Below are 72089 nucleotides of genomic sequence, written 5' to 3' on the forward strand. Positions count from 1 at the left end.
AAATGTGGAGGAAATGGACAAATTTCTAGAAACACACAGCCTCCCTAGGCTCAACCAGGAAGAAATAGATTCCCTGAATAGACCAATCTCAGCAGCTGAAATAGAAACAGCAATTAAAAATCTCCCTAAAATGAAAAGTCTCGGTCCAGATGGCTTCAAACCTGAATTTTACCATACTTACAAAGAAGAACTAGTACCTATCTTGCAGAAACTATTCCACAACATCGAGAAGAACGGAAACCTCCCCGACACCTTTTATGAAGCGAATATTACTCTGATACCAAAACCAGGAAAGGATGCCACAAAAAAAGAAAACTACAGACCAATATCCCTAATGAATATAGATGCAAAAATTTTCAACAAAATCTTAGCTAACCGAATCCAGACACTTATCAAAAAAATAATCCACCACGACCAAGTGGGCTTCATCCCAGGGATGCAGGGATGGTTCAACATACGTAAATCTATAAATGCAATTCACCACATAAACAGAAGCAAAAACAAAGACCACATGATTCTTTCAATAGATGCAGAAAAAGCTTTTGACAAAATTCAACACCCTTTCATGATACGAACACTTCAGAAAATAGGCATAGAAGGGACATACCCAAAAATGATACAAGCCATATATGACAGACCCGCAGCCAACATCATACTGAATGGGGAGAAATTGAAATCATTCCCACTTAGAACTGGAACCAGACAAGGTTGCCCACTCTCTCCACTTCTGTTCAACATAGTGCTGGAAGTCTTGGCTACAGCAATCAGACAGGAAAATGGAATCAAAGGTATCCAAATAGGGGCAGAAGAGATCAAACTTTCACTCTTTGCTGATGATATGATATTGTATCTAGAAAACCCCAAGAATTCAACCAAGAAACTCCTGGAACTGATCAATGAATTTAGTAAAGTCTCAGGATACAAAATCAATACACAGAAATCAGAGGCATTCATATACGCCAACAACAATCTAATTGAGAACCAAATCAAAGACTCAATTCCCTTCACAATAGCAAAAAAGAAATTAAAGTACCAAGGAATTTACTTAACCAAGTACGTAAAAGACCTCTACAGGGAGAACTATGAAACACTGAGGAAGGAGATAGCAGAGGATGTAAACAGATGGAAATCCATACCATGCTGGTGGATTGGCAGACTCAATATCATCAAAATGTCTATACTACCCAAACTGATCTACCGATTCAATGCAATACCTATGAAAATCCCATCAGCATACTTCACAGATATAGAAAAAATAATTTTACGCTTCGTATGGAACCAAAGAAGACCCCGAATATCAAGAGCAATTCTAGGCAACAAAAACAAAATGGGATGCATTAATATGCCAGATATCAAACTATACTACAAAGCTGTAGTAATTAAAACAATATGGTATTGGCACAAAAACAGGAATATTGACCAGTGGAACAGATGTGAGAATCCTGATATAAAACCATCCTCATATAGTCATCTATTCTTTGACAAAGCAGACAAAAACATACGCTGGGGAAAAGAATGCCTTTTCAATAAATGGTGCTGGGAAAACTGGATAGCCACCTGTAGAAGGCTAAAACAGGACCCACACCTTTCACCTCTCACAAAAACCAACTCACGCTGGATAACAGACTTAAACCTAAGGTATGAAACTATTAGAACTCTAGAGGAAAAAGTTGGAAACACTCTCCTAGACATCGGCCTGGGCAAAGAGTTTATGAAGAAGTCCCCAAAGGCAATCACAGCAGCAACAAAAATAAATAAATGGGACATGATCAAACTACAAAGCTTCTGCACAGCCAAAGAAATAGTCATGAAAGTAAAGAGACAGCCTACAGAATGGGAGAAAATTTGTGCATCCTATGCATCCGATAAGGGACTGATAACTAGAATATACTTAGAACTCACGAAAATTAGGAAGAAAAAATCAAATAACCCCATTAAAAAGTGGGCAAAGGACTTGAACAGAAATTTTTGTAAAGTGGACAGAAGAATGGCCAACAAACATATGAAGAAATGCTCAACATCTCTAATCATCAGGGAAATGCAAATCAAAACCACAATGAGATATCACTTAACCCCAGTGAGAATGGCCTTTATCAAAAAATCTCCAAACAATAAATGCTGGCGTGGTTGCGGAGAGAGAGGAACACTCCTACACTGCTGGTGGGACTGCAAACTAGTTCAACCTCTGTGGAAAGCAATATGGAGATACCTTAAAGCGATACAAGTGAATCTACCATTTGATCCAGCAATCCCATTGCTGGGCATCTACCCAAATGATCCAGTGACACTCTACAAAAAAGACACCTGCACTCGAATGTTTATAGCAGCACAATTCATAATTGCAAGGCTGTGGAAACAGCCCAAGTGCCCATCAATCCAAGAATGGATTAATAAAATGTGGTATATGTATACCATGGAGTACTATTCAGCTCTAAGAAACAATGGTGATATAGCACATCTTATTATTTTCCTGGTTAGAGCTTGGACCCATACTACTAAGTGAAGTATCCCAAGAATGGAAAAACAAGCACCAGATATATTCTCCAGCAAACTGGTATTAACTGAGTAGCACCTAAGTGGACACATAGGTACTACAGTAATAGGGTATTGGGCAGGTGGGAGGGGGGAGGGGTGCGGGTATATACATACATAATGAGTGAGGTGTGCACCATCTGGGGGATGGTCATGATGGAGACTCAGACTTTTTGGGGGAGGGGGGGAAATGGGCATTTATTGAAACCTTAAAATCTGTACCCCCATAATATGCCGAAATAAAAAAAAAAATAAAGACAGTTGTGCATAGCAGGCATAAGGAAGTTGATACTTCACAGCCTGGAGTTTAATTTGGTAAACGAGTGACCACAGTTAGTGATATGTTCAGATTCCTCACAATTACATCAAAAAACACTTTGGGACTCTAAGGACTGGCATGCAGAAAAAATAGAGCCTATTCTGATAAGATGTTTGAAGACCTTTATTAATATTTACTTACCCAGCTCATCTTCCTGTCCTCCCTCCCCTACCAAAAAAGTGGGAAGGACATTGGGAGGTTAAAATCTTTTTAAATATAGAATTTTTTCAGATGTATCTAGACAGAAAATCTAGGAATCTAGGTTTGAGGAACTCCACAGCACCATGTTTAAAAAGTGGGTTTCAAATCATGATTTAAAAATTATTTTGATGTTTAATTGATTAAATGTTTATTAAACATCTGACAGTTTTCTCCAGGAGAACAGTGACATTGTGAAGCCTAGAATGTTCTTCTTATAAGTTCTAGAATGTTTTTCTTATAAGTTTCAGTTATTCTTTGCCTTGTGGCTGCTGCCACAAAGCTAATGTTTGTCTGATTTTTAATACGGAGCAGGAGTACATCAAAGGCTTCTTAACTTCTTAGTGGATTCTTAACTAGAGATTCCACTGAAGACACAACAAGAAAATGCTACTGAACCTCTTTAGTTTTTGTAAACATTAAATATAAATACCAACCTCACTGTGTCCCTCAGCCTCTCTGGAAAAGGAAAGTTATGGCACTTGTGCAGTCAGAATTTTCTACATATAAATCTGAATAAAAGAAGACTGGGATTTTAATGGGTGATAATAGTAGCATTATGGCCAGTTAGTGGCCTCTTGAGTGTGTAGCAGAGTAAACAGTTTACTTGATATGTTCCCACCTGAACCAAACACTGTTATCTTCTTATTTCTTACACCCATTCCCACTCACCTGGAACCGAACACTTCCCTTTGTTGTATCTTATCTAGGAACAAGGAAATGCCACTAGCTACAGGTAAATATGACCTTTGTGAACTGGCAGAAGCTTTCTTCCTCAGTGGGATGGTTTGGAGTTCTGGTTTCCAACATGAGATTCATTTGAAAGTGGCCCACTCAGAGTTTATACTTAACCATGGATTTGTTGGTAGTTTCTTGTGGTTTACTGATGCAATTATGCATCATGGTAGTAAAAGCCATATTACCTGAAATTACAAAAACCTTGTTCAAATGTATTAAAACAAGGAGCCAAATCCTATAACATTAAAAATGTGATTACTTGATGATTGTGATAGAAAATAGTGGTACTTACTACTAAATTGATATCCTTCATAAAATGTCATCAAATTCACATATTTGGAATGCTGCAAGTAAAAATGAATAATTGTATAAAAATATGGTTGCCAGAAAAAATACAGGATGCTCAGTTAAATTTCATTTTCACATAAACAATAAATGATTTTTTTTAGTGTAACTTTGCTGCATGCAATATTTGGGACCCACTTACACTAAAAAAAAGTGTTGTTCATCTGTAACTCAGGTTTAACAGGGCATCCTATATTTTTATTTGCTATATCTGGCAACCCTAGTAAATAACTCCTATTTCTCCATGACATGAAGCCATCACATCAAATAGCAATCATTGTTAGCACACAACTCAATTGAAATAAGCCTGTTAATAATGGGCAACCAACTGGAAAGGAGTATGTTTCAGAAGAATCTCTATTAGTCTATTTTATAAATAATGTCAGAATTCTGCATAAAAAGTATATTCCTTTATTTGTTCTCTGAGTTTGATGATTCCACATTGTGATTAACCACACACTAGCAGAGGGAATCTTGGAACAGTGTGTCCTCCAGCTGTGGCAGAGCCAGGTGGCAATTAGAAAGAACTGCAAGAGTTCACCAGGCATATGTTTGAATTTCTTTTGCTGCTATTAGAAAAAGCTACAGATATGAAAAGATGATTAGTCCAAAATACTCCACTGCCTCAGCCAGGATCAAAACCATTTATAGTGCTCCTTGAAATGCTTTTAATGTAAAGAAGATTTCAGGATTATTTTCTGAAATGAGAGCAACAACAGCAGCAATTGCTATTTGTTGAAGGTCTAATACGGACCAGGCACTATGGTCAGCTCCTGACTTCCTGTTGGACTCTGGCAAATTCTAGGCTCTAACTTGGGTCTAACTCAGGTCTAAGTGTTACTCACCCTGCTGAATTCCTGTCATAAATGACTAACTTTATAAAGGAATATCTCAACTTAAAATATGAGCCATGCTTTCACAGGTTATGTATATATCTGTGATATGGATTATTGGGGGAAAGATAGGCTTTGAGTTTCTAGAACTCACTCACAGGGTAACATCAGTTTAGGGACATTGCATTTTAAGAATCGAGAAACTATTGGAAAGAAATCAATTTCATCAATTTCATTATTTTATTCTCTAACTCATTCCAGAAAAGATTTAATGTAATTTGTTATTTTTTTGTGCCAATTTATATTCTATTAAGATTGGGTTTTTAAAATTTTGCTGGGACCTGTGCTACTCAGTAATTTATTTAGCAAATCCTTTTAGGGCATCTCTGTGCTTGACTCTTGCCCTCAAAGAACATCACTTGGTCAGGGAGACAGGTAAAACAGAATTATCACAGAATCATCCTTTCAGAGACTTGGAAATAATCCAGAGATTAAATCTGTTCCAACACAACCTGAAATGAGAAGAAAAATAGTATAAAGGATTCCATTTCCACCCATCCCTGCTCCAATTCAGAAATGACCAGAATTTCTGTCTGTTGCAAAATGGGGACAGTGATCTTTCTTGTTTTCTACTTTACCTCTGAGTTCAGAGTGTTAGCACCCTCCCTCTGGGCTTCCCTCCCTTCAAGGAAGAGCTGGCTGCACTTTCCCAGCTGCCCCTTTTGTCACCTGATCTAGGATAAAAAGGAATTGTGAACTTTTGATGACTGCTCCGGCAACAGCAAAGCTGATGGCCTGCCCTCAGGTGGGAAGATGAGCCCCTTGATGGATAATCTTGCTTAACCAGATGGCCCTCCATTAGATTACCTCCAAGGTGTGCTGGCTCCTGCCTTTCCTCCTGACCTCAATTTGAGATCCCACCAATTTTCTTGATGAGAAGATTGAGGCTCAGAGAAGGGAAGGGATTTGCTATAGAAAATATAGCTAGTTAGTTACAAAGGCAAAACTGGACCCTAAGCCTTTTGATTCCCAGGCTAAAAGTCTTGGTTTCATACTGTGCAGCATTTTACTGTCTCAAGACTTAGTTTGGGTCCTGACGGTCTCCTCTTATGGCTAGAAACAAATTTTATAGGGTCTCTTACAGAGTATAGCCATCATTTATTTACCAAGAACAGAAGCATGCCCACTGAAGGTCTTGAAATCAATTACATAATCTTTCTGGTTAGAGAGCTTTCACACCTAAAGGCACAAATTTGAAACATAAATTAGAGTAACAATCCTTCCTGACCAAAACAAAGCAGTTTGTGATTTATTATTATTCCTGGGGAAGCATCCCAAAAAAATGGTTTTCGAAGGAATCTCTAGAAAGCTGAGGATGGGAGGTATAGTACCAGGTGCAAAAAATGGCATTGCAGAAAGGTGAATTATAGCTAGCAAACTATGATATCCCACCCAGTCACTTCTGTTGCTTGAGAAAGAGGAAGCTGCCTTTCTCTTTAAATGCAATTGCTTTCTTTATGTATGTGTTCTGAGTGATAACAATTTATCTCCAATTTTATCCGAGCTCTTCTTGAATAAACCTGAAACTACAACTAAACTGCTTGAAAACAGCAAGTCAGAGAAAAAAGACAACCAGCGCAATTATTTGGTAATGTAATTTGTAGAGCAAACTGAATTCGTGTGGCATTTTGTAGACCTTTCTTCGGTCAGGCAAGCAAGGATCAATAATTAACATTTCCCAAATGCTTTAAAATTATGCATCGATCACAATAGCACATCTGTAAAGACATTTCCATATGAGAAGCATAAGGCTCTGATCTGTTTAGGTCAGACCACCTGGTCCCCAATAGGCAGCCCCCAATTTACAAATGAATCATGTCATGTTCCAGACGTTAGTATGTAAGTCAGTTGGAAACCTGGGGCATGTTTTCCCATAGAAGCGATATTATTTATGATGGTTAGTTTCGCAGGCTAACTGGCAAACACTATTGCCTTTCAATTACACCATGAATTAGCTTACAAGTTTATTTAAATCATGGTGTAATTGAAGAACAATAGTATTGGCCACTTAACCTAAAAAACTAAATAGAGGAGTGAGACCCATATTTCTCAGAAGACACTGGTAAGGAACTGATGTGAGTGCTACAATTTAGATTGCAGAACTTAAATCCACCTGGTAGCAAATCCCTCAAATTAATTTGCCCCTATCATTCCTCATTTTAAAGGGCTAAGTTAGAATAACCTGGTGTGGTGCTGTCAATGAGGTAGCGGCTCTAGGGAGACCTGACCTAAGCAGCCAGCTTTGAGAATTCCATGGCCAGGGTACTGCCACTCATTTGTTCTGTAGTATTGGACAAGTGACCTCCTTACCTGAGTGGCATTCAGGAAAGTGAAGACCTGTGGCGGTTGTTCTCCTGGTCTGCTTGTGTCCTGCCACCACTTCTACTTGGAGAAGGGGGATAAAGAAATGGAAGAGGACTCATGAAATAATAAGGGTTCTGAATTCCTGTTTTTTAAAAAATATATACATGCATACATGTATACACATGTACATGAATCAGAAGTAATATGTGCCTGTGGTAAACAAATTGTGACATAGAAAAAATAAAAAGGGGAAAGTAAAATTTGCATGTAATTCTGCCACTCCCAGATAGCTACTGTAAATATATTGATATATATAGCTTAAGTAATTTTTTCTATGTTTGTGAGTATATAAATCTTTTAAAAAATTACAATGAGATCATACTAATATTGACTGGTGACTTTAAGAAAATCTTAATAATAGTATGTTGAAGATATTCCCCATGTCCATAAATATAGACCTACTTATTTTAAAAAAAGGAAATTTATAAATAAATAAATATAGATCCACATAAGCATTTTAAATAAGTGCTTAGTAGCCTATTGTGTGGATAAACTGTCATTTGTTGAACCTCTCCCCTATAGACGGAACCCACTCCTTTCTGATTCGCTGTACGGACAGCGTGTTTGCTAGAGCCTGCTTGGCTTGTGCTGGCTCCAGAAAGCTATTGTTAGTATCTTTTCCCAACTTCACATTTAGTGAGGTCACATTGGTAGCTTAAAGTTGGCCATGGTGGGCGTATTGACACCATAGAAATTGGCAAATACTTCAAATAGGGTGTTTTCTTTCTTTTTTTCTCGCAGATATCTGGCATACTAGCACATCATACAGAGCCCCTCAGCTCTTGCCTGGCTTCACGTAGCCTAGCTCAGCTGGTTTGATGAGTGTGGATGGATGGGAGAAAAGGAACTGACAACAAATAATCACAGCAGCAACCAGTCCTCAAACTTTGATAACATAGATGCATTTGTGGCTAATGCTCCTATGGCAAAGTGCAGGTATTGTGTCTTAACAATCATATGTAAATAAATAGTAATAAGGTTTTTGAAGCCAAGTGTGTTGGCAAATAAATTAAAGCTGTGTTATCTGTTAACATGGTAACAAGTTTCAGATTAAACAGATTACAGATGGGTAGCACAGTTAGCAATAAGAAGAGTCTAAAGGAACACAACTGGTGTTTTGGCTTTCCAGGGATTTTCATTGTTTCTGTCACAGAAACAATGCTCAGCAAGAGAACGGCTCCTGTGATACCCGAATATTTACTCTATTTACTATGGGAATGTAAACTTGTGGGTGCAGCATCACCGATTAGGAGCAACACTTTTGGGTTCCTCTTCTTCTTTTCTTGTCAGGGTTTCTTCTTTTCTGATCAGGTTCTAGTTTTTGGAAAGAGAAAGAGGGCCAAAAAATATGATACTTACCCTTAGGGATGCCATAGACATGTCACTTCAGTACAATGTATTTTGCTTTTTGCCTTGACAAAGTAGCAAGGAAATAGGGTTAAAGGACACCTTGTTAATTTAAGAGTTGCTACCAGCATCAGACTCCCTCTCCCTAACATGACAGTACTTTGAACACCTCAGAAACTGTGTTACACAACATTCCTTATTTTTTTCCACTTTAAAAAAAAACAAAAACAAAAAAAACTTTGAGCAGCATAATGTGGTGGTGAAGAGTGTAGGCACCAAAGTCTGAAACATCTAGGTTCAAATCCCAGCTGTGTCATTTACAAACTATGTGACCCTGGGCATGTTATTTAACATCCACTCTGAGCCTCAGTTTCTTCAGCTATAAAATGAGGATGATAATGGTGTCTGTCTTATAGTTTCATTGTGAAAATCAATCTAGATGATGTATGTAAAAGGCTTGCTACAGTGCCCGGTATTTAGTATAAACTCAATACTATCATGATTTTCCTGTAATGGTCTAATCGTCTCTGTACATTTTACAGAAATGCTGTCAAAGGTACCCCTTCCTCCCCTCACATGCCTCTCTCTAAATGATCTTTAAACTGATCAAGCCCCTGCTCTAATCAAAATCATCTTCCTTTGAGCATGATATACACTTTCTAGTCCATCTCAGCTTCAGTTTTTTCTCATGAAACAAACAGCTCTTGATTTTTTTCTCCATCCTCTCCCTTCTTCTGAGCCTGTCCCCTCTGGGGAGCCTCCCCTGAGCACTCTAGCCTCCGATGCTCGCATGTGCTTTCTTAACTGATGTCCTCCACCAATTCAACTCCCGCCTTTTCCTCTCAGGATTCACCTGCTTAGTCTTGAACCATGCCACACTTAACCCCTGTGTCATTTGATAACTGCTCCAGATTACTGAGATGTAGCAGCAAGACCTACATCAGTCCAGCTGTGTGCTGAGAATAGGTTTGCCAGACTTAGCAAATAAAAATATAGGCTGTCCAGTTAAGTTTAAATTGGAGATAAACAAATATTTTTAAAAGGCTTTTTATTTTTAACTTTTATTTGTCAATTGACAAATAATAATTGTGTTTATTTATAGGGTACAAAGTGATATTTTGATGTATGTATACATTGTAGAATGATGACATCAAGCTAACTAACATATCCACCACCTCACATACTTACCGTTTTTTTTGTGTGTGATGAAAACATGTAAAATCCACTCTTTCAGCAATTTTGAAATATACAATAAGTTTTTTCGTATGAGTATATCCCAAATATTGTGTGGGGCATACTTACACTAAAAATTATTTGTTGTATATCTGAAATTTCAATTAAAAAGGGTGTCATGCATTTTATCTGGACACCCTAATTGGGAAGTGAGCAGAAAGGCCCCCAAAAGGCAAAAGAGCTATCAGATACTCTGAGACAATTTACCCGTTTAAAAAATACTCCCTAACTTATTTTGTCATCTGGTTTCTCTGTTCTCGAGGGCAAATATGTACAGCTGTGCATAGGGTGCCCACAACATCATTTTTTATTGGGAGCACCATTCATAATGTTGACATCAAGATTTACTTATTTATTTTAAATCATTTTCTGGCATATCTCAGTAGTGTCTTATTCTAACCAAGTCAGCACGTTATGACAATTTTTTGACAGATGGAATTAAGCAACTTGAGGAAGGGGGGTCTTTTTCTAGTTCATAACAATGTGTCATGGATAGTGGTAACCCTTTACCCATTGCAGATTAGCCATAAAATGTGCTGGAAGGTTTTTCAAATCATGGGTTGTGACCCACCGATGGGCTGGGAAATCATTTTCGTGGGTCACCACTAACATTAGTAATGATGATGATAATGACGATGATGATGGAATAGAATAGAGTATCTGTGTTACATGTGATAAACACATTGTTTGGAAGTTTTAACTCAGCTTTATATGTGTGTGTATACTGTATGGTGATAAAAATATATTTCAGATTGTGTCTCACTGACAAAAAGGTTTGAAAGACACTTATGTGGCAGTAAAGAACCTGAAATCTTGAGACCAGCAGATCAAGGTCCAAATCCTAGTTCTGCTACATGTTTGCTGTGTAATTTTAGGCAAATTACTTGACCCTTCTGGGCCTTGGTTACCCCATCTGCAATTTGGGGATAATAATTGTACCTGTTTCAAGGGTTGTTCTGAGAATTTAATTAATCCATGCAAAGCACTTAGCACAGGGCCTGGCATGTAGCAGGGGATCAATGCAGTTTTTGCTGTTATTATCAGTGATTAGCCGAGAGCTGAGGGGGTAGGAAGAGACAGGCTCATTAACTGTGGGTGAACAGTGACAGCTGACAGCCAGATGTGGAAAGAAAGAGAATTCACAATAATGCAAAAGCAGATGAGGCACAATAAAGGATATTCATATTGATGACCCCAAGTCATCAGGAAAAGGTTAAATTATGCCCAGAATATTCCATTGAATAAGACAAATTTATAATACATTTAGAAGGCTTTCCAATGAAAATAATCCAAATAAACAGAATTTGAACACTTTATAGAAAATGTAAGCCAATTAGACAATTAATTTATACATAAGTTTTGTTTCCACTGCAAGTCCAGTTAAAATGAGGTATTCCAGTCCTAAATTTTTGGTGCAAAGAAGTCTTGACTCCCAGGTAGGTTGCAGGCTGTCTGAGGGCACAGACTGAATGTTTTATTCCTTGTGGATCCTTTCTAGAGTGAGTTTGGGGCTAAGTACAGAGTTATTAGGCCTAGGGTCCCCATTCCGCAGGCTAAAATGCAAGGGCAACTCCCCCCGACCCCTGGTAGAGTAGGATACTTTTGCGAATTGGATCAGGTACTAGCCCAGCACTGTGGATGGAAGGGTGGTGGTCTTCTCTTTGTCTTGCTTCTAGCTGCCTTTGGGAGATGAGAGATGGGAGCAGGGGCAGAGAGTTTGCAATCCTCTTTTTCATAGCATTTTGCTGCTTACTAATATTACTAATTGACAGGTGCTCGCATGTGTGTGTGTGTGTGTGTGTGTGTGTGTGCATGCCTTGTGCTCTCTCTTTCATATGAAAGAGAGAGAGAACACGCAAGAGCGAGCACATTATGGCTCCAGTGCCTTATTAAACTGGTGGCTCAAAATTCTTTTAAGTATGAAGACTTCTTTTAAAATAACAATCATTTTTTTTTACTGAGCAAATCAAAAAGCTAATTTTGGGAGACCTTTGATAAAGAAATTTTTGAAAATGTATCAACAATCATTTTCAAATCCATTTTGGCTTTGTGGCACAGCAATCCGACATTCACTTAGAAAGCCCAAGGTATGGACACGTGTGGAGACCCCTTTTTAATGTTTGCAGCTTTTACGAGGTACCTTTTCCCATCTCACCCTCCCAACTGCTGCATTGGTAATAGTTATGCTATTAGAATATCATGACTGAGAATAAAATAATGGGCAAAAAATAGCTATGAATTCAACAGCACTTTAAGTGAATCCATCATAGCTACATCTATCTACATTCAAAATAGAGCACACATATCAGTAAGACATATTATTTTAATGTACTGCTGTGATAGCTCCCTACACTCTTTCTTCTTTGCAGTTGCAAAACTTGGAATTATTTTATTTATTCATTTGTTAACTAATTTAATACCTGTCTCTCCCACCATCCTGTGAGTGCCATGAGACCAGGGACTGTCTCAATTTCTCCTAGCTCTCATTACTCCAAGGCTCAGTACAATACCTGGACCCTGAGAGATGCTTATTAAATATCTACAAAATGGGAGCATGAATGATGCAGCTGCTTATGCAGCTTCTTGGGTTTTCTGTGGTTCTGGTGGAACCAATCAGAGGTGAGCTTTCCTAAGTCTTGTCAAAGGCAGGTGGCAATGCCCTCCTAGGTAAGACTGCACACATACGATTGAGAGTGGGAGAAAGCATGTGGGTATTGAACATTGTCACTAGAATAACTTTATTCAACAAATACATGTACAATGTACAACTGGCAGATATAACAGGGGACTTATGTTAGTTGCAAGGGTGAGAAGATGATGTTTGAGCCAAGGTCAAACTGGCATATAAGATCTGATTACGTGAAGAAACTTATCTGGACAGAGGGACTGCAGGACACACAGGCCTGGCAATGGGAAAGACAGGGGTGTGCTAGAGGGACAAGGGAAGGCCATTGACACCCACTGAGGAAACTGATGGTAACCATTGGACTCTGAGTGAGTTTGTGGTTTTGGGGATACAACACTTAAGTTTTATTACTTATTTTGAGTTGGTAACATGTGCGTATGGTATGAAATTCAAAAGCAACAAAAGGCAAAAAGTGATGGGTGTATTTCCCTCCTACCCAGTCAGTCCTGCAGCTGTCAACCTAGTTTCCTTCCCATGAAGAACTGCTGTTGACAGTTCTTAAGGTAAAATTTATGCCGAGAAAAGTTCACCGGTTTTGTTTCTGTGAAATGAATGAATGAATAAATAAATAAGTAAATCAATATTTTTTTACTTTTCACCCTCCTTGAGCTATACACCAGTGACATCTTGTTGACCATCCTTTCTCACTTCTTCTTATGCATGTGTGCATGTACACGTGTGGACATATGTACACACACACATAAGTTTACCTAATGGGACTATAGAATATAATTTTTCACTGTGGACACCTTTTTTAAAAATATGTAGCCTTTTTTCCTTACATCTTATACTGTCCCCACAAAGGTAACCAACAAGGAATAACCTGGTAAGTATCTTCCCATGCCTCCCTCTATGCTTGCATAATTATATAGAACATTTAATTACATATAAATACAGGGTGTTTGAATCATTTGATTTTACAACAGTGCATATAAGTACAGTATATATACTACCATATCTTGCTTTTCTCACTTAACAATACACCATGGAAACCACCTCATTCCTTTAAATGGTGGCATAAAAGGCCACGGTTCGGATGTGCAATTCACTCAGCCATATCCCCTCTTCACAAAAATACCTTGCATTTCCACTGCTTTTATTTCTGTGGAATAGATTTCCAAAAGTGATATTGCTAGGTTGAAATGTATCTATATATTTAATTTTAGTAGATAATGCCAGACTCTGCTCCAGACAGGCTGTAATGATTCACTTTTCTACAATCAATATACAAGAGTATACTTGCTTCAACATTTCAGCATTTATTTTTGGAAAAAACAATTTAAGATAAGCCTTCAATTTGTTATCTCTTTGTTGACTCAAATTGTGAAAGTTTTTGTTTGTTTGTTTTTTGATTTGTTTGTCTCAGTTTGTCACCTCGCTAGAGTGCAGTGGTATTCTCACAGCTCACTGTAACCTCAAACTCCTGGGCTCAAGCGATCCTCCTGCCTCAGCCTACTGAGTCTACCAAGTAGCTGGGACTAAAGACATACGCCACCATGCTTGGCTAATTTTTTAAATTTTTAGTGGAGACAGGGTCTCACTCTTGCTCAGGCTGGTCTTGAACTCCTGAGCTCAAGTGATCCTCCTGCCTTGGCCTCCCAGAGTACTAGGATTATAGGCATGAGCACTGTGCCTGGTCTGAATTGTAAAATATTTTTTTATTTTTATTTTTTATTTTTTTTTATTTCGGCATATTATGGGGGTACAGATTTTAAGGTTTCAATAAATGCCCATTTCCCCCCCTCCCCCAAAAAGTCTGAGTCTCCATCATGACCATCCCCCAGATGGTGCACATCTCACTCATTATGTATGTATATACCCGCCCCCTCCCCCTCCCACCTGCCCAATACCCTATTGCTGTAGTACCTATGTGTCCACTTAGGTGCTACTCAGTTAATACCAGTTTGCTGGAGAATATATCTGGTGCTTGTTTTTCCATTCTTGGGATACTTCACTTAATAGTATGGGTTCCAGCTCTAACCAGGAAAATATAAGATGTGCTATATCACCGTTGTTTCTTAGAGCTGAATAGTACTCCATGGTATACATATACCACATTTTATTAATCCATTCTTGGATTGATGCCATGCCCTTGTTTTGTCTCTGCCATTGGCTGGCTGGCTTCTTCTTTCACAATTCCAACACCTGTTGACTTGCTTGTGTCATACAGGGCTTCCTCCTGAGGTAGTTCTTTTTTCTTCATTTCTTTGCTGCCTTTGGCACTGCTAACCTCAGTCTTCCTGGGACATTCTTATTGGCCTCAGCTTCAGGTTGTCAGCCTCCTCTGGTGTCCCTGGTTCCTGAACATTCTTTCTGTGGATTCTTCCCTCTCTTCCCACCATCCCTTTAAACCTAGGATCTATTAGCAGACACCATTACTCTTTCCATTTTACAAATAAAGAAATTTAAGAACAGTGAAATTGAGAGAGACTTAACAAAGGACACACAGCCAGAAAGTGGCAGAATGGGTCCGTTTAAGTTCAAGCCATATATGACAGACCCATAGCCAACATCATACTGAATAAGGAAAGATTGAAATCATTCCCACTTAGAACTGGAACCAGACAAGGCTGCTCACTATCTCCACTTCTGTTCAACATAGTGCTGGAAGTCTTGCCTGCAGCAATCAGACAGGAAAATTGAATCAAAGGTATCCAAATAGGGGCAGAAGAGATCAAACTTTCACTGTTTGCTGATGATACGATATTGTATCTAGAAAACCCCAAGGATTCAACCAAGAAACTCCTGGAACTGATCAATGAATTTAGTAAAGTCTCAGGATACAAAATCAATACACAGAAATCAGAGGCATTCATATACGCCAACAACAATCTAATTGAGAACCAAATCAAAGACTCAATTCCCTTCACAATAGCAACAAAGAAATTAAAGTACCTAGGAATATATTTAACCAAAGAGGTAAAAGACCTCTACAGGGAGAACTATAAAACACTGAGGAAGAAAATAGCAGAGGATGTAAACAGATGGAAATCCATACCATGCTCGTGGATCGGCAGACTCAATATCATCAAAATGTCTATACTACCCAAACTGATCTACAGATTCAATGCAATACCTATGAAAATCCCATCAGCATTCTTCACAGATATAGAAAAAATAATTTTACGCTTCGTATGGAACCAAAGAAGACCCCGAATATCAAGAGCAATTCTAGGCAACAAAAACAAAATGGGAGGCATTAATATGCCAGATATCAAACTATACTACAAAGCTGTAGTAATTAAATCAATATGGTATTGGCACAAAAACAGGAATATTGACGAGTGGAACAGATGTGAGAATCCTGATATAAAACCATCCTCATAAAGCCATCTAATCTTTGACAAAGCAGACAAAAACATATGCTGGGGAAAAGAATCCCTCTTCAATAAATGGTGCTGGGAAAACTGGATAGCCACCTGTAGAAGGCTAAAACAGGACCCACACCTTTCACCTCTCACAAAAACCAACTCACGCTGGATAACAGACTTAAACCTAAGATATGAAACTATTAGAACTCTAGAGGAAAAAGTTGGAAACACTCTCCTAGACATCGGCCTGGGCAAAGAGTTTATGAAGAAGTCCCCAAAGGCAATCACAGCAGCAACAAAAATAAATAAATGGGACATGATCAAACTACAAAGCTTCTGCACAGCCAAAGAAATAGTCATGAAAGCAAACAGACAACCTACAGAATGGGAGAAAATTTGTGCATCCTATGCATCCGATAAGGGACTGATAACTAGAATATACTTAGAACCCATGAAAATGAGGAAGAAAAAATCAAATAACCCCATTAAAAAGTGGGCAAAGGACTTGAACAGAAATTTTTCTAAAGTGGACAGAAGAATGGCCAACAAACATATGAAGAAATGCTCAACATCTCTAATCATCAGGGAAATGCAAATCAAAACCACAATGAGATATCACTTAACCCCAGTGAGAATGGCCTTTATCAAAAAATCTCCAAACAATAAATGCTGGCGTGGTTGCGGAGACAGAGGAACACTCCTACACTGCTGGTGGGACTGCAAACTAGTTCAACCTCTGTGGAATTCAATATGGAGATACCTTAAAGTGATACAAGTGAATCTACCATTTGATCCAGCAATCCCATTGCTGGGCATCTACCCAAGTGATCCAGTGACACTCTACAAAAAAGACACCTGCACTTGAATGTTTATAGCAGCACAATTCATAATTGCAAGGCTGTGGAAACAGCCCAAGTGCCCATCAATCCAAGAATGGATTAATAAAATGTGGTATATGTATATCATGGAGTACTATTCAGCTCTAAGAAACAATGGTGATATAGCACATCTTATATTTTCCTGGTTAGAGCTGGAACCCATACTACTAAGTGAAGTATCCCAAGAATGGAAAAACAAGCACCAGATATATTCTCCAGCAAACTGGTATTAACTGAGTAGCACCTAAGTGGACACATAGGTGCTACAGTAATAGGGTATTGGGCAGGTCGAGGGGGGAGGGGGGCCGGTATATACATACATAATGAGTGAGATGTGCACCATCTGGGGGATGGTCATGATGGAGACTCAGACTTTTGGGGGGAGGGGGGGAAATAGGCATTTATTGAAACCTTAAAATCTCTACCCCCATAATATGCCAAAATAAAAAAAAATGCTAGAGAAATATAATTTACCTATGAAAGAATCAATTATTTATCATTGGTGAAAAGAATTTTATCTTCAAAATGCTAGAGAAAAATAATTTCAAGAATGAGGATTAGATTAAAGTATTTTTAGACATGTGTAGACTAATCGAATTTAGAGGTCAGAGATGCACACTCAAGGAACTCTTAAGAGGTATACTTAGAAAGAAGAAAGGGCAGGTTTAGGATACAAAAACAGTGGTACAAACAGAAATAGATACTATATTGATATATGTAATTAATTGGATATAAAATTTCTTTTTGATGTTTAAGAAAACAAACATCTAATAGATAACAGATAAAATACATAATATTAGGGCGTTGAGCTTGTAGTTATAACATGCAAGGTCTCTGTCAAATTCAGTAAGTAAATAAAAATTCTAAATAATTTTAGATGTGTTAGAAAGAGGAATAATTTTACATATCCTTAAAATATTAGGGATAACCAGTAAACAACTAAAAGTATTTATCTATCACTTTAAAATCTGCAGAGAAAAAATATAGAGAACATTATAAATCTAAATGAAAGCAGAAAAGGAAAAAAATGAAGCAAAGAAAATGATGCTAAACAAAAAGCATGAAATAAGATGAGAGAAAAATTTCTAAAAATCTCAGCAATCACCATAAATATGAACAGACTAAATTCAGCATATAGAAGAAGAGAATATAAAATTATTTATGAAACAAAGTCCAGCTATATGTTGATACATACCTAAAAACAAACCAACAGAACAATGAAGTTAAAGAAATATAATAAATAAATCCCATGTAAAGTCTGGCCAAAAAAGTCTAGTGGGACAATAATAATATCAAACAAAGTAGAATTTGAGAGAAAAAGCATTAATAAAGATAAAGAGGAACATTACATTAAATACATTAACTAGATATAATAATCATGGACTTGAATGCTCCTAACTTGTACACTTCTAACTTTGAAATATATAAACAAAACCTGGCAGATACACAGGGGGAATTTAACAAATCCACAATTATAGTGGGAGATTTTTAGCACACTTCTCTTCAAAATGGAAAGATCACTTGGAGTAAATGTCTGGGAGAGAATTCAAAATTACTCAGCATATGAAGAACCAGAAAAATTCCCCACTCTTATGGAAAAGATAATCAATGAATGCCAAATGTGAAGATGATGCACTTGTTGAAATTATCTGACAAAGACTTTTTTTTTTTTTTGAGACAGAGTCTCACCTTGTTGCCCAGTCTATCATGAGTGCCGTGGCTTCAGTCTAGCTCACAGCAACCTCAAACTCCTGGGCTCAAGCAATCCTTCTGCCTCAGCCTCCCGAGTAGCTGGGACTACAGGCATACGCCACCATGCCCAGCTAATTTTTTTCTATATATATTAGTTGGCCAATTAATTTCTTTCTATTTATAGTAGAGACGGGGTCTCACTCTTGCTCAGGCTGGTTTCGAACTCCTGACATCAAGCAATCTGCCCGCCTTGGCCTCCCAGAGTGCTAGGATTACAGGCGTGAGACACCGCGCTCGGCCTATATGTTTTTAATAAGAAAAATTATAAAAGGACACAAAATGTGTTCTTATTAAAAAAATATATATCTTTGTCTAATTCATGGGTTATTTAAAGATTGAATCAAAATAAGTTCAGAAAGAAAATGAAAATAAAATTCCACTTGTAAGAAAAAAAATGTAAAAAGGCAATGAATATAGAAATATATTTTTGGTAAGAAAGGTTAAACAGAAAAAATAATGTAAAGAAAGGATCTTACGTGGAATTTTTTGTGCTAAAATGACTGGATATTTAGGAAAAGGGAATGTTAGGACAAAATGAAAAGTTTTAAGGTATGTTTTGTAGATAGCATATGGTACGTGCAGGTTCGGATAAAGTTTATGAAAGGGAATTTATTAAGGAATTTTGTATGCGGTCCAGTTGGCTACAAATAAAAATATTTTTTTTGCTAAAACAAAGATTTCTGTAGATATTAATTTACTCTTAATGAAATGACATGATGTACTCATTTTGATAGGATTACAGGAATGAGCCACCATGCCTGGCCTGACAAAGACTTTAAAGTAGCTATCAAATGCTCTAACAAGTATGGGCAAATGATTTTGAAGTAAATAGAAAGATAAAAATTCTCACCAAAGAAATAGAAGATATAAAGAAGAAACAAGTGGACATTTTAGATCTGAAAAAATACAATAATTCAAGAAAAACTCACTGCATGAACTCAAAAGTAGAATGGACATGACAGAGAAGAGAGTCAATAACCTTGAAGAAAAAATCAACAGGAATAATCTAATATGAACAAAAGAGAGAAAAAATATTTTAAAAAATGAATGGGGCTTCAGGAACCTATAGAACAATACTGAAAAGTCTAAGATTCATGTAATTATAATTCCAGAAGGAGAGGAGAAAGAGTGCAGGGAAGAAAACACATTGAAGAAATAGTGAATAAAATTTTTCCAAATATGGTGAACAATATAAACCTAGAGATTGTAAAAGTTCAGAGAACCTCTAGTACTGTCCATAAAAGAAAAAAATGATAAATTAGACTTCATCAAAGTTAAAAATGTTGTCTCTGAGAAAGACGCTGTTATATCCTAGGAGAAAATATGTCTCAGTCAAATATCTAATAAAGAACTTATAGCCAGAATATATAAAGAACCCTCAAAATTAATAAGGAAATAAATGAGCTAATTTAATAAAAAGGGCAAAAGATTTGGAGAGAAACTTTACAAAAGAAGATGTAAATATGGCAAAATAAGGACATGAAGAGATGCTCATCATTAGTCATTGCATGCTAAAACCGCAGAGGGACACCATGACATGTACATGACAATACATAGCTAAGATTTAAAAAATATTGATGATACAAAGCATTAGTGGGAATGTAGAGGAACTGGGAATCTCATATGCTCTTGGTGGAGAAATAATCACCTTGGAGAAAAGTTTGACAGTTTCTTAAAAAGTTAACCATATACCTCATGTGTTCCAGCTATTCCACTCCTCGCTATTTCCCTATGAGAAAAGAAAGCATAGATCCATACAAAGACTTGTGCATGAATGTTTATGGCAACTTTCTTTGTAATAGCTAAAAACTGAAAGCAACTCAAATGTCTATCAACAGGTGAATGAATAAACAAATAGTAGTGTATGGATAAAAAAATTGTGGAATATTAGTCAGCAATAAAAAGAACATAGATGAGATTATCAATGGATATGTTTCCTATTTTAAATGAAGTGATGGTTTACCAGACATATATGTATGTTGAAAGTTATCAAATTGCATACTTTAAATGTGTGGTTTATTGTAAGTCAATTATGCTTCAATAAAGCTGTTTAAAACAAAAATGAAAACATAACAGAAATCCCAGAGGCTAGGGCCAAATTATGAGGAATTTTAGACAATAAAATGTCTCCCTTCCATGTCACAATTACTATAGTTGTTACTTGAATTCACACACTCATATATATATATATATATATATATATATATATATATATATATAGCCATTTTTATCAAAATATAATCCACATACCATACAATTTGACCATTTAATGTACAATTAACCTTTTAATGTGCATAATTCAATGACTTTTAGTGTATACACTGAGTCGTGAAGTATATTTTTAACACCCCCTCCTCAATAGAATAAATTTTTATTAATACACACGAATTAAAGCAAATAATTATAATCAGAAAGAAAACAGTGTAAATTTTTTATTATAGAACATTTTATATATAATTATAGTAAAAATCATAAGAAAATTTTTAAAAATTTAAAACACATAAAAAGTACAAAGTAGGCAACTACTAAAGTATACAACTGGTATAAAATTTATTTTGTTTTTTATGTAGTATTAAATAATGAACAATTAAAGAATATATTGCATGCTAAAGATATTGCTCAAATTCAGTAAAATGTTTTATTTACTAATGTACTAAAAATTCCACTATCCCTCTCAAATTTTACTCCCCAAATTTAACACTTTTTTCACTGATTTAGACATCAATAAAAGCAAGTGATTACATAGAATTACAGAGCTAACTCCAGTTGTTCTTTTTCTTTATAATCAATGTGATACAATTTTTTAAAATTTCAAAATATTAAAGGGGTATAAATGTTTTAGGTTACATGGATCATTTTTGTAATGCTTGAGTCCTGGCTATAAGTGTGCCCGTCACCAAAATAGTATTCATAGTACCCATTAGGTTGGTTTATTCCCCTCTCCTCATCCTCCCTTCCCCCTGGTGACTTTCCACTGAGTTTTTCTTCCCCTCTGTGTACTTCTGTGCTCATCGGTCAGTTCCAATTTAATAGTGAGTACATGTGGTGTTAGTTTTTCCATTCTTGTGATACTTCACTTAGAAGAATGGTCTCCAGTTGCATTCAGATTGTTGCAAAAGGTATTAATTCACCTTTTTATGGCTGAATAGTACTCCATGGTATACATACACCACATTTTATTAATTCACTCATGAATTGATAGGCACTTGGGTTGATTCCACATCTTTGCAATTGTGAATTGTGCTATAATAAACATTTACCGGTGTCTGTCTGATAAAATAACTTTTCTTCCATTGGGTCAATAAATACCCAGTAGTGGAGCTGCTGGATTGAATCGTAAGTCTACTTTTGGTTCTTTGAGGAATTTTCATACTGTTTTCCACAGAAGTTGTACTAAATTGCAGTCTCACCAACAGCGTATACGCATTCCTTTCTCTCTGCATCCATGTCAGCATCTATTGTTTTTGGACTTTTTAATAAAAGCCATTCTAACTGGGGTAAGGTGATATCTCATTATGGTTTTAATTTGCATTTTACTGATGATTACTGATGCTGAGCATTTTTTTCATATGTTTATGGGCCATTTGTCTTTCTTCCTTTTTTTTTTCCTTTGGAGACAGAGTCTTACTCTTACTCAATGCGACCTCAAAGTCCTGGGCTCAAGTGATCCTCATGCCTCAGCCTCTCGAGTAGCTGGCACTATAGGCATGTGCCACCATGCCTGGTTAATTTTTTTCTATTTTTAGAAGAGACAGGATCTCGCCCTTGCATGGGCTGGGCTCAAACTCCTGAGCTTGAGTGAGCCTCCTGCCTTGGTCTCCCAGAGTGCCAGGATAGCAGGCATGAGCCACCACATCAGCCTGTCTTTATGCTTTTTAGAAGCATCTGTTGATGTCTTTTGCCCACTTTTTTTTACTTCAGCATATTACGGGGGTACAAATGTTAAGGTTACATATATTGCCCATGCCTCCCCTCGAGTCAGAGCTTCAAGCGTGACCATCCCCCAAACATTGCACGTCTCACCCATTATGTTTGTATATAGAGTTGTTGTTTTCTTTTCTTGCTCATTTGCTTGAATTCTTTGTAAATTCTGGTTATTATTTCATTATTGGATGTGTAGCTTGTGAATGTTTTCTCCCATTCTGTAGGTTGTCTATTTGCTCTGTTGATTGTTTCCTTAGCTGTGCAGAAGCCTTTTTAGTTTAATCGAATCCCCCATTTATTAATTTTTGTTGCCATGATTTCCTCTGGGGTCTTTTTCATAAATTCTTTGCCTATGCTGGTATCCAAAAGAGTTTTTCTTACATTTTCCACTTTGAATTAATTTTTGTGAGTGGTGAGAGCTAGGTGGCCTGTTTCATTCTACTGCGTGTGGCTATCTAATTTTCTCAGCACCATTTATTGAATAGAGCTTTTTTTCCTCAGTGTACATTGTTGTCTGCTTTGTCAAAGATCAGTTGGCTATAGGTAGGTGGATTTATGTCTGGGCTCTCTCTGTTCCATTGGTCTATGTCTCTATTTTTGTATGAATACCATGACGTTTTGGTTACTATAGGTTGTAGTATAGTTTGAAGTTTGGGAATGTGAAGTCTCCAGATATGTTCTTTTGGCTTAAAATTGCTTTGGCTATTCAGGCTTTTTTCTGGTTCCAAAGAAAGTGTAGAATTATGTTTTCTAGATCCGTGAAATATGACTTTGGTAACTAGGTGGGGATTGTATTGAATTTTTAATCACTTTGGGTAATATGGACATTTTAACAATGTTGATTCTACCTATCCATGAGCATGATATGTTTTTCCATGTTTTTGTCCTCTGCTGTTTCTTTCCTCAGAGTTTCATAGTTCTCCTTGTAGGATCTTTCAACTCCTTGGTTAAGTATATTCCTACGCCGGGCGCAGTGGCTCACGCCTGTAATTCTAGCACTCTGGGAGGCTGAGGCGGGTGGATCGTTTGAGCTCAGGAGTTCGAAACCAACCTGAGCAAGAGCGAGACCCCGTCTCTACTATAAATAGAAAGAAATTAATTGGCCAACTAATATATATATAGAAAAAATTAGCCGGGCATGGTGGCGCATGCCTGTAGTCCCAGCTACTTGGGAGGCTGAGGCAGGAGGATTGCTTGAGCCCATGAGTTTGAGGTTGCTGTGAGCTAGGCTGACGCCATGGCACTCACTCTAGCCTGGGCAACAAAGCGAGACTCTGTCTCAAAAAAAAAAAAAAAAAGTATATTCCTACGTATTTTATTTTCTTTGTAGCTATTGTGAATGGTATTGAGTCTTTGATTCTCGGCTTGACTATTATTACTAATAGTACATAGAAATGCTACTGATTTGTGTACATTGATTTTGTATCCTGAGATTTTGCTGAATTTATTTATCAATTCCAGGAGACTCTTGGGGGAATCTTGGGTTTTTCTAGCTACAAGATCATATTGTCAGCAAAGAGTGATATTTGACCTCCTCTTTCCCAATTTGGATACCCTTAATTTCTTTCTCTTTCCTGATTGCTCTGGCTAGGACTTCCAGTACTATGTTGAATAGAAGTGGTGACAGTGGGCACACTTGCTTTGTTCTAGATCTTAGAGGGAATGCTTTCAACTTTTCCCTATTTAGTATGATGTTGGCTGTGGGTTTGTCATATGTGGCTTTTATAATTCTGAGATATATTCTTTCTATGCCTAATTTGTTGAGGGTTTTTATCATGAAAAGGTGTTGGATTTTGTTGAATGCTTTTTCTACATCTAGTGAGATGATCATATGGTCTTTGTTTTTGCTTTTGTTTATGTGGTGAATCATGTATATTGATTTACATATGTTGAAACATACTTGCATCCCTGAGATGAAGCCCATTTGTCCCTGGTGAAATATTTTTTTAATGTGCTGCTGAATTTGGTTTGCTAGACCTTTATTTTTATTTTATTTTGTTTTTTTTATTTTTAGTGTTTTTTTCTCTTTTTTTTTTATTTCAGCATATTATGGGGGTACAAATTTTAAGGTTTCAAAAAATGTCCTTTCCTCCCTCCCCTCACAAGTCTGAGATTCCAGTGTGACCATCCCCAAAATGGTGCACATCTCACTCATTATGTAAGTGTGTACCCACTACACTCCCCCCTCCCACCTGCCCAATACCCAATTACTGTAGTACCTATGTGTCCATTTAGGTGCTGCTCAGTTAATACCAGTTTGCTGGTGAGAATATGTGGTGTTTGTTTTTCCATTCTTGGGATACTTCACTTAGTAGTATGGGTTCCAGCTCTAACCAGGAAAATATAAGATGTGCTATATTACTATTGTTCCTTAGAGCTGAATAGTACTCCATGGTATATATATACCACATTTTATTAATCCATTCTTGGATTGATGGGCACTTGGGCTGTTTCCACAGCATTGCGATTATGAATTGTGCTGATATAAACATTTGGGTGCAGGTGTCTTTTTTATAGAGTGTCATTGGATCTTTTGGGTAGATGCCCAGCAATGGGATTGCTGGATCAAATGGTAGATCCACTTGTATGGCTTTAAGGTATCTCCATATTGCTTTCCACAGAGGTTGAACTAGTTTGCAGTCCCACCAGCAGTGTAGGAGTGTTCCTCTCTCTCCGCATCCACGCCAGCATTTATTGTTTGGAGATTTTTTGATAAAGGCCATTCTCACTGGGGTTAAGTGATATCTCATTGTGGTTTTGATTTGCATTTCCCTGATGATTAGAGATGTTGAGCATTTTTTCATGTTTGTTGGCCATTCTTCTGTCTTCTTTAGAAAAGTTTCTGTTCAAGACCTTTGCCCATTTTTAATAGGGTTATTTGATTTTTTCTTGCTGATTTTCGTGAGTTCTAAGTATATTATCAGCCCCTTATCGGATGCATAGGATGCAAAAATTTTCTCCCATTCTGTAGGTTGTCTGTTTACTTTCATGACTATTTCTTTGGCTGTGCAGAAGCTTTGTAGTTTGATCATGTCCCATTTATTTATTTTTGTTGCTGCTGTGATTGCCTTTGGGGACTTCTTCATAAACTCTTTGCCTAGGCCAATGTCTAGGAGAGTGTTTCGAACATTTACCTCTAGAATTCTAATAGTTTCATACCTTAGGTTTAAGTCTGTTATCCAATGTGAGTTGATTTTTGTGAGCGGTGAGAGGTGTGGGTCCTTCTTTAGCCTTCTACAAGTGGCTATCCAGTTTTCCCAGCACCATTTATTGAAAAGGGATTCTTTTCCCCGGCGTATGTTTTTGTCAGCTTTGTCAAAGATTAGATGGCTATGAGGATGGTTTTATATCAGGATTCTCAGATCTGTTCCACTGGTCAATATTCCTATTTTGTGCCAATATCAGATTGATTTAATTACTACAGCTTTGTAGTATAGTTTGATATCTGGCATATTAATACTTCCCATTTTGTTTTTGTTGCCTGGAATTGCTTTTGATATTCGGGATCCTCTTTGATTACATACCAAGCGTAAAATTATGTTTTCTATATCTGCGAAGAATGTTGATGGAAATTTAATAGGTACTGCATTAAATCTGCAGATAAGTTTGGGTAGTATAGACATTTTAATGATGTTGAGTCTGCCGACCCATGAGCATGCTATGGATTTCCATCTGTTTACATCCTCTGCTATTTCCTTCCTCAGTGTTTCATAGTTCTCCCTGTAGAAGTCTTTTACCTCCTTGGTTAAGTATATTCCTAGGTACTGTCTTTTCTTTGTTGCTATTGTGAATGGAATTGAGTCTTTGCTTTGGTTCTCAATTTGATTGTTTTTGGCATATATGAATGCCTCTGATTTCTGCATATTGATTTTGTATCCTGAGACTTTACTAAATTCATTGATCAGTTCCAGGAGTTTCTTGGTTGAATCTTTGGGGTTTTCTAGATACAATATCATATCATCAGCAAACAGTGAAAGTTTGATCTCTTCTGCTCCTATTTGGATACCTTTAATTCCACTTTCCTGTCTGATTGGTGTAGCCAGAATTTCCAGCACTATGTTGAATAGAAGTGAGATAGTGGGTAGCCTTGTCTGGTTCCAGTTCTAAGTGGGAATACTTTCAATTTTTCCCCATTCAGTATGATGTTGGCTATGGGTCTGTTATATATGGCTTGTATCATTTTTAGATATGTTCATTCTATGCCTATTTTATTAAGTGTTCATATCATGAAGGGGTGTTGAATTTTGTCAAAAGCTTTTTCTGCATCTATTGAAAGAATCATGTGGTCTTTGTTTTTGCTTCTGTTTATGTGGTGAATTGCATTTATAGATTTACATATGTTGAACCATCCCTGCATCCCTGGGATGAAGCCCACTTGGTCGTGGTGGATTATTTTTTTGATAAGTGTCTGAATTCGGTTAGCTAAGATTTTGTTGAAAATTTTTGCATCTATATTCATTAGGGATATTGGTCTATAGTTTTCTTTTTTTGTTGCATCCTTTCCTGGTTTTGGTATCAGAGTAATATTCACTTCATAAAAGGTGTCGGGGAGGTTTTTCGTTCTTTTCAATATTGTGGAATAGTTTCTGCAAGATAGGTACTAATTCTTCTTTGTAAGTGTGGTAAAATTCGGGTGTGAAAGCATCTGTACCAGGACTTTTCTTTTTAGGGAGATTTCTAATTGTCATTTCTATTTCAGCTCTTGAGATTGGTCTGTTCAGGAAATCTATTTATTGCTGGTTGAGTCTAGGGAGGCTGTGTGTTTTTAGAAATTTGTCCATTTCCTCCACATTTTCCAGTTTGTGTGCATAAAGATTTTTGTAGTATTCATAAATTATATCTTGTATTTTCTTGGGATCAGTTGTGATATCTCCTTTTTTGTTCCTGATGGAGCTTATTAGAGATTTCTCTTTTCTGCTTTTCATTAGCCTAGCCAATGGCGTATCGATTTTGTTTATTTTTTCAAAGAACCAACTTTTTGTTTTATTAATCTCCTGAATAGCTTCCCTGTTTTCAATTTCATTTAGTTCTGATTTGATCTTATTTATTTCACTTCTTCTGCTGGGTTTGGGGTTGGTCTGTTCTTATTTTTCCGTTTCTTTGAGTCATTTCATTAGATTGTCTATTTGTGATCTTTTTGACTTTTGGTTATGGGCATTTATGGAGATGAACTTTCCTCTCAGAACTGCTTTAACTGTGTCCCAGAGGAGTTGAGAACTTGTCTCTCCATTGTCGTTTGCTTTATAGAATTTTTTTATTTCCATCTTGATTTCTTCATTTATGAAGTAATCATTTAGTAGGAGGTTGTTTAATTTCCACGTTTTTGTGTAGAAATGTGAGTTTTTGTTGCAGTTGATTTCTATTTTTATTCCACTGTGATCTGAGAAGGTACATGGTATGATTTCTATTTTTTTAAATTTCTTGAGGTTTACTTTGTGTCCTAGGATATGGTCAATCTTAGAGAATGTCCCGTGAGCTGATGAGAAGAGCATATATTCAGTGGATTTTCGGTGGAATGTCCTGTAAATGTCAGTCAGACACAATTGTTCTAGAGTTTTGTTTAAGTTCATTATTTCTTTATTAATTTTCTGTTTGGAGGATCTCTCTTGTGCCGTCGGTGGGGTGTTGAAATCTCCAGTGATTTGCTTAGCTCCAGTAAGGTTTGCTTTATGAATCTGGGTGCACCTAAGTTGGGTGCATATATATTCAAATTGTTATCTCTTCTTGTTGAACTGTGCCCTTCACCATTATATAATGACCATCTTTGTGTTTCACTACTTTTGTTCATTTAAAAACTAAATGGTCTGAAATTAGAACTTCCATGCCAGCCTTCTTTTGGCTTCCACTTGCTTGGAATACTGATCTCCACCCTTTTATTTTTAGTCTATATGCATCCTTGTGGGTTAGATGTGTTTCCTGAAGACAGCATATACTTGGCCTGTATTTTCTTATCCATTTAGCCAGCCTATGTCTCTTGAGTGGAGTTTAAGCCATTCACATTTATTGAGAGAACTGATAGGTAAGGTAGATTACTGATCATTCTGTTGGGTTGGATGTTGTTGCTTTGATTTCTCTCTTGAACCCTTGTAATATCTGGCCTTTAATCTTTGGGTTTTGGTTGTTTTTATATTCGTGAGTTTTTATTATGGTGTTCCATGTGTAACACTGTTTTGAGTAGTTCTTGTAGGGCTGGTCTTGTCTTGGTGAATTTTCTGAGACTTTGCTTGTCTGAGAATGTCTTAATTTCTCCTTCATATATGAAGCTTAGTTTTGCAGGGAATAAGATTCTAGGCTGGGCGTTGTTTTGTTTTAAGAGAGTGACAATGGGTCCCCATTCCCTCCTTGCATGTATTGTTTCAGTTGAGAAATCTGGAGTTATTCAGATGGGTTTTCCTTTATATGTAACTTCTTTCCCGCACCAAACAGCTTGTAGGAGGGTCTCTTTTGTTGACATTTTGGTCAGTCTGATGACTACATTGCGTGGTGTTTTCCTGTTTGTATTGTATCTCCCAGGAGTCCTTTGGCCTCTTGTATTTCTAATTCTAGGTTACTGGTTAGACCTGGGAAGTTTTCCCCAATTATTCCTTCAAAAACTTGTCTAATCCTTGGGTTTTTTCTCCCTCCTTCTCCGGAATCCAGTGGACCCGCAGGTTATTTTTCTTCGTATAATCCCACAATTCTTATAAGCTTTAATCGTGTCTCTTATTTTTCTGCTCTAACTCTGTGATTAACTTATTTGATTTGAATGAGTTGTCTTCCAGTTCTGAGATTCTTTCTTCTGTTCGGTCCACCCTATTTTTGAGGCTTTCCATTCTGTTTTGAATTTCCCTGAATAAATTCTTCATGTCGAGGATGTCTGATTGATTCTTCTTTAAGATGTTGATCTCCTTAATGAATCTTTCTTCCAATTCTTGTATCTTCTTTGTGGTTTCTTTGTGTTGGTTATCCATTTTTTTCTTGCATTTCATTGAGCTTTTTTACAGTACAATTTTGGAATTCTTCTTTTGTCATTTTAGTGTTTTGGGTTTGTTCAGACTCCATTTCTTGAGAGCTGGTGTATCTCCTTGTTTATCCTTTTATGAGAGTTCCCCGTTGCTCCTCTGCAGATTCTCAATGCTGTCCTTGTAGTGGGGAGATTCACTTGCATGTAGGAGACCAAGATCTGTGTCTCCTTCTCTGGGAGCAGGAGTCCGGAGAGTTACCTCTACTCCACCATTTTTTTTCTCCTCTCGCTAGTACTTTATTGATGATTTTTGCATCCACATTCATAAGGGATATTTGTCTGTAGTTTTCTTTTCTTGTTGTGTCCTTTCCTGGCTTTGGTATCAAGGCGATACTGGCCTTATAGAATGAATTGATGAGGGTTCCCTCCTTCTCAATATTATGAAATAATTTCTGTATTGTTGGTACCATTTCTTCTTTGTAGATCTGATAGAATTCAGCTTTGAATCCATCTGCTGCAGGGCTTTGTTTTCTTGGGAGGTTTTTTATTACGGATTCGATCTCACTGATCATTATTGGACTGTTCAGGAGATCTATTTCTTATTGGTTCAGTCTCAGGAGGTTGTATGTTTCCAGAAACTTGTCAATTTCCTCTTTTTTTTCTAGTTTATGCATGTAGAGATTTACATAGTGTTCATGGATGATGATTCCTATTTCTGTGGTATCAGTTTAATATCACCTTTTTCATTTCTGGTTGAGCTTATTTCGGTCCTTTCTCTTCTGTTCTTGCTTAATCTAGCAAGAAGTCTTTCAATTTTGTTTATCTTTTCAAAGAACCAACTTTTTGTTTTGTTAATCCTTTGTATTGCTTTTTTTTCTGCAATTCATTTAGTCTGCTCTCACCTTCATTATTTCTTTTCTTTTGCTGACTTTGGGTTTGATTTGCTCTTCCTTTTCTAGTTCTTTGAAGTGTGACATTAGGTTATCAATTTGTGATCTTTCTGTCTTTTTAATGTAGGCATTTAAACCTTTGAATTTTCCCATGAGAAATGCTTTTGCTGTGTCCCAAAGCTTTTGATAGCTCATGGTCCCTTTGTCTTTCAGTGCAAAGATTAAATTTTCATCTTAATTTCATTCTTGACCCAATTAATCATTCAGCAGAAGGTTGTTTAATTTCCATGATTTTGTGTAGCTTTGAGTGTTTCTCTTGTGATTGATTTCTAGTTTTTTTCTGCTGTGGCCTGAGAAGATCCATGGTATGATTTTAATTTTTTGAATTTGTTGAGACCGTTTTGTCTAAGATATGATAATCTTGGAGAATGCCCCATATGCTGCTGAGCAGAATGTGTATTCTGTAGTTTTGGGGTAGAATGTTCTGTAAATGTCTGTTAGATCCATTTGATTTGGAGTTTGGTTTAAGACCTTCCCCTTCCCCTTCCCCTTCCCCTTCCCCTCCCTCCCTCCCTCCCTCCCTCCCTCCCTCCCTCCCTCCCTTCCTTCCTTCCTTCCTTCCTTCCTTCCTTCCTTCCTTCCTTCCTTCCTTCCTTTCTCTTTCTTCTTTTCTCCTTCCTTCCTTCCTTCCTTCCTTCCTTCCTTCCTTCCTTCCTTCCTTCCTTCCTTCCTTCCTCTTTCTTCTTTTCTCCTTCCTTTCTTCCTTCCTTCTTTCAAAGAGTCTCCCTCTGTTGCCCAGGCTAGAGTGTCATGGTGTCAGCCTAGCTCACAGCAACCTCAAACTCCTGGGCTCAAGGGATGTTCTTCCCTCAGCTTCCCAAGTAGCTGGGACTACGGGTGCACACCATCACACCTGGCTTATTTTTTCTGTTTTTAGTAGAGACAGGGTCTCACTCTTGCTCAGGTTGATATTGAACTCCTGAGCTCAAGCAATCCTCCCACTTTAGCCTCCCAGAGTGCTAGGATTACAGGCGTGAGCCACCATGCCTAGTTATTTATTTTCTGATTAGATGATTTATCAAGCTCTGACAGTGGGGCATTGTGGTCTCTGGCAGTTACGATGGTACAACTTATTTCTTTGCTTAGCTCTAGTAAGATTTGCTTTATATACCTGGGAGCTCCTTTAGTTCACACATGTATATTTAGGATTGTTATGGCTTCTTTTTGGATAGCTCCCTTTACCATTATACAGTGACCCTCTATCTTTCTTTACCTTTCTTGGCTTAAAGTCAATTTTATCTAATATGAGAATGACTAAGCCACGTGCTCTCTTGTGATTTCCATTAACATGGAATATATTTTTCCATCTTTTTACAATGAGTCTGTATGTGTCCTTGTGGCTTAGATATGTTGCCTGGAGAAATCAGATACTTGGGTTGTGTTTTTTCATGTGTTTGGCCAGACTATGTCTTTTGAGAAGGGCATTTAGTCTGTTCACATTGATTGACAGCATGGACATGTGGGACATTGGTCTGCTCATCCTATTGAATTGTCCCTTATTGGTTTGTTTTGCCTCTTGTTGTATTGTTTTATAGGAGTTGTATGTTTTGGGTTTTTATTTTTAGGTGAATTTATACTGGTGGTTATTTGTTGTGTTGGTTTGTGTATAGTGCTATTCTGAGTATTTTGTGCACAGCAGGTTTTGTCATGACAAATTCCCTGTGTTTGCTTCTCTGGAAAGAGCTTAATTTCTCTGTGTATTCTGAAACTTAGTTTTTCTGGTAGTTGTTCAATTTAAGTCGATTGAAGATGAGGCCCCAGTCCCTTCTAGCTTGTAAGGTTTCTGCTGAGAAGTCTGCAGTTAGCCTGATGGGTTTTCCTTTGTAAATTATATGATGCTTTTGTACTGCTGCTTGCAGAAGTTTCTCCTTCATTTTGATTTTGGACAGGTTTATTACTATGTGTCTTGGAGATGTCCTGTTTGCTATGAATCTTCCCAGTGTTCAATGTCCATTTTGTATCTGTATGTCTGAATATCTAGTGATGTCTGGGAAGTTTTCTTCAATAATTTCCTCAATAGGCTTTCTATGCTTTTGGCTCTTTCTTCTTCACCCTCAAGGATACCTATGATTTAAATGTTAGTATGATATGTGTAGTCCCATATCACTCTCAATGATTGCTCAGACTTTTTTATACTCTTCTTTGCTTATTTGAATCACTGGGTTATCTTGAGAGCCTTGTCTTCAAGCTCTGAGATTCTTTCTTCTCCTTGGTTTATCCTGTTGTTAAAGCTTTCAACTGCATTTTGAAGTTCCTTGAATGACTCTTTCATTTCTTTAAGTTCTATTAATATTATATTATTCCTTGTGTTGTCTAGCTCTCTAGTATATTTTTATTTTTTTATTCATTGATTTCCTGAAATATTTTTTGGCTTCCTTTTGTTGGTTTTCAACTTTATCTTCAATTTTGGTCATCTTATTTGCCATCCATATTCTGAATTCCATTTCTGTCATTTCAGCAATTTCCTTATGGGTGGAGTCCACTACTGTAGCTCCGTTGTGTTCTCTTGGGGGTGTCAAACTATTTTGTTTTTTTCATGTTGTCAGGGTTCTTTTGCTGGCTTCTTCACATGTGGCTTCTCTTCTCTAGGCTCAGGGTTTATGGGTATGCAGGGCACCTGTTCTTTGCTGGGGACTCTCTCCAACCAAGTCTAGGAGTGACGGCTGCTCAGGGCTGGGGTTCCTGAGTGAAAGGTGGGCACTTAGGTATGTTTTACCTACCTAGTAGTAGTGGTAGGGACTAATTTGTGGGATTTTGGGGTCCAGGCATAATTCTGGAATCTCAGGGGTGGAGTTGTGCGCCTAGCAGGGATCCAGGAGCTACAGGGGCAGAGCCACAGCCTCAGGCACAATGAGAGCTTCAGAGCTGGCTCTGACAACTTTTGGGGTGGACTATCCTTATGGGGGGCCTGTTCCACCAGTGTGGGGATTGCTGCTGCTCAGTCATGCAGGCAGGAGTGGCCCAGGTTCTGTTTAGATGGGCTGGAGCTTCTGGTCCACCAAGGTTCTCCCCCAACACCTAGGGCACATTGAAGCAGTCATATGAGTCTTCCCAAGTTGTGCTGGAGGCTCCCACTCTCTTTGGCTTCCACACAGAAGAGAAGGCTTGCTCAGCACAGGGGAGTATCTGTTCCCTCCCCAGCCTGGTGGGGGTGATGCTAGGGTTACTGCTGCATGGCTGGGTCCTGAGCTGACCTGGCTCTGTGCACCAGAGAGATTAGGATATTGTCAGTTTCAGAATCCTGGTATTGGCAGGCACCAGATCTCTGCTGCACCTGCTGTCTGGTGGAATGTCTCTGCATGGACTCTGAATAGCTTTCTTATCAGCCCAGAGGTCTGCAGTAGAAGAGGGAGAGCTCTCACAGATCAAGCTGCCTGTAAATTTTGTTTCTCTCATAATAAACAGTGTCCCCTCAGGTTGCCTCTATCCTACTGTCTTTACCTTTTCCCAGCAGTGTGAATTATGTTGGGTCCCCCAGCTTAATCTTCAAGATGGTTGGTGGTACTTGTGAATAAGAATCAGACATGTCCTGTTTAACTGAGTTGGTAGGTGCTGTGATGAGCTATAGAGTTATTCTCCCTGCCAGTGGTTGATGCTTACGTGAAATAGCCAACTGCTGAGAAGTTCTTTTGTGCCTGTGGTAAGCTCCAATCCTTTAGGTGGAGCACTGGAGCTCCCCAGGTTTTGGGAGGGGCCCCATAGCTTCCAGGGGACTGCTTGATCTCCACAAAAGCAGAGGTGGATGGAGGAGTGAAGCAGAGCATCGTTAGGTTGTGAGAGCCTGGAAGGCTTTGCAAAGCCTTTGCAGGGCTCAAAGGTTGCTTTCCTGGCTGCTAGGGGGAGCCACTGGGAGGAAAGTCAGGGCAGGCTCTCCAGACCAGGAGGGCTGTTTGTGGAGGGTCTAAATGCTAAGTTGCTGTGGTGCTGGGCTGGTATCTTCCCTGCTGGAGGACTCACCCTAATAGAATAGTGCAGCTTTCCTGTGGGAAGGGGTGGATACTCTCTCAGCTCGCCAAGTTTCAGAACTCCATGGCATTCTCCCATCAGTTCTGTCCACATGGGCTCCTTCACCACCCAAGTTCATCTCTCAAACCTCCACCTGTTGTTTGTGTCTGACCTGCTAGTGTGCATCTCTGTGAAATGCCGGCAGGCAAGGAGATCCCAGATTGGGCTCCCTGGGTCCACTGCAGGTCCTCAAGGGAAGAGGCATGGACCCTACTCTCTATGGAGACCTCAGCCTGAAGAATGTGCCTGCTGAAGAGAGGTGGCCACTTGACAAATTGGCTCAAAGTGCTCTCCCAGTTACAATGGGTGGGGGAGGGGCCAGAGCTCCTGGTCAGCCTGAGCACCTGAATGTATCACGCTTGGTTCCTACGGCTCCCAGGGCTAGGCTTTTTCTTGCCAGATGACCTACCCTAATCCAACAGGGTGGTTTTTCTGTCGGGAGTATGGGCTCTCTCCCACATTGCCATGTCTTGGAACCCCACAGTATTCTCCTGTCAGTTCTGTCACCGTGGGTTACCTTGTCACCCAAGTCCAGCTCTCAGACCTCTCCCCTGTGTCTCCCAGCAACCCATTTGAGTATTTGGGGGATGGGGTCCAGCCTGCTTATCTGACCCAGTGGCTTACAATTTCACAAAATGCTAGCTCCCAGATCGGGCACCCGGGGTCCACTGCAGGTACCCAAGGGGAAAGGTGTGGGTTCTACTCTCCATGGAAACCTCATCCTGTAGCATGCACCTTCTGGGGAGAAGTGGCCACTGGCCAAATTCTCAGCTAAAACTGCTTTTCTGGTTGCAGTGAATTGGGTAGGGTGGGGAAGGACAAGTATCTGACTGGAAGGAAGTCAGCTCTCCAGCCTCTTGGGTCACTCTCCTTGGAGGGGAACCTCACATGGAATGTCCAAGCTTTGGGATCATGTAAGTTCTCCATGTTTGCCACCATGTCTGGGATTGTGGAGGTGGAAAATCCTGTGTCTGGGATCAGCTATTTAACAAGGATTTATCCAAATTAACTTCCTTGTAGGATAAAATGGTTATTAAAACGTATGTGTTAAAAATCACCTAATTTGAACTCTACATCTATTTTATTAAAACTTAATGTTAACCATAGGAAGTTTTTAGAACTTAGACCAAAAGAGGATATTTTGGGGATAAAACTTTAGAACTGCTTGGGTCTGGTGGTAATAAAAATAAGACTGACTTTTCTGGATTTTACTATTTTATATTAAAATCCTCTGTAGACAAAATTTTTCTTTTCTTTCTTTCTTTTTTTTTTTTTTTTTTGAGGCAGTCTCACTTTGTACTTTGTTGCCCAGGCTAGAGTGAGTACCGTGGCGTCAGCCTGGCTCACAGCAACCTCAATCTCCTGGGCTCAGCTATCCTACTGCCTCAGCCTCCCGAGTAGCTGGGACTACAGGCATGCGTCACCATGCCCGGCTAATTTTTTCTATATATATATTTTTAGTTGGTCAATTAATTTCTTTCTATTTTTGGTAGAGACAGGGTCTCGCTCAGGCTGGTTTCGAACTCCTGACCTTGAGCAATCTGCCCACCTCGGCCTCCCAAAGTGCTAGGATTACAGGCATGAGCCACAAAATTTTTCTTTATTGCCTACAGGTGATCAGACCATGCCCACTACCCCATGCTTGGTAGGCCACGGGTCTGCCCCAAGCTTCTTAATAAGAAAGTGGCCTGATCAATGTTGGGTCTGTGGCCTCCAACTCCATTATTTGTCTTTAAGGGTGCTAGCAGTGAGTCTTAACAGGCTGAAATTTTTGGTCCTCCTGAAGGCCTTTCATTGCTTACAGCATAGGATGTTTACATATACCACTATGACATAGGTGACCTGAAGGTGATTTTGTCGTCTACCTTTGGGAGGGGAATATCATTGTCACATGTCACCCATCAAACTCTCTTTCCATCTGGATTATGGAAATTTAGACGTTGACATTGCTCCCACCCCCTTCACCCCAAATATATGTAGAAAAAAACAAAACCCCTTTTCTTCTTGCCTGTGAGACAAAATGTTGAAGAAATTTGTCTTCATTTCTCAGTCCTCACCAGGTCCTTATCCTCCAGTGGCTGACCATATACCTGCTGGTCTGGCCCCTAGCCCTGCAGGTCCCCACTTCCCTCCCTTGTTGCTTCTTTTCTTCCTTAACCCCCTCCTTACCACAGACACATATACACATTTTTTTTTCACATGTTGCCTGATTTTATTAATATCTGTACCCTGGGGGTCTCAGATTTACCCTGTCAGTCTCAGATTTGTCCTCTATGTGATTGATGATTTCTCCACAGCTGCCTCTGGGGATGCTGTAGCTAGTTCTAAGTTTCTGGTCCAGGCTCTGCATTTACTGGCTGCACAGGCTGTTACATGGAATGGTTGGATTCTCCAGTGTCTTTTGTTCTTGCTCTTGTTATTTTTATTCTTATTCAGCTTGTGGAAACAGATAAATATTGTTGGCCTTATTGCTCTACTAGGTTTCCTTGAACAGGAAGGGGACAATCGAAGAGATTTTTTTCTCGAATTTCTTTGAAGGTTTTTTTTACCCTTCATGGCCTGCTTCTGTACCTGGAAGAAGAACAGAGTAAGCCAGAAGGGCATTGGCTTGGGAGAAGAGAAAGGGCTTGTATAGGAAGGGGAGCTTCCTGAGAGTAGGGGTGCTGGCTGGGAGAGGGGTTTGTGTTAGGCAAGGACAAGCTGAGAGTCTTGGGGGGGCATCTAAGGGGAAAAGAGGAGGAACATGGGTAGGGTTATCTGACCTGGCCACTGCCTTTGGTCTTGCGTTGACAGCGGGTCTTCCTTTCTTTCTTCCCTTTGGTTTTTGGGTTTGGCTGTTTCGTGCTGCTTGTAACTGGTTGTTCCATACTTGTGTTAGGTTCCTCTGGTGTACAGGTCTCTTTAACCATATTTAAGCCTCCCAATGGTTTACTGCAGGCTCCCACTGTCCTTATATATGCCTTTGCCTGGGTAATGAGGAGCTCCACCCTTCAACTTTGTTTGGTCGTCAAGGAGCTCCTCCCAGCCAATGGTAGCCCTGGAGTGGCTTGGACATCACAAAGCACCTCTCCTGACACATCCATGGTGGTGGTGGGGATGCTGGGGTGGTCAAGATCCTATGATTGGAGAAAGGCATGTTTCCTCAATACTACCTAAAGATCCATTTCAAAATGATCTACTGCCCCCTTCATGTCCCCATGTTCAATTCTGGTGGGTCACATGGCAGGGAGAAGGTATTTCCTCCAAGACATTCCTCACAGCCACCTCTATTCAGTGGTTCATTCTATTCTTTGCCACTCTTACCATGACCTTCTATTTTGAATGTCTTATCTAAAATTCCTCCAAGGTAAAGTGACCTTATTTAACTATCAATGGAAATATAAATCATTCCACTTCTCTCCAACAAATTTCCATTTTGTGTCTGTTTTGGTATGGTCCATGGACTAAGAAAGTTTTCTTTTTTACATTTTTAAATGCGTGAGAAAAAAAAAACACAAAGCCGAACGTTTTGTGATGTGAAAATTATGTGAAATTGAAATTTCAGTGTCCATAAAGCTTTATTAGAACACAGATACACTCATTTAATAGAGTGCAGTCTATGGCTGAGTTTGCACTACAACAGACTTGAATAGTTATGACAGAGAATGTACAGCCTGCAAAACATAAAATATTTACTATCTGACCCCTTAGGGAAAATTTTTGTCAACTCCTGCTCTATTTTGTTTCATTGATCTATTTGCCTATCCTTATGCCAAAACCACACTGTAATTGATTATGATTACTATAATTCTATAATAAAACATAAAATCAAGTAGTACAGCTCATCCAACTTTCCACTTGTTTTACAAGACCATTTCAGCTATTCTAGCCCCTTCACACATTCATATAAATTTTATAATCAGCTTTCCTATTAAAATTAAAGCCTGCTATGATTTCATTGTGATGGTGTAGAATTTATAAATCAATATAGGGAGAAGCAAACTCTTAACAAATATTGAGACTTTCAAACTGTGACATGTTATGTCTTTTCATTTATTTAGGTCTTTATCTATGTAATGTTTTATAATTTTCAGTTTGCTTAAGATTGATGTTATTTTTTCCTTCAGTATTTGGTAGTATTCACTAGTGAAGCTATCCACTCCTGGAACTTTCTTTGTAAGAAAGTTTTATGTTTTGAATTAATATTGGTGTTTGCACTATTCAAAATTCCAGTCTTGTGTTAGTTCTGATAAATTGTTTTTCAAAGACTTTTTCCATTTCTTTTAAATGGTCAAATTTCTTAGCATGAAATTATACATAATATTCCATCAAATATTTTTTAAATATCTGTAGCGTGTATTGTCATGCCACTCCTATAATTTCTGGAATTGGTAACTTATGTTTTGTGTCATTTATTTCCTTGATTAATTTTAACTGGGCTTTTATCAATTTCATTAATCTTTAAAAAACTACTTTGAGCTTTCTTGATTTTCTCTATCATTTTATCTTTTTTACTTCAGTGATTTCTACTTATCTTTATTATTTTTTTTTCTGTTTAATATGAATTTAATTTTCTCTTCCTTTTCTAGCTCCTTAGGTGGAATCACATATCATTCACTAAAAATAATTATTCTTTTCTAATTTAAAAATAAATTTATTTTATTTTATTATTAATAATAAATTAAATAATAAAATAATAAATTAATAATAATTTATTTTATTAATTTTATTAAATTTTCCACATAGGAATACTTTAGCTGAATCTCACATAATTTGATATCTTGTGTTTTCTTATGCAGTTTGATTTACCTGCTAACATCACTTGTAATTTCTTTTTAAACCATGAGTTATGTAGAAATATATTCCTAATTTACAAGTATTGGGGGATTTTCTGGGTATGTTTTTGTTATTGATTTCTAATTTAATCCCTTCGTGGTCAGATAATATATTTTGGTTTTTTAATTTTTTTTTATTTTGGCATATTATGGGGGTACAGATTTTAAGGTTTCAATAAATGCCTATTTCCCCCCCTCCCCCCAAAAGTCTGAGTCTCCATCATAACCATCCCCCAGATGGTGCACATCTCACTCATTATGTATGTATATACCCACCCCCCTCCCCCCTCCCCCCTCCCACCTCCCCAATACCCTATTACTGTAGTACCTATGTGTCCACTTAGGTGCTACTCAGTTAATACCAGTTTTCTGGAGAATATATCTGGTGCTTGTTTTTCCATTCTTGGGATACTTCACTTAGTAGTATGGGTTGCAGCTCTAACCAGGAAAATATAAGATGTGCTATATCACCGTTGTTACTTAGAGCTGAATAGTACTCCATGGTATACATATACCACATTGTATTAATCCATTCTTGGATTGATGGGCACTTGGGCTGTTTCCACAGCCTTGCAATTATGAATTGTGCTGCTATAAACATTCGAGTGCAGGTGTCTTTTTTGTAGAGTGTCACTGGATCATTTGGGTAGATGCCCAGCAATGGGATTGCTGGATCAAATGGTAGATTCACTTGTATGGCTTTAAGGTATCTCCATATTGCTTTCCACAGAGGTTGAACTAGTTTGCAGTCCCACCAGCAGTGTAGGAGTGTTCCTCTCTCTCCGCAACCACGCCAGCATTTATTGTTTGGAGATTTTTTGATAAAGGCCATTCTCACTGGGGTTAAGTGATATCTCATTGTGGTTTTTTTTTTTTTTTTAATTTTTTTTTTATTTTGGGATACTATGGGGGTACAGATTTTAAGGTTACAATAAATGCCCATTTCCCCCCCTCCCCCCAAAAATCTGAGTCTCCATCATGACCATCCCCCAGATGGTGCACATCTCACTCACTATGTATGTATATACCCGCCCCCCTCCCCCCTCCCACCTGCCCAATACCCTATTACTGTAGCACCTATGTGTCCACTTAGGTGCTACTCAGTTAATACCAGTTTGCTGGAGAATATATCTGGTGCTTGTTTTTCCATTCTTGGGATACTTCACTTAGTAGTATGGGTTCCAGCTCTAACCAGGAAAATATAAGATGTGCTATATCACCATTGTTTCTAAGAGCTGAATAGTACTCCATGGTGTACATATACCACATTTTATTAATCCATTCTTGGATTGATGGGCACTTGGGCTGTTTCCACAGCCTTGCAATTATGAATTGTGCTGCTATAAAAATTCGAGTGCAGGTGTCTTTTTTGTAGAGTGTCACTGGATCATTTGGGTAGATGCCCAGCAATGGGATTGCTGGATCAAATGGTAGATTCACTTGTATGGCTTTAAGGTATCTCCATATTGCTTTCCACAGAGGTTGAACTAGTTTGCAGTCCCACCAGCAGTGTAGGAGTGTTCCTCTGTCTCCGCAACCACGCCAGCATTTATTGTTTGGAGATTTTTTGATAAAGGCCATTCTCACTGGGGTTAAGTGATATCTCATTGTGGTTTTGATTTGCATTTCCCTGATGATTAGAGATGTTGAGCATTTCTTCATATGTTTGTTGGCCATGCTTCTGTCTTCTTTACAAAAATTTCTGTTCAAGTCCTTTGCCCACTTTTTAATGGGGTTATTTGATTTTTTCTTCCTAATTTTCGTGAGTTCTAAGTATATTCTAGTTATCAGTCCCTTATCGGATGCATAGGATGCAAAAATTTTCTCCCATTCTGTAGGTTGTCTGTTTACTTTCATGACTATTTCTTTGGCTGTGCAGAAGCTTTGTAGTTTGATCATGTCCCATTTATTTATTTTTGTTGCTGCTGTGATTGCCTTTGGGGACTTCTTCATAAACTCTTTGCCCAGGCCGATGTCTAGGAGAGTGTTTCCAACCTTTTCCTCTAGAGTTCTAATAGTTTCATATCTTAGGTTTAAGTCTGTTATCCAGCGTGAGTTGGTTTTTGTGAGAGGTGAAAGGTGTGGGTCCTGTTTTAGCCTTCTACAGGTGGCTATCCAGTTTTCCCAGCACCATTTATTGAAGAGGGATTCTTTTCCCCAGCGTATGTTTTTGTCTGCTTTGTCAAAGATTAGATGGCTATATGAGGATGGTTTTATATCAGGATTCTCACATCTGTTCCACTCGTCAATATTCCTGTTTTTGTGCCAATACCATATTGTTTTAATTACTACAGCTTTGTAGTATAGTTTGATATCTGGCATATTAATGCATCCCATTTTGTTTTTGTTGCCTAGAATTGCTCTTGATATTCGGGGTCTTCTTTGGTTCCATACGAAGCGTAAAATTATTTTTTCTATATCTGTGAAGAATGCTGATGGGATTTTAATAGGTATTGCATTGAATCTGTAGATCAGTTTGGGTAGTATAGACATTTTGATGATATTGAGTCTGCCGATCCACGAGCATGGTATGGATTTCCATCTGTTTACATCCTCTGCTATTTCCTTCCTCAGTGTTTCATAGTTCTCCCTGTAGAGGTCTTTTACCTCTTTGGTTAAATATATTCCTAGGTACTTTAATTTCTTTGTTGCTATTGTGAAGGGAATTGAGTCTTTGATTTGGTTCTCAATTAGATTGTTGTTGGCGTATATGAATGCCTCTGATTTCTGTGTATTCATTTTGTATCCTGAGACTTTACTAAATTCATTGATCAGTTCCAGGAGTTTCTTGGTTGAATCCATGGGGTTTTCTAGATACAATATCATATCATCAGCAAACAGTGAAAGTTTGATCTCTTCTGCCCCTATTTGGATACCTTTGATTCCATTTTCCTGTCTGATTGCTGTAGCCAAGACTTCCAGCACTATGTTGAATAGAAGTGGAGAGAGTGGGCAGCCTTGTCTGGTTCCAGTTCTAAGTGGGAATGATTTCAATCTTTCCCCATTCAGTATGATGTTGGCTATGGGTCTGTCATATATGGCTTGTATCATTTTTAGGTATGTCCCTTCTATGCCTATTTTCTTAAGTGTTCGTATCATGAAAGGGTGTTGAATTTTGTCAAAAGCTTTTTCTGCATCTATTGAAAGAATCATGTGGTCTTTGTTTTTGCTTCTGTTGATGTGGTGAATTGCATTTATAGATTTACGTATGTTGAACCATCCCTGCATCCCTGGGATGAAGCCCACTTGGTCGTGGTGGATTATTTTTTTGATAAGTGTCTGGATTCGGTTAGCTAAGATTTTGTTGAAAATTTTTGCATCTATATTCATTAGGGATATTGGTCTGTAGTTTTCTTTTTTTGTTGCATCCTTTCCTGGTTTTGGTATCAGAGTAATATTCGCTTCATAAAAGGTGTCGGGGAGGTTTCCGTTCTTCTCGATGTTGTGGAATAGTTTCTGCAAGATAGGTACTAGTTCTTCTTTGTAAGTATGGTAAAATTCAAGTGTGAAGCCATCTGGACCGCGACTTTTCATTTTAGGGATATTTTTAATTGCTGTTTCTATTTCAGCTGCTGAGATTGGTCTGTTCAGGGAATCTATTTCTTCCTGGTTGAGCCTAGGGAGGCTGTGTGTTTCTAGAAATTTGTCCATTTCCTCCACATTTTCCAGTTTGTGTGCATAAAGATTTTTGTAGTATTCATAAATTGTATCTTGTATCTCTTTGGGATCAGTTGTGATATCTCCTTTTTTATTCCTGATGGAGCTTATTAGAGATTTCTCTTTTCTGCTTTTCGTTAGCTTAGCCAATGGCGTGTCAATTTTGTTTATTTTTTCAAAGAACCTACTTTTTGTTTTATTAATCTCCTGAATAGCTTTCCTGTTTTCAATTTCGTTTAGTTCTGATTTGATCTTGTTGATTTCACTTCTTCTGCTGGGTTTGGGGTTGGTCTGTTCTTCTTTTTCCAGCTCTTTGAGTCGTTTCATTAGATTATCTATTTGTGATCTTCTTGTCTTTTGGTTATAGGCATTTATGGAGATAAACTTTCCTCTCAGAACCCCTTTAGCTGTGTCCCAGAGGAGTTGATAACTTGTCTCTCCATTGTCGTTTTCTTCTTAGAAGTTTTTTATTTCTGTCTTGATTTCTTCATTTACGAAGTAATCATTTAGTAGGAGGTTGTTTAATTTCCACGTTTTTGTGTAGAAATGTGTGTTTCTGTTAGGGTTGATTTCTAGTTTTATTCCACTGTGATCTGAGAAGGTACATGGTATGATTTCTATTTTTTAAAATTTCTTGAGATTTTCTTTGTGTCCTAGGATATGGTCAATCTTAGAGAATGTCCCGTGAGCTGATGAGAAGAACGTATATTCAGTGGATTTTGGGTAGAATGTTCTGTAGATGTCTGTCAGACCCAATTGTTCTAGAGTTTTGTTTAAGTCCATTATTTCTTTATTAATTTTCTGTTTGGAGGATCTGTCTCGTGCCGTCAGTGGAGTGTTGAAATCTCCGGCGATTATGGAGTTGCTATTAATCCATTTGCTTAGCTCCAGTAAGGTTTGCTTTATGAATCTGGGTGCACCTAAGTTGGGTGCATATATATTTAAAATTGTTATCTCTTCTTGTTGGACTGTGCCCTTCACCATTATATAATGACCCTCTTTGTCTTTTACTACTTTTGTTGGTTTAAAAACTAAATCGTCTGAAATTAGAACGGCCACACCAGCCTTATTTTGGCTTCTATTTGCTTGGAATATTGATCTCCACCCTTTTATTTTTAGTCTATATGCATCCTTGCAGGTTAGATGTGTTTCCTGAAGACAGCATATACTTGGCCTGTATTTTCTTATCCATTCAGCCAGCCTTTGTCTCTTGAGTGGAGAGTTTAAGCCATTCACATTTATTGAGAGAACTGATAGGTAAGGTAGATTACTGATCATTCTGTTGGGTTGGATGTTGTTGCTATGATTTCTGTCTTGAGGCATTGTAATATCTGGCCTTTAATATCTTTGGGTTTTGGTTGTTTTTATATTCGTGGGTTATTATAATGATCTTCCGTGCATAACGCTGTTTTAAGTACTTCTTGTAGGGCTGGTCTTGTCTTGGTGAATTCTCTGAGCCTTTGCTTGTCTGAGAATGTTTTTATTTCTCCTTCATATACGAAGCTTAGTTTTGCAGGGAATAATATTCTAGGCTGGGCATTGTTTTGTTTCAAAAGAGTGAGAATGGGGCCCCAGTCTCTCCTTGCTTGTAAAGTCTCATTAGAGAAGTCTGATGTTATTCGAATTGGCTTTCCCTTGTATGTTACTTGCTTCTTTTGTCTTACAGCTCTTAGAAGGGCCTCTTTAGTTGATACTTTGGTCAGTCTGATGACTGCATGTCGTGACGTCTTCGTGTTTGCGTTGAATCTCCCAGGGGTCCTCTGAGCTTCTTGAACTTGTATATCAAGATTTTGAGCAAGGCCTGGGAAATTTTCCTCTATCATATCTTCAAACAGCTTGTCCAACCCTTGAGTGTTGTCTTCTTCCCCTTCCTGTAACCCTATGACCCTCACATTAGGTTTCTTCACATAATCCCACAGCTCTTGTAGGCTTTGCTCTTTTCTCTTGTTTCTCTGCTCTATTTCTGTGACTGATTTATTTAATTGGAGGGGGTTATCTTCAAGCTCTGAGATTCTTTCTTCTGCTTCATCTACCCTGTTCTTGAGACTTTCCACTGTATTTTGTAGTTCCTTGAATTGATTCTTCGTTTCCAGGAGTTCGGTTACACTTTTCTTCAATGTGTGTATTTCTTTTCTCATATCCTGGAGACTTTTTGTGGTTTCTTGGTGTTGGTTGTTGAGTTGTTGTTGCAGCTGGGTGAGTGTTCTTATGTTCCACATACGAAATTCCTCTTCTGTCATATTGGTTGCCTGATTTTGGTCGGTGTCCGTTTCTAGGGGGCTGGTGCTCTTCTTTGGGGGTGTGTTTTCCGTTTGGTTCTTCATATTTCCTGAGTTCTTTCGCTGATTTCTTCCCATGTCGATCAGTTGTTGTTTCTTTCCTTAGGTTATTGTTTGGGTATTCACACACCTTGTTTAGTTTCTGAGGCGTTAGGTGGTGCCTGTGGGTGAAATTGGACCACTCTCTGTATATTGAGTCAGTGGGTGCCGTGGAAAGGCTGTGCAAGATGCCGTCCCTATCAGTAGGTGGCGTTTGCTTGGAGGAACAGGCTATGGTGTTGATTTTGAGTCCTGTTATCAGCTCTCGTTCTGGGCGGAGCTGGGTTGGGTAAGCCTGCCCTCAGGCCGTTAGCAGGGGTCAAAGTTCTGTTCTCTGTTTCCAGGGAAGGCTGTCAGGGCGGGGCTGGAATGGTCCTGCTCAGCCAGAAAGTCTGGGTGTGGGGGTGGGGCTGTCTGAGACCAGCTGTCTGCAGCAGGCCTCGCTTCTTTCCACCCTCCCCAACTCCGTAGCTACTCCTGTGCCTCTGTCAGCAGGCCAGACCACAAGCCACCAGGCCTCCCGGGACTGTGATGCCGGCGGGGAGGTTCCCTGCACAGGAACGCCACCTGGGTTGGGTGCACGGCCTCCTCCTGGGAGGAGGGTTGCCCTCTAGGACGCTGATCCGCCCCTGGAGGCACACAGCCCTCAGTAGGGTGTTCACATATAACCCTTCTGTGCCCCGGGCAATGCTAGCCCTTGGTGCAGGGGATCTGGTCTGCAGGTCCGACCTCTGGGTCCCAGAGTTCAAACTGTATTCCCACCAGGGAGAGGATTTCCGGTCCTAATTCACCCACAGGGAGCCCAAGCTGGGTCTATGTCTCTCAGCCTCAGAGTCGGCACCGTTTTCCTGGGAACACGGTGCCAGCTACACCTGGGAGTGCGGGCAGGGTCCCAAACAGGAAGGTCCCGTTCCCTGGAGGTGCCTCTGGCTGGTGGATGTATTGTCTCTCTGGGCAGCCGCGGGTAGGGTCGGCGGAGGGGAGGAGGAGGCAATATGGCGCCTGCCGCGCGGCTCCTGTCCTTGCACATGGAGGTGCCCGGAGGAAGTTGGGAACCTGGTGCCACGTCTGCTACAGGCTCACCATTGGCAGGCGGCGGCAGTCTCTGGGCTAGTGTCCGCAGGTCTCTCCACCCGCTGGGGAGCCCACCAGCAGTCCCGAATGCAGGGGAGGGGAAACAGCGAATCCACCTACCCTTGCCGCTGGTCTCCGGGCTGCTCCGGTGGTCTCAGCCTCCAGGTCTCCTCCGCAGCCTCCTCCCGTGGAGTCTCCCGGGGTCTCAGGTACCCCTCCTTCCGGCCCTTGTCCGCTGTATGCTCGTCTTCCTCCTTCTTTCCTCTAGTTTCTGCTAGAATCTTTCTTTTCTGGAGAGACCCTCTGTCTGGCGGTGTTATTCGTCCGCCATCTTGCTCCGCCCCCTACTCCCAGATAATATATTTTATAATTTAAATATTTTAAAATATATTGAAACTCATTCTATGGCCCAGAGTTTGGTCTATCTTGGTGTAGGTCAAAATTAGTTGATAGTTTTCAAATACTATACATCTTACTGTTTTTTTTTTTGAGACAGAGTCTCGCTTTCTTGCCTAGGCTAGAGTGAGTGCCGTGGCGTCAGCCCAGCTCATAGCAACCTCAAACTCCTGGGCTCAAGCCATCCTCCTGCCTCAGCCTCCCGAGTCGCTGGGACTACAGGCACGAGCCACCATGCCCGGCTAATTTTTTATATATATATGTATTAGTTGGCCAATTAATTTCTTTATATTTTTATAGTAGAGACGGGGTCTCGCTCAGGCTGGTTTTGAACTCCTGACCTTGAGAAATCCGCCCGCCTCGGCCTCCCAGAGTGCTAGGATTACAAGCGTGAGCCACCGTGCCCGGCCTTACTGTTTTTTTTATTTACTTGATTTGTCAATTTTTAATAGAGGAGAGTTTATATCTACAGCTATGATTAAGTGGATTTATCTATTTCTCCTTTAGTTTTATAAATTATGCTTCATATATTTTTAAGTTCTATTATTATTTGCATACTCATTTATTATTGTTTTGTATTTTGAAGCATTAACTCTTTTATCATTGTCAAATGACCCACTTTTCTCTGGTAACACTCCTTGTTTTGAGGTTTACTATGTCTGATATTAACATAGCCAAAACAGCTGTCTTATGAAAGCTGTTTGCGTTGCACATTTCACCCCATCCTTTTACTTTCAACCTAGCTGTGTCTTTATATCTCAAGGGCATTTCTTGTTAAGAGCATATAATTGGATTTTTTAAAAATCAAGTTCATCAACCTCTGTCTTGTGTTGGAGTGTTAAATCCATTTATATTTAATGGAATTATTGATATGGTAGTGTTTAAATCTATCCTCTTTCCTATTTGTTCCCTCTGTTATTTGTTACATTTTTCCTTTTTCCTGTCTTCTTTTGGATTGAGTATTATATATATGTGTATATATATATATATATATATTTTTTTTATTTTGGCATATTATGGGGGTACAGATTTTAAGGTTTCAATAAATGCCCATTTCAGCCCCTACCCCCACAAGTCTGAGTCTCCAGCATGACCATCCCCCAGATGGTGCACATCTCACTCATTACATATGTATATACCCACCCCCCTCCCCCTTCCCACCTGCCCAATACCCTATTACTGTAGTACCTATGTGACCACTTAGGTGCTGTTCAGTTAATACCAATTTGCTGATGAGTATATGTGGTGCTTGTTTTTCCATTCTTGGGAAACTTCACTTAATAGTATGGTTTCCAGCTCTAACCAGGAAAATATAAGATGTGCTAAGTCACCATTGTTTCTTAGAACTGAATAGTACGCCATGGTATACATATACCACATTTTATTAATCCATTCATGGATTGATGGGCACTTGGGCTGTTTCCACAGCCTTGCAATTATGAATTGTGCTGCTATAAACATTCGAGTGCAGGTGTCTTTTTTGTAGAGAGTCATTGGATCTTTTGGGTAGATGCCCAGCAATGAGATTGCTGGATCAAATGGTAGATTCACTTGTATTGCTTTAAGGTATCTCCATATTGCTTTCCACAGAGGTTGAACTATCTTGCAGTGCCACCAGGAGTGTAGGAGTGTTCCTCTCTCTCTGCATCCACGTCAGCATGTATTGTTTGGAGACTTTTTGATAAAGGCCATTCTCACTGGAGTTAAGTGATATCTCATTGTGGTTTTGATTTGCATTTCCCTGATGATTAGAGATGTTGAGCATTTTTTCATGTTTGTTGGCCATTCTTCTGTCTTCTTTAGAAAAGTTTCTGTTCAAATCCTTTGCCCACTTTTAAATAGGGTTATTTGATTTTTTCTTGCTGATTTTCATGAGTTCTAAGTATATTCTAGTTATCAGTCCCTTATCGAATGCATAGGATGCAAAAATTTTCTCCCATTCTGTAGGTTGTCTGTTTACATTCATGACTATTTCTTTGGCTGTGCGGAAGCTTTGTAGTTTGATTATGTCCCATTTATTTATTTTTGTTGCTGCCATGATTGCCTTTGGGGACTTCTTCATAAATTCTTTGCCTAGGTTGATGTCTAGGAGAGTGTTTCCAACTTTTTCCTGTAGAATTCTAATAGTTTCATACGTTAGGTTTAAGTCTGTCATCCAGCATGAGTTGATTTTTGTGAGAGGTGAAAGGTGTGGGTCCTGTTTTAGCCTTCTACAGGTGGCTATCCAGTTTTCCCAGCACCATTTATTGAAGAGGGATTCTTTTCCCCAGCGTATGTTTTTGTCTGCATTGTCAAAGATTAGATGGCTATATGAGGATGGTTTTATATCAGGATTCTCACATCTGTTCCACTGGTCCATATTCCTATTTTTGGGCCAATACCATATTGATTTAATTACTACAGCTTTATAGTTTAGTTTGGTATCTGGCATATTAACGCCTCCCATTTTATTTTTGTTGCCTAGAATTGCTCTTGATATTCGGGGTCTTCTTTGGTTCCATACGAAACGTAAAATTATTTTTTCTATATCTGTGAAGAATGCTGATGGGATTTTATAAGGTATTGCATTGAATCTGTAGATCAGTTTGGGTACTATAGACATATTGATGATGTTGAGTCTACCAACCCACGAGCATGGTATGGATTTCCATCTGTTTACATCCTCTGCTATTTCCTTCCTCAGTGTTTCATAGTTCTCCCTGTAGAGGTCTTTTACATCCTTGGTTAAGTATATTCCTAGGTACTTTAATTTCTTTGTTGCTATTGTGAAGGGAATTGAGTCTTTGATTTGGTTCTCAATTAGATTGTTGTTGGCGTATATGAATGCCTCTGATTTCTGTGTATTGATTTTGTATCCTGAGACTTTACTAAATTCATTGAGCAGTTCCAGGAGTTTCTTGGTTGAATCTTTGGGGTTTTCTAGATACAATATCATATCATCAGCAAACAGTGAAAGTTTGATCTCTTCTGCCCCTATTTGGACACCTTTGATTCCATTTTCCTGTCTGATTGCTGTAGCCAAGACTTCCAGTACTATGTTGAATAGAAGTGGCGATAGTGGGCAGCCTTGTCTGGTTCCAGTTCTAAGTGGGAATGATTTCAATTTTTCCCCATTCAGTATGATGTTGGCTATGGGTCTGTCATATATGGCTTGTATCATTTTTAGGTATGTCTCTTCTATGTCTGTTTTCTTACGTGTTTGTATCATGAAAGGGTGTTGAATTTTGTCAAAAGCTTTTTCTGCATCTATTGAAAGAATCATGTGGTCTTTGTTTTTGCTTCTGTTTACGTGGTGAATTGCATTTATAGATTTACGTATGTTGAACCATCCCTGCATCCCTGGGATGAAGCCCACTTGGTCGTGATGGATTATTTTTTTGATAAGCGTCTGGATTAGGTTAGCTAAGAATTTGTTGAAAATTTTTGCATCTATATTCATTAGGGATATTGGTCTGTAATTTTCTTTTTTTGTTGCATCCTTTCCTGGTTTTGGTATCAGAGTAATATTCGCTTCATAAAAGGTGTCGGGGAGGTTTCCGTTCTTCTCGATGTTGTGGAATAGTTTCTGCAAGATAGGTACTAGTTCTTCTTTATAAGTGTGGTAAAATTCGGGTGTGAAGCCATCTGGACTGGGACTTTTTTTTTTAGGGATATTTTTAATTGCTGTTTCTATTTCAGCTGCTGAGATTGGTCTGTTCAGGGAATCTATTTCTTCCTGGTTGAGCCTAGGGAGGCTGTGTGTTTCTAGAAATTTGTCCATTTCCTTCACATTTTCCAGTTTTTGTGCATAAAGATTTTTGTAGTATTCATAAATTATATCTTGTATCTATTTGGGATCAGTTGTGATATCTCCTTTTTTATTCCTGATGGAGCTTATTGGAAATTTCTCTTTTCTGCTTTTCGTTAGCTTAGCCAATGGTGTGCCAATTTTGTTTATTTTTTGAAAGAACCAACTTTTTGTTTTATTAATCTCCTGAATAGCTTCCCTGTTTTCAATTTCATTTAGTTCTGATTTGATCTTGTTGATTTCACTTCTTCTGCTGGGTTTGAGCTTGGTCTGTTCTTTTTTTTCCAGCTCTTTGAGTCGTTTCATTAGAATGTCTATTTGTGATCTTTTTGTCTTTTGGTTATAGGCATTTAGGGAGATAAACTTTCCTCTCAGAACTGCTTTAGCTGTGTCCCAGAGGAGTTGATAACTTGTCTCTCCATTGTCGTTTTCTTCATAGAATTTTTTTATTTCCATCTTGATTTCTTCATTTATGAAGTAATCATTTAGTAGAAGGTCGTTCAATTTCCACGTTTTTGTGTAGAAATGTGAGTTTCTGATAGGGTCAATTTCTAGTTTTATTCCACTGTGATCTGAGAAGGTACATGGTATGATTTCTATTTTTTTAAATTTCTTGAGATTTACTTTGTGTCCTAGGATATGGTCAATCTTAGAGAATGTCCTGTGAGCTGATGAGAAGAACGTATATTCAGTGGATTTGGGGTAGAATGTCCTATATATGTCAGCCAGACCAGATTGTTCCATCGTTTTGTTTATGTTCATTTTTTCTTTATTAATTTTCTGTTTGGAGGATCTGTCTTGTGCCGTCAGTGGGGTATTGATATCTGCGGTGATTATGGAGTTGCTATTAATCTATTTGCTTAGATCCAGTAAGGTTTGCTATATGAAACTGGGTGCACTTAAGGTAGGTGCATATATATTTGAAATTGTTATCTCTTCTTGTTGAAGCGTGCCCTTCACCATTTTGTAATGACCATCTTTGTGTTTCACTACTTTTGTTCATTTAAAAACTAAATGGTCTGAAATTAGAACTGCCACGCCAGCCTTCTTTTGGCTTCCACTTGCCTGGAATACTGATCTCCACCCTTGTACTTTTAGTCTATATGCATCCTTGCAGGTTAGATGTGTTTCCTGAAGACAGCATATACTTGGCCTGTATTTTCTTATCCATTCAGCCAGCCTATGTCTCTTGAGTGGAGAGTTTAAGCCATTCACATTTATTGAGAGAACTGATAGGTAAGGTAGATTACTGTTCATTCTGTTGGGTTGGATGTTGTTGCTTTGATTTCTCTCTTGAGCCATTGTATTATCTGGCCTTTAATCTTTGGGTTTTGGTTGTTTTTATATTCGTGAGTTTTTATTATGGTGCTCCGTGTGTAACACTGTTTTGAGTAGTTCTTGTAGGGCTGGTCTTGTCTTGGTGAATTTTCTGAGACTTTGCTTGTCTGAGAATGTCTTTATTTCTCCTTCATATATGAAGCTTAGTTTTTCAGGGAATAAGATTCTAGGCTGGGCATTGTTTTGTTTCAGAAGAGTGAGAATGGGGCCCCAGTTTCTCCTTGCTTGTAAATTCTCATTAGAGAAGTCTGGTATTATTCGTATTGGCTTTCCCTTGTAGGTTACTTGCTTCTTTCTTCTTACAGCTCTTAGAAGGGCCTCTTTATTTGATATTTTGTTCAGTCTGATGACTGCATGATATGACGTCTTCCTGTTTGCATTGAATCTCCCAGGGGTCCTCTGGGCTTCTTGAACTTGTATATTGAGATTTTGAGCAAGGCCTGGGAATTTTTCCTCTATTATATCTTCAAACAGCTTGTCCAACCCTTGATTGTTGTCTTCTTCCCCTTCTGCTAACCCTATGACCCTCACGTTAGGTTTTTTCACATAATCCCACAGCTCTTGTAGGCTTTGCTTTTTTCTCTTGTTTCTCTGTTCTATTTCTGTGACTCAGTTATTTAATTGGGAGGTGTTATCTTCAATCTCTGAGATTCTTTCTTCTTTTTGATCTACCCTGTTCTTGAGACTTTCGACAGTATTTTATAATTCCCTGAGTTGATTCTTCATCTCCAGGACTTCGGTTAAAGTTTTCTTCACTGTGTTGATCTCTTTAGTGAACCTTTGTTCCATATCCTGGAGACTTTTTGTGGTTTCTTTGTGTTGGTTATTGAGTTGTTGTTGCAGGTCGGTGAGTGTTCTTATGATCCACATACGAAATTCCTCTTCTGTCATATTGGTTGCCTGATTTGTGTTGGTGTCCATTTCTGGAGGGCTAGTGCTCCTCTTTGTGGGTGTTTTTTTCGTTTGGTTCTTCATATTTCCTGAGTTCTTTCGCTGATTTCTTCCCATGTCGATCCGTTGTTATTTCTTTCCTTTAGGTTTTTGTTTGGGTATTCACACACCTTGTTTAGTTTCTGAGCCGTTAGGTGGTGTCTGTGGGTGAGATTCGACCACTCCCTGTTTATTGAGTCAGTGGGTGCCGTGAAAAGGATGTGCAGGATGCCTTCCCTGTCAGTAGGTGGCGCTTGCTTGGAGGAACAGGCTGTGCTGTTGATTTTGTGTCCTGTTATCAGCTCTTGTTCTGGCGGAGCTGGGTTGTGTAAGCCTGCCCTCAGGCACCACCAATGTCATTAGCAGGGGTCAAAGTTCTGTTCTCTGCTTCCAGGAAAAGCTGTCAGGCCAGGGCTGGAATGGTCCCGCTCAGCCAGAAAGTCTGGGTGTGGAGGTGGGTCTGTCTGGAGTCTGGAGGGGGCCTCGCTTCTTTCCACCCTCCCCAACTCCGCAGCTACTCCTGGGTCTCTGCCAGCAGACCAGACCACACGCCACCACGCCTCCCCAGACTGTGATGCCGGCCGGAAGGTTCCCTGCACACGAACGCCACCTGGGCTGGGCGTATGGCCTCCTTTTGGGAGGAGGGTTGCCCTCTAGGATTCTGATCTTCCCCTGAAGCCACACACACCTCAGTAGGCTGTTCACGTATAACCTTTCTGTGCCCTGGGCAATGCTAGACCCCGCTGCACAGGATCTGGTCTGTAGGTCTGACCTCTGGGCCCCAGAGTTCAAACTGTATCCCCACCAGGGAGAGGAGTTCTGGTCCCAATTCACCCACGGGGAGCCCAAGCTGGGTCTATGTCTCTCAGCCTCTGAGTCGGCACCGTTCTCCTGGGAACACCGTGCCAGCAGCACCTGGGAGGGCTGGTGGGTAGGGAGCTCACAGTCTGAGTTTCCCTGAGTCAGCTGTAGGGTCCCAATAGGGAAGGTCCTGTTCCCTGGAGTTGCCTCCTTCTGGTGGCTGTATTGTCTCTCTGGGCAGCCGCGGGTAGGGTCAGCGGAGGGGAGGAGGAGGCAATATGGTACCTGCCGCGCGGCTCGGGTCTGTGCACACGGAGGTGCTGGGAGGGAGTTGGGAGCCTGGTGCTACGTCCGCTACAGGCTCACCTCTAGCTGGCAGCAGCCATCTCTGGGCTGGTATCCGCATGTCTCTCCACCCGCCGGGGAGCCCACCAGCAGTCCCAAATTCAGGGGAGCGGAAACAGCAAATCCACCTACTCTTGCCGCTGGTCTCCGGGCTGCTCCGGCGGTCTCAGCCTCCAGTTCTCCTCCGCAGCCTCCTCCCGTGGAGTCTCACGGGGTCTCAGGTACCCCTCCTTCCGGCCCTCGTCCGCTGTATGCTCGTCTTCTTGCTTCTTTTTTCTAATTTCTGCTAGAATCTGTCTTTTCTGCAGAGACACTCTGTCTGGCGGTGTTTCTCGTCCGCCATTTTGATCCTTGCCATATTTTATATTTTATTCTATTTCCTTTATTGGCTTTTTAGCAATAGCTTTTTATATTTTATATCTTTTATTTATTGTAGGGATTATAATATGTATCCATCCTTATCACATTCTAAACAGAAATAATAATATACCATTTTAATGTATAATACAACACCTCAAATACATTGTTATCATTTTTTGCTTTCAATATTCACTTACCTTTAAAAGAGTTTAATGACCGTTAGTCTATCTTCTTTTGAAAAGCTTCTGTTCATGTCCTTTGCCCACTTTTTAACAGGACTGTTTGATTTTTTTCTTTTTTTTATTTCAGCATAATACGGGGATACAAATGTTAAGGTTACATACATTGCTCTTGCCTTCCCTCCCTCCTTGAGTCAGAGCTTCAAGCGTGTCCATCCTACCAACAGTGTACATCGCACTTATAATGTATATATATGAACCCATCCCCTCCTTCCCCCTCCCACCTGCCTGACACCTGATAAATGTTTTGTTTTTTTTAACATTTTGGTTAGATTTTATAACTTTGCCTTTACCTAGCAAGGGTTAGAGGTATACCCTTCCCCTCCACACTGCTCACCACATCCCTCAGATGTGGGTCTCCCCCTCCAATCCCTGAATGTCTGATGAACACCACCACCCTTTGAGCACCATATTGATAATCGGTCACTTCCAATTTGATGGCGAGTACATGTGGAGCCCATTTTTCTGATCTTGTATCACCTCACTTTGGATAACGGGCTTAAGTTCAATCCAGGATAATCTAAGCCATGCTAGCTCACTGTCGTTTCTTAGAATTGAATAATATTCCATTGTAAATATATACCAAATTTTAATAATTCAGTCATGAATTATTGCAATAGTGAATTGTGCTGCCATAAACATTCGGGTGCAGATGTATTTATAATAGAACATCTTATGCTCTTTTGGGTAGATGCCTAATAATGCTATTGCTGGATCGAATGGTATTTCTATTTCTAGCTCTTTGAGGTATCTCCAAATTCTTTTCCACAAAGGTTGCACTAATTTTCAGTCCACAAGCAGTGTAAGAGTGTTCCTGTCTCTCCACACCCTAGCCAGCATTTGTTGTTTTGGGATTTCTTGATACAGGCCAATCTCACTGAGGTTAGGTGATATCTCATTGTGGTTTTGATTTGCATTTCTCTAATGCTTAGAAATGTTGAGCATTTTTAATATGTTTGCATGTTTGATTTTTTTCTTGCTGATTTTCCTGAGTCCTATATAGATTCTAGTTATCAGCCCTTTATCAGATGTATAGCATGCAAATATTTTCTCCCATTCTGTAGGCTGTCTATTCACTCTAGTGATAGTTTGCTTGGCTGTGCAGAAGCTTTTTAATTTGATCAACTCCCATTTGTTTATTTTTGTTGTTGCTGTGATTGTTTTTCGGGTCTTCTTCATAAATTCTTTGCCTAGGCTGATGCCTATAAGAGTTTTTACAACATTTTTTTCTAGAATTCTCATGGTTTTATGCCTTAGGTTTAAGTCTGTTATCCATCATGAGCTGATTTTTGTGAGAGGTGAGAAGTGTGGGTCTTGTTTCAATTAGAAAATAAACTAATAGCTGACAAACATATGAAAAAATATTCAACATCTCTAATCATCAGGGAAATGCAAATCAAAACCACAATGTATATCACTTAACTGCAGTGAGAATGGCTTTTATCAAAAAAATCCCCAAACATTCAATGTTGGCATACATGCAGACAGATAGGAACACTCCTACACTGCTGGTGAGACTGCAAACTAGTACAACCTCTGTGGAAAGCAATATGGAGATACCTCAAAGAGCTAAAAGTAGAACTACCATTTGATCTAGCAATTCCATTACTGGGCATCTACCCAAAGGTAAAAAAGACATTCCATAAAAAAGACATCTGCTCTAGAATGTTTATAACAGCACAGTTCACAATTGGAAAGATGTGGAAACAACCCAAGTGCCCATCAATACATAGTGGATTAATAAAATCTGGTATGTGTGTACCATGGAGTCCTACTCAGCCACAAAAAACAATGGTGATCTAGCACCTCTTGTACTATCCTGAATGGAGCTGGAGCCAATTCTACTAAGTGAAGTGTCACAAGAATGGAAAAACAATCATGACATGTACTCACCATTAAATTGGTACTAATCTATCAACACATACACATATATGGAAGTAACATTCATTGGCTGTCGGACAGGTGGTAGGGAGGAAAAGGGGATGGGTAAATTCACACCTAACAGGTGTGGTGTGCACTGTCTGGGGGGATGGACATGCTTGTAGCTGTGACTCGGGTGGTGTAAAGGCATCTTATGTAACCAAAGTATTTGTACTCCTATAATATTCTGAAATTTTAAAAAAAGTTTAATGAAAGAAAAATAAATGTTTTATATTTACTAGCTATTTGGCATTTCCAGTGCTCTTCATTTCAAATTTTCATCTTGTTTTTATCATGCTTTAGCCTGAAAAAACCTTTCCTTAGCATTTTCATAAGTTGAATATGCTGGCAACACATTTGCTCAGCTTTTGTTTTTCTGAAAAATGTTTTTATTTCGCTTCTACATTTTTAAGATTTTTTACTGGACATAGATTTCTTTTTTAAATTTTTTTATTTCAGTATATTATGAGGGTACAAATGGACATAGATTTCTACATTGACAGATTTTAAAACATCACTGTATCTCTAGCATCCAGAATGATGTCTGGAACACATAGTGAATGCACTCCTTATACATGGAACAGGTTCTAAAATCAGCATGTAAAATGAAAATCACATGCACGAAATTATTTTTGGTAATGCCTTGGGAAAATACCACATTAGAAAAGGACGTCCTTTTCTAAGAAAGTTGAGCAGTGCCTGCTTTTCCTCCAGTATTTGGAGCAGTTGACTCTGTTTCTTTTTGTTTGATTCTCAGGTTAAGTAGTTGGCCACACCATATAAAAATGTGTATTTTTATATACATACATAATGAATGAGATGTGCACCATCTGGGGGATGGTCATGCTGGAAACTCAGACTTGTGTGAGGGGGAAGGGCATTTATTGAAACCTTAAAATCTGTACCCCCATAATATGCCGAAATAAAAAAATAATAATAATCAAAAGAATTACGCTCAGCAAAGCGAGGTGTTCTTACTAATATAAGGAAGAAAAAATTCATGTTTTTCATCTCACACTCAATTCAGGGTTTATATCAACTGAGTGTAGTGGTGGGATAATTTGCTCATACTATTTAAACAATTTTCTCCTGGGGCATATAGCTGAATTCATGTAAGTGAAATATGCCTATGAATGCCAATGTCGTAGAAACTCAGAAAGTTTCTTTGCACGAATGACTTAATTAATTAATGCTGTTCTCTCTCTACTTGAACATCTTCCTTTTGTCTCTGCCTATCAAAACTCTATACATTTTTCACAGCTGAGCTGATGACCCACTTATCCCCCCAGCAGGCTAATTATTTCATTTATTATGTGTCTACTTTGCAGCAGACAATGCAAAACACCTTATATGCTTTGCCCTCCTTTAATACTCACAGTAATGCAATGAGATAGGAATAATGAATGTTTTTTTCCTGTTTTAAGGATGAGAACACTGAGATTTAGAGACGTTAACTATTTTGCCCAAAGTTGGTGTAATTTACCTTGTTCACTACTATCTCCCTAGTGCCAAGAACAGTGTCTGGCATATCATACATGCTCGACAAATATCTGTGGACTGGATAGAATGGCTGGTAAATTCTAAGCCTGTGTGCTTAATTACTTTGCCAGGGCTTCTTGATCTATTTCAACTCATGGCCTCAACCATGGTTTCTTACTCTGTCATCTGTCCCAGCCAATAATATGGTATAGACTTCATTTGCTTCAAATTTGTATTACAAAAACTACAGGTATCTTAAATGTTTCTCCAAAGTACACTTGCTTCTGGAGTTTGTGATACGCTTCCCCACTCCTGTTCCCCTTCTCCTTCCTCATAGCTCCCATAGAGGCAGGGTCTGTACCATCCATGTGGCACTTAAAATGATAGTGCTTTGTGTTGCAGGTACTTGCATATAGCAGAAACATTAAGGAGGGATTAGAGGGGTGAACAGTCCCACCACCCAACCTCTAGGGAGGGGAGAGGGGCTGAAAGTTAAATTGATCACCAATGACCAATGCTTTAATCGATCATGTCTATATAATGAAGCCTCCATAAAAGCCCAAAAGGGTTTGGAGAGCTTCTGGATAGCTGAATACATGGAGGCTTATAGGAAGGTGAAGAATAATTCATCCACATGCCAGAAGGGTGCCATGGGGACGGAAGCTCCTACCCTCAAGACCCTTGCTGACCTCACCCTATGTATCACTTCATTTGGCCATTTATTTGTATCCATTAAAATACCCTTTGTGGCCAGGCGCAGTGGCTTATTCCTGTAGTCCTAGAACTTTTAAAGGCAAAGGTGGGAGGATTGCTTGAGGTCAGGAGTTCGAGACCAACCTGAGCAGGAGTGAGACTCTATCTCTACAAAAAATAGAAAAATTAGCTGGTCATGGTCGTGCACACTTGTAGTCCCAGCTACTCAGGAGACTGAGGCAGGAGGATCACTTGAGCCCAAGAGTTGAAGGCTGCAGTGAGATATGATGATTCCACTGAACTCTAGCCAGGTCAACACAGTGAGACCTTGGCTCGAAAAAAAAAAAATACCCTTTATGATAAATCGATAAAAGTAAGTTTCCCTGAGTTCTGTGAGCCACTATAGTAAAGTAATTGAACCCAAAGACAGGGTTGTGGGAACACCAACTTGAAGCCAGTCAATCAGAAGTTCTGGAGAGTAGGACTTGTGACTGTGGGAAAGGGGAATTGGTCTTGTGGAACTGAGCTCTCAACCTGCAGGATCTAACACTATCTCTAGGTAGATAATGTCTGAACTGAACTGGAGGATACCCAGTTGTTATCCACTGCAGAACTAATTGCTTGCTTGGTGGTGGGAAGAACCCCCATCCCTGCCCTGCCACACACACATACATACATTTGGTTACAGAATTCTTCTGTCTGTGTTGATTGTTGCATGGCAAGCAGAGAAAAAACAGCTTGAGATTTTCTGCTTTCTCATTGTATTGTCCTTTTTATATGTGGCTAGATTCAATTTGCTTGTATTTTGTTGGGGGTGCTTGCATATATAATTTTAAATTATTTTATCAATTTGTTGTTTTCTTGTGATGTCTTTGCTGGATATGTTTTTTTTTTTTTTTCTTTGATGGTTCTGCTACCCGTGTAATTGGCCTCTTAGGCCAAGATGTGAAGTGTTCCCTAGGGTGGTGGCCCCATAGCCTTCTTAGTTGCTCTTGCCATCATGGAACTTACATGTTGCCAGTGAGCTGGAGAGGGGACAAATCAAGCCCTAACATTTTCAATCTGCTGTGCCTGGGAGAGAGCTTCTGCCCTACAGGTGCAGGCTGGGTGGAGTAAAGGACCCCAGACCTCTCAACCATGCTTACCTAAAATAGAATATCTGTAACACAGAATTGAGGCATGCCCCTCCCAGGGAGAAACCATAGCCCTAGACTGGGAGGTGAGGGGAGAGGATTCCCTGTCTTCCTGACTGCCCTAGCCTGGAGTAGATCTCTCAGAGTAGTTTCTTCCAAGATGGAGCCAGAATAGAGGGGAAAGGATAGAGCAGGTCATAGCTCAAGTGCCACAGAGTCACTATTCTTACCATGATTTAGTAGATTTTCTTGAATATATTTTTCTCCATTTGCTGTGTGCCCTTAGGATAATTTCCAGTCTTAAAACGATTATTTTTGTAATATTTTTTACATAAATCATTGTATGTTGGGGAGTGAGTCTGTCGTGCTCCTCACTCCACCGCTCTGGAAATCTTACACAAGATTTCAACTTCTGTCTTGCTAGTAGATTCCTTCCTTGCTGACTTTGATGAATCAAGAAGCTATGTTCTCAGTTGCCCTATGGAAGAGGCCTGTGGGTTAAGCATCTGTGGGCAGATCTGATGGAGATGCAGCCATAAGACACTGATATCCTCAGTCAAGCGGGCAGTAAAGGACTGAATTCTGCTAACCACCATGTGAACTTGAAAATGAATATTTCCCTAGTTGAGCCTCAAGATGAAACCACAGCTCCAGCTGATCCCTTGATTGTAGGCTTTAGGAAATGCTGAAGCAGAGAACCTAGCAAAGCTGTACCTAGACTCTTGACTGATGGAAATGGTGATTTAATAAATGTGTATTGTTTTAAGCCACTATGTTTGTAGTAATTTACTATGCAGTGATAAATAACTAACGTGATTGCATAAAATAAAATATATAAGAGTACAAACTATATTGAAACACAGTTATAATATTTTAAAAAGTTTGTGATATGTGTGCTTCTTAAATAATGTGTTAAATAACACATAGTAATGGATCTAATATTTGCCATTATTTAAGAGTAGTGATAAGCATAAAATATATTTCAAGGTATCTGCAACAACAGTAATGTGAAATGAAAATGTCTGTGAATGTTTTTAGGGACAAAGTTATAAGTACTGTTAATACTACCATGGTTTGTTGCCTACTTTCATACCTAAAAAAAATGCTAAATTATTTTAGAGTTAATAGAAGTAACGATTTAGATGTTTCCTCTCCTGAATTACACACCCCCTGCATTCTATTCACAAAACCAACAGAGTTAAAAACCCCTAATATAAACCCATTGCTTGCTGGAGCCCTTTGGTATCTCTTTTTATTCCTGATAAAGTAGCCTCCCCACCCTAGATCATCCTGTCTTTCGATGCCCTATGGAACATGCCATCTCAAGGAAGCCTTTCCTAATATCCAGCTGCAAGCTTCCTCTCTCTTGTCTAAATTGCTTTTTGGGGGGAGACAGGAGAGTGTGCAAATTAACTGAAATTAACTATAGCAAATTTAATATCTCTCAAAATTTTAAATGTACCTCTCCCTTGGTCCAAAAATTCTGTTCCTGGGAATTCATCCTACAAGTGTATAAAAATATATGTAGAGGAATATGCTACATTCAGCATTACTACAGTGCTGTTAGTGATGCTAACAACTGTATATACAATAGGGATCTCACTGCATAAATTACTGTACACTATGCAGCTATGAAAACAACAAAGAATTGTGTGTACTGCTATGAAATGAATATATTAAGCAGAAAAAGCAAGGATAAGAACAGTATATATGATGTGTTTCCTTTTGATTATGTGCACCATGGAGAATGAGAATGAGGACCTGGACTTTGAAGTAGTAGGGACATGTAATTTTCATTTATACAGGTGTTCCCAAACCTGTGCACCAAGGTACGCTGAGGCCCTGGAGGAAATTCAAAATTTCAAGGTAAACACAGTGATACTAGAAATATGTTGGACACTATGAAAACTACTAGGTCAAGGATCTTACATCTTTGTAAAATTGGATTTGTGGTAGTTACTATGATAAACAAATGACCTTGTTGGATCATCTAAATGACACCACATTACAATTCAGTTTGTCTTCCCCCAAATCAAAGGGCTCTGTCAACTCAGGTAAAAAGATCCATGAGGATGTTGTCAATACTAAATAAGAAAAAAGTTCTCAAAAGCCCAAGATAACACTACTATAAAATTGATTACCATCATCAATTTATGTTTTAGAAAATTGTGACTTTGTTAGGCATTGTTAACAGGAGGAGTTGAATTTGAAAGACGCTCAGGTTATGGTAGCAGAATGTGAAGTCTGAGGGATAATAGTTGAGATTAATGTGTATATTTCTATCTTAGAAGTTCTTAAGGACTCACAGCTGCCCTTTGAGCTGGAGCAGCTCAGTCTTTCTGGTTTCATCCCTTTGATTGAAAGTGCTTTCACCAAAATGATCAGGTTTCCTCACTGCTCTTTTTTTGAGCAGGAGCACCTTCTCTAAGTATATTGCTGCTAACTATAGGAAATCATGGCTCATGATGGTCTGGCTCCTTCCTTCCCTTGAGAATTGGCCAGGGGCCCTGATTCCAGGGACTTGACTAAGGTTACCCACTAAGATTGTGGTACAGTAAGGACTTCAAAGTAGGTCCTCTAGTTTAAGGTCATTGCTCTATCCAATCCTTATTATTGTCTCCAATGTCAGTGAGGGCATGTTGGACTGAAGTTTCATGCTTTGACTACTTTAAACAGGAGGTCGAGTGGACCTGGTTTAAAGGTCTAAATGTGAGACTTGTCTAACCCTCAGTTTCCTCACTTGTTTGGTGGTGACAATAACATCTACCTCCTCCCAAAATTTTGTAAAGATTAAGTGAGGTAATATGGGTGAAACACTTAACATTCTGTCTGGATCAGTGTAAATTTTTAGTAAATGTTTACCCTTACTCTTGGCTAAGAGCTTGATTTCTGGAGTGAATCAGGAAAGGTTCTGAGTCTTAGTCATATTACTCACTATATATGTGACTTGTGCTGGTTACTTATTCCCTTTGAGCCTCAATTTCCTCATCTGTCTCACAGGATTGTTGTGAGGATACAATGAGATCATATAGGTAAAACAGTGAGTATAGTGCTTCTCCTCATGAGGCAGGTGATCAACTTTAGATAGTGTGACATGATTATTAATGGTTGAGGTACTAAGAGGAATTTGATATGACTTCCCTGCCTGGAACAAACCTGACTATGAAATGGAGAAAGTCTACTACTAGAACCTGGGCTTTCTGTCCTCCATGTCTGATTTCTCCTCTCTGGCCATTTGTCCAATTCCATTCACAGATCCTTCCTTTATAGTCAGGTGTAAGTGGCCAACAGCATAAAACATTGCCCCTCTCAGTGGAATTTATATTTTCCAAGGGTCTGAAATCCTAAACTGGAAAAAGAAAACCCTAATGGTGCAAATCCAAGCCCTGATTTAGAGCAGGTTTCTTAATCTCAGCCCTCTTGACATTTGGGGCTGAATAATTTTTTGTGAGGGGCTTTCCTGGGCATTGTAAGATGTTTAGCAGCATCTCTGGACTCAACTCACTAGGTGCCAGTAGTGCAACAAACCCCTCCCCAGTTAACACAGTCAAAAATGTCTCTAAGCACTGCCAAGTATCCCTTGGGGAGAAACATCACCTATAGTTATGATCTACTTGTTTAGAGTATTCTGTGGAGAAGTGGGGCCTTCTAGAACATCCTAGTCACAGCAGAATTTCTAAGTGCAGGCCAAGCACCATGGCTCATATATGTAATACCAGCACTTTGGGAGGTCGAAGTTGGAGGATGGGTTGAGCCCAGGAGTTAGAGATCAGCCTGGGCAACACAGCAAGACCTTGTCTCTACAAAAATAATAAAAAAAAATAAGCCAGATCTGGTGGTGTGTGCTTGTAGTTCCAGCCTCTTGAGAGGCTGAGGTGGAAGGATCACCTTGAGTCCAGGTGTTTGATGTTTAAGGTTGCAGTGAGCTGTGATGATATCACCACACTCCAGCCTGGGTGACAGAGTGACACCTTGTCTCAACCCCCCCCACAAATGCAAATGCCCTCAGGGACCAGGCAGAGATGGAAATGCAAGAAACAGAGGAGTATAATACAATAAAAAGTGGTGGGGCTTGTGGCAAACTGGAGAGTGTATGCCCTATTTAAAGGCTTTCAAAAATCAACATTTTGAAAAAATGCTTCATGAACTGGACAAAACATATCTGAGGACTGAAATGGGCTGTTCCTCAGGATGATTCAACTCTGGCATATACTTTCTTCATTTGGGCCAGTGATTCCCCCACCCCAATTTCTGCTCTTCCCCACACTCCCTTTCCTGCCTTCAAAATAAGAATGCCTCTAAATAGTCAAGGCATATTACCTCTTCCTAAAACATAAATGTCATTTTAAATTCCACTAAAACTTTCAAATATATATGTGTTACTGGAATGAACAAATTTCAAAGACTATGTAATAAATTAAAACTGCCTATATGTTAAGTGGGAAAAAAGGACAATAATTTTAAGAATAGTAAAGGCGGGGTGGGGGGGGTGGATCAATAAAAGAAGACCAGAAAAACATAGATCAAAATGTTGCAGAGGTTGTGCCTGGATGGATTTTTTTTCCTCTCCATTTTTGCTTTCCTATATATATTTTTAAAAGGTTAATGTTATACTAGAAAAAGCATACATTTGAAAGAAGAGCTCTATGCCATCCAGTACTTGTCCAGGTAAGGGAGGTGTCATGAAATCAAATAAATGATAAAAATCCTAGTGGCTGAACTAGCCCTCCCCATCTCCACACTGTCAGAGGTTTCATGTCTGATGAATAACAAGAGAACCTGGAGTCCCCCCCGCATGTGGTTATTAACATTGATAATAATTGGAACACTAATCTCTGCCCACCACGTTCTGTTCTCCGATCGCTTTTTGCTGGTTTTTAATGACGTGCTTTTGCTTTTTCCCATGTACTCCACATTATACACATGCTGTACTGCTCTACCTTCCCTCGATTTATGCATGTCTCTAGCAGATGGTTGGGCCAGTCCACCTCCCGTGCTTGTTTAGCATAACAGAGAGCTCAACAACTGGGGCCCGCTCATGCTCGGGAGGTTCAGCTTGCATTTCTGGATCCTGGTGGGGTAAACATACAGAGTTCAGGCCAGCACTTGCCTTCTCTTGCCTACCTTTACTGCAGCTAGGGATAGGCTTTCCTATTTGCTTTTCAAGAGTTGTTTTCCTCTCTCCTTTTATTCCACTTCCCTCCCTGCCCCCATCCTTTTCTTTTGTCTTCCTTAGATTTCTATGAGACTTCCCATGGTGGTGATGAGCACAGGGAATTTTCCAGAAAAAAAATGCCAGTTTGAAAATCCAGCATTAGGAGTCCTCCCTTGACCTCTGCTTTTGGTGACTGAGTCTCGGTGAGGTTTGGAGGGGCACCCTTCATTCACCCATTCCTCTTCTCTCACTAAAAATGTTTTACATCAAGCATTCCGTCTCCTCAGAATAATGGGAATTTTGAGCACACGACAATATGAGCAATTAAAGAAATTGGAATTGACCTCAAATAACACACTTCCAGTGTTGAAGCCTACGGAGTGGCTCAAACCACCTCCTGGGCGCCTGGCCTTCTGGCTGCCTCCATTCAGAGCTACACTTCTCCCCACGCTCTTAGCACGTTGATTTTAAACTCCTGCCGTTCTAAGGAGTACTTATGGATGCTTACATTTTTTTTCATCTGATCTGGGTCCTCAGATCTTCTAGGCTTTTATGTATGAAGAAAAAAAATCTCATGATAAAGCTGTCTAAGTAGTTGAAGGTTGTTATTGTTCTAGGGTGCTACAAGCTTTGCCTTAATGACTTAAGATGCTCACAGCTTGAAGTGAGAGAGCTGTAAAATGCCAGCCTGAAGTTTACTGTAATATGTAATTTCCATGTGGATGGAAAAAATTGATTTCTAATTCATAAAATACATCCCCCAATGCCAGTCATTATGTACATTTCCAGTTTCAGCTTGAAAGCATTCTGAGTGATGTATCCATAGAAGGCAGAAAAGGGGGGTTGCTTTCTTCCCACTCCAGGTGAAGAGGGAAAAAATGGAACTTTGTGGAGAGGAAGCCAAGAAAACAGTTGGGGTGGTGTGATTGGTGGGGGAGGAGCCTGAATAAATGGTGGTCTCCATATATTTTCAGGACGGCTCTTTTCTCTCCAGCGCTAGAGGAAAATCAATATCTTGTTTTCAGATGGGTAAATGGAGTCGTCTCTTTAAAATGCCCCGGTCAGTTCACCACACGTCGGGCAGCTGCTGCTTTCCAGGCTGCCCCGTGATTCCCAGGCTAGGAGGATTGACAAGGCGATGATAAACTAACGTGCCCCCTCAGCTCTGGGTGTGCACCATTGTTCCTGCAGCTGAGACCCTCTGCTGCTATTTGCTTTCTCCCACATACATTATTCAACAGCCCAGGAAAAGGCCAAGAACCTCTTTCATTCAGGAATTCTGTATTAAAATAATCAATTTCAAACTGAAGCTGGGAAGGCCAGCTTGCTACAGGGAGAGCCTATTAATAAGCCACCAGTCTTTTCCATTTGCATTGAACTCATGCTGTATTGTGGTAATATGGGATTATTTTTTTTCAGTTTCCTCCAAGAAACTAAGCATCACATTGGTTCTCCTGCCCTTTCATAAATAGCATGTAGAAGAGCTTCTTCGTTTGATCCCACCATTAATAGAACACTAGAGGCCATATTTGTGCCTGCTACTCTACACTGACCAAGTCTGATTTTGAAAGTACTTAAAATAACCCATTGACTCTCCATGAAATGTAGCAGGAAGAAAAATTTTCAAGTGTTTTGTTTTCCATTCATTGGCATTACATTTCTTGTCTTGCTTATCCTGCTCCCTGCCTCTAACCATTTCCCCACGTGTAAACACACACACACATATACAAGTCGTTATATTCAGGCACTAAGACAAAAATTTAGAAACCTTACCTATATAAGTAAAAAAATTTAAGTGCTTTCCAGCAGCACAATGAGATGCTCTACCAAAGGGGTGTGCTTTTCCTGTTGGGTTAATAAAGGGTTAATGAGAAATTCCCTTTTCATGGCTGCCTTATTATCAAAATTCTTTCTAAGCTCATTTTCATGTCTTTAAACAATCAATGATGAAAAGTAACTATTAAAAATCGCTATTTCATAATCGATTCAACAAACATTTATTGAACACCAACTGTGTACACAGGAAATCTCCAGGGCTTTAACTTGAGGCAAATCCCCTGAAACATAGATTTTTAATTGGATTGCCAGATTTAGCAAATGAAAATAAAGGGAACTTGCTTGAATTTGAATTTCAAAGAAATAACATATAATTGTTTAGTATAAGTTGTTCCATGCTATATTGGGGACATACTTATACAAAAAAAAAAAATCATTGTTCATCTGAGAGTCACACCTAACTGAGAGTCTTATATTGTATCTGGAAACATTACTTTTAAAAAAAATTCTTGAGGGGGGCGGAGCAAGATGGCGGACGAATAACACCGCCAGACAGAGTGTCTCTGCAGAAAAGACAGATTCTAGCAGAAATTAGAGGGAAAAAGCAAGAAGACGAGCATACAGCGGACAAGGGCCGGAAGGAGGGGTACCTGAGACTCCGGGAGACTCCAAGGGAGGAGGCTGCGTAGGAGAACTGGAGGCTGAGACCGCCGGAGCAGCCCGGAGACCAGCGGCAGGGGTAGGTGGATTTGCTGTTTCCCCTCCCCTGCATTCGGGACTGCTGGGGGGCTCCCCAGCTGGTGGAGAGACCTGCGGACACCAGCCCAGAGACCGCCGCCGCCTGCCAACGGTGAGCCTGTAGCGGACGTGGCACCAGGTTCCCAACTTCCTCCGGACACCTCCTTGTGTGCAGACCCGAGCCTCGCGGCAGGCGCCATATTGCCTCCTCCTCCCCTCCGCCTACCCTACCCGCGGCTGCCCAGAGAGACAATACAGCCACCAGCCGGAGGCACCTCCAGGGAACGGGACCCTCCCGTTTGGGACCCCGCCCACCCTCCCAGGTGCTGCTGGCACCGTGTTCCCAGGAAAACAGTGCCGACTCAGAGGCTGAGAGACATAGACCCAGCTTGGACTCCCTGTGGGTGAATTAGGACCGGAAATCCTCTCCCTGGTGGGAATACAGTTTGAACTTTGGGACCCAGAGGTCGGACCTGCAGACCAGATCCCCTGCACCGAGGGCTAGCATTGCCCGGGGCACAGAAGGGTTATACGTGAACAGCCTACTGAGGTGTGTGTGCCTCCAGGGGCGGATGGGTGTCCTAGAGGGCAACCCTCCTCCCAGGAGGAGGCCGTGCGCCCAACCCAGGTGGCATTCCTGTGCAGGGAACCTCCCCGCCGGCATCACAGTCCCGGGAGGCCTGGTGGCTTGTGGTCTGGCCTGCTGGCAGAGGCCCAGGAGTAGCTGCGGAGTTGGGGAGGGTGGAAAGAAGTGAGGCCCGCTCCAGACTGCGGGTCTCAGACAGCCCCACCCCCACACACAGACATTCTGGCTGAGCGGGACCATCCCAGCCCCACCCTGACAGCTTTCCCTGGAAGCAGAGAACAGAACTTTGACCCCTTCTAACTGCCTGAGGGAAGGCTTACCCAACCCAGCTCCGCCCAGAACGAGAGCTGATAACAGGACTCAAAATCAACACCATAGCCTGTTCCTCCAAGCAAACGCCACCTACTGACAGGGACGGCATCTTGCACAGCCTTTCCACGGCACCCACTGACTCAATATACAGAGAGTGGTCCAATTTCACCCACAGGCACCACCTAACGCCTCAGAAACTAAACAAGGTGTGTGAATACCCAAACAATAACCTAAGGAAAGAAACAACAACTGATCGACATGGGAAGAAATCAGCGAAAGAACTCAGGAAATATGAAGAACCAAACGGAACACACCCCCAAAGAGGAGCACCAGCCCCCTAGAAACGGACACCGACCAAAATCAGGCAACCAATATGACAGAAGAGGAATTTCGTATGTGGATCATAAGAACACTCACCCAGCTGCAACAACAACTCAATAACCAACACAAAGAAACAACAAAAAGTCTCCAGGATATGGGAAAAGAAATAGACACATTGAAGAAAAGTGTAACCGAACTCCTGGAAATGAAGAATCAATTCAAGGAACTACAAAATACAGTGGAAAGTCTCAAGAACAGGGTAGATGAAACAGAAGAAAGAATCTCAGAGCTTGAAGATAACACCCTCCAATTAAATAAATCAGTCACAGAAATAGAGCAGAGAAACAAGAGAAAAGAGCAAAGCCTACAAAAGCTGTGGGATTATGTGAAGAAACCTAATGTGAGGGTCATAGGGTTACAAGAAGGGGAAGAAGACAACACTCAAGGGTTGGACAAGCTGTTTGAAGATATAATAGAGGAAAATTTCCCAGGCCTTGCTCAAAATCTTGATATACAAGTTCAAGAAGCTCAGAGGACCCCTGGGAGATTCAACGCAAACAGGAAGACGTCACGACATGCAGTCATCAGACTGACCAAAGTATCAACTAAAGAGGCCCTTCTAAGAGCTGTATGACAAAAGAAGCAAGTAACATACAAGGGAAAGCCAATTCGAATAACATCAGACTTCTCTAATGAGACTTTACAAGCAAGGAGAGACTGGGGCCCCATTCTCACTCTTTTGAAACAAAACAATGCCCAGCCTAGAATATTATTCCCTGCAAAACTAAGCTTTCTATATGAAGGAGAAATAAAAACATTCTCAGACAAGCAAAGGCTCAGAGAATTCACCAAGAAAAAACCAGCCCTACAAGAAGTACTTAAAACAGCATTATGCACGGAACATCATAATAATAACCCACGAATATAAAAACAACCAAAACCCAAAGATATTAAAGGCCAGATATTACAATGGCTCAAGACAGAAATCATAGCAACAACATCCAACCCAACAGAATGAACAGTAATCTACCTTACCTATCAGTTCTCTCAATAAATGTGAATGGCTTAAACTCTCCACTCAAGAGACATAGGCTGGCTGAATGGATAAGAAAATACAGGCCAAGTATATGCTGTCTTCAGGAAACACATCTTACCTGCAAGGATGCATATAGACTAAAAATACAAGGGTGGAAATCAATATTCTAAGCAAATAGAAGCCAAAAGAAGTCTGGTGTGGCAGTTCTAATTTCAGATGATTTAGTTTTTAAACCAACAAAAGTAGTAAAAGACAAAGAGGGTCATTATATAATGGTGAAGGACACAGTCCAACAAGAAGAGATAACAATTTTAAATATATGTGCACCCAACTTAGGTGCACCCAGATTCATAAAGCAAACCTTACTGGAGCTAAGCAAATGGACTAATAGCAACTCCATAATCGCCGGAGATTTCAACACTCCACTGACGGCACGAGACAGATCCTCCAAAGAGAAAATTAATAAAGAAATAATGGACTTAAACAAAACTCTAGAACAATTGGATCTGACAGACATCTACAGAACATTCTACCCAAAATCCACTGAATATACGTTCTTCTCATCAGCTCACGGGACATTCTCTAAGATTGACCATATACTAGGACACAAAGAAAATCTCAAGAAATTTTAAAAAATAGAAATCATACCATGTACCTTCTCAGATCACAGTGGAATAAAACTAGAAATCAACCCTAACAGAAACACACATTTCTACACAAAAACGTGGAAATTAAACAACCTCCTACTAAATGATTACTTCGTAAATGAAGAAATCAAGACGGAAATAAAAAAGTTCTACGAAGAAAACGACAATGGAGAGACAAGTTATCAACTCCTCTGGGACACAGCTAAAGCAGTTCTGAGAGGAAAGTTTATCTCCATAAATGCCTATAACCAAAAGACAAGAAGATCACAAATAGACAATCTAATGAAACGACTCAAAGAGCTGGAAAAAGAAGAACAGACCAACCCCAAACCCAGCAGAAGAAGTGAAATCAACAAGATCAAATCAGAACTAAATGAAATTGAAAACAGGGAAGCTATTCAGGAGATTAATAAAACAAAAAGTTGGTTCTTTCAAAAAATAAACAAAATTGGCACACCATTGGCTAAGCTAACGAAAAGCAGAAAAGAGAAATCTCTAATAAGCTCCATCAGGAATAAAAAAGGAGATATCACAACTGATCCCAAAGAGATACAAGATACAATTTATGAATACTACAAAAATCTTTATGCACACAAACTGGAAAATGTGGAGGAAATGGACAAATTTCTAGAAACACACAGCCTCCCTAGGCTCAACCAGGAAGAAATAGATTCCCTGAACAGACCAATCTCAACAGCTGAAATAGAAACAGCAATTAAAAATCTCCCTAAAAAGAAAAGTCCCGGTCAAGATGGCTTCACACCTGAATTTTACCATACTTACAAAGAAGAACTAGTACCTATCTTGCAGAAACTATTCCACAACATCGAGAAGAACGGAAACCTCCCCAACACCTTTTATGAAGCGAATATTACTCTGATACCAAAACCAGGAAAGGATGCAACAAAAAAAGAAAACTACAGACCAATATCCCTAATGAATATAGATGCAAAAATTTTCAACAAAATCTTAGCTAACCGAATCCAGACACTTATCAAAAAAATAATCCACCACGACCAAGTGGGCTTCATCCCAGGGATGCAGGGATGGTTCAACATACGTAAATCTATAAATGCAATTCACCACATAAACAGAAGCAAAAACAAAGACCACATGATTCTTTCAATAGATGCAGAAAAAGCTTTTGACAAAATTCAACACCCTTTCATGATACGAACACTTAAGAAAATAGGCATAGAAGGGACATACCTAAAAATGATACAAGCCATATATGACAGACCCATAGCCAACATCATACTGAATGGGGAAAAATTGAAATCATTCCCACTTAGAACTGGAACCAGACAAGGCTGCCCACTCTCTCCACTTCTGTTCAACATAGTGCTGGAAGTCTTGGCTACAGCAATCAGACAGGAAAATGGAATCAAAGGTATCCAAATAGGGGCAGAAGAGATCAAACTTTCACTGTTTGCTGATGATATGATATTGTATCTAGAAAACCCCAAGGATTCAACCAAGAAACTCCTGGAACTGATCAATGAATTTAGTAAAGTCTCAGGATACAAAATCAATACACAGAAATCAGAGGCATTCATATATGCCAACAACAATCTAATTGAGAACCAAATCAAAGACTCAATTCCCTTCACAATAGCAACAAAGAAATTAAAGTACCTAGGAATTTACTTAACCAAGGATGTAAAAGACCTCTACAGATAGAACTATGAAACACTGAGGAAGGAAATAGCAGAGGATGTAAACAGATGGAAATCCATACCATGCTCGTGGATCGGCAGACTCAATATCATCAAAATGTCTATACTACCCAAACTGATCTACAGATTCAATGCAATAC

At 39.5% G+C, this 72089-nt stretch overlaps 1 long non-coding RNA gene across 1 annotated transcript; it reads right to left on the reverse strand.

Moving 5' to 3' along the window:
• Nucleotides 1–36605: 36605 nt before the first annotated feature.
• Nucleotides 36606–37421, reverse strand: LOC142865883 (uncharacterized). Its single transcript, XR_012915968.1, has 2 exons — nt 37181–37421; nt 36606–36989 (listed from the first exon to the last, which is right to left on the reverse strand). It is a non-coding gene; the product is annotated as an uncharacterized LOC142865883 (long non-coding RNA).
• Between the last annotated feature and the right edge of the window lie 34668 nt (nt 37422–72089).

The sequence above is a fragment of the Microcebus murinus genome, chromosome X, assembly GCF_040939455.1.
Source record: "Microcebus murinus isolate Inina chromosome X, M.murinus_Inina_mat1.0, whole genome shotgun sequence".
NCBI lineage: Eukaryota > Metazoa > Chordata > Mammalia > Primates > Cheirogaleidae > Microcebus > Microcebus murinus.